Below are 72,089 nucleotides of genomic sequence, written 5' to 3'. Positions count from 1 at the left end.
TAAAAATCCTACATGCTGGAGCAAGCAGATGCATAAAAAACTGTTGAAAAAACTTCTAGAACTGTAATCCTTGATCCGTTGAGTTATGGACCTAAGTGGTATACTTAAACAACATTAGGGTGCCAGAAGTACGATTAGAGAGTTTGTGGACTTAAGTGGCACCACGAGATAAGTTCAAGGGCCTACGATCCATATACCTATTTTCAAAACATATTTTCAAAAGACCTGACTAAAGCCAAATGAGTTAATGGTCATACATAAGATCTGACAAAGTGCTAAAATCCAAAGCATAATTAAGTAATATGTTTAAAATTGTACAGCAAAACCATCGCAACCTATGGTGCTAGGATGTCTCTCACAAGCACCAGCAGCATAACCATGGCCTGCACACCTATCTAGCAATGTGTTTTGAATCCGTCGTGCTCTTTCAGAATTGAGTGTAGGCAATAGTTTAATGTCTCTGGAGGGTAGAATGTACTGCCCTAGAACTACGCCCAGAAACAGATCTTTCTAGATGTTTCGATAGTAAATTATAAAACTCTAACAAATAACAAAAAATTAGAAAAGGTCTCCAACACAAAAGAGTGAAACTTGGACAATACAAACAAAAAATACCTTGAAGTAAGGACAGTGAGTTGCAGAATCGGCCTTGAACTTTCACTAGGATTTGTGAATATATGAAGCTTCACTCATCATGTAAGCCACAATATCTGCTAGCTTTGGGAGAACAATCTGTATGCCACAAGCATAAACTGAACACTAAAACTTTGCAATGACACAAGAGGATAATGGATATAAGGCTATATGCTGGCCAATAAAAACAAAGGAACATTTCTTGCATAAGCGAGCTGAAAATTTAGACAAAACACTGACAGAAAATAATACTATTTCAACTAATTATAAAGTTCATTAGTTCGAATGTTTAAGAGAGAAACCTTTAAATAGATTGATTTTGGAGACCTAGACATACTAGAGTGTTGCAGAAATATATGAAAATTCAGAAGTCGTCAAGAAAAATGAATGATGTAGATAATTGAAAACTCAAAGGTATGTACTATCATCCTCGTACATAGAGAAAATTTTAAAGATTAACAATTGAAAATGCTTTTGGTCAGGTAAGTGGACTAACTACTTAATGCTTAACAGTGTAATAAATTTCGGAGCTTAACAATTGTAGATATTGTATTCAGTCATGAGGAAATATATAAATTAGGACGACATGTAATCTGCAAGCCACAATATATATCTTCTAGCTTTGAGGGAACAATCTGTATGCCACAAGCATAAATCGAATCTTCACGCATACTACAACCTACATGCATTTGCTATAAATTCTAGCACAAAACAAAAGGCAGAGACAAAGGCCCCGTTCGGCTGGCTGAATTTGGCTGAAAACACTGTTCCGGCTGAAATGTTGTGAGAGAAAAATACTATTCCAGCTGAAAAAATAAGCTGAATAGTGCCATTTTTAGGGTAAGCCGAAAGGTTAAAAATCCTACATGCTGGAGCAAGCAGATGCATAAAAAACCGTTGAAAAAACTTCTAGATCTGTACTTTAATTCCAATTTTCAATTAGTGAAAAGGCAGGAGCTTTTGAGAATAGATAGAATGGGTGTTGTTATCAGTGCTTTGTCACCTTTAACATTGTTAAGCAGTACTTGATGAGGACATCACTCCGCCACGTACAAGCCAATGAGAGGAGAAGGTCCAGGATGGGCGTCCAACTCGTCTTCCTCATGGTGGAGACCTAGTCCATCTGAAGTTGGAGTCCATCTCAGATTTCAGGAGCAGTCCCGAATAAAATCAACGCCCAGGACGTATACGAACTCCGTTTTCAATAATCCAGATATGCTTGGAAAGATAACTTGATAAGCTATCCAATGACTTTGTTTCACGTCAAAACTCATCCGAAGTCAACGGAAATCGTCAAAACAAGTCAACGTCCGCGCGTCCAGGGGGGTGACATCCCAAGGTCTATAATTAGCAGCCGTCGCTCTTCTTAGGGTTTGGAGTTTTGTTGCGTTCTAGTTTTTCACGTGAAACAAACATTGTTTGCTGCAACTGTATCACTAAGATCGTTTGCTGTTGAACCAGGGCACTTGTTCTTGTCCTTTCGAATAAAGACTTGAACTTCTTCTTCAGGTTTAGAGCCTCATATTTATTTGTAATTTTAGATTGTGTTTTACCTGTTCTTGCTTGTGTTCTCGATTCGCTTGTAGGAAAGCCTTCTCGGCGAGGTCAATTGCGTTCGCGTGGTTGATAACCAATGGAGCAGTGGTGTAACGGTTGTGGAGGTCCGAATCAGTCTTGGTTCGAAGCTTAGATCGTGAACGTTGAGTCTCCACCAATCGACGCTATGATACCTATCGAAAGATCAGGCCTTGTCTACATCAGTACTACCATTTGTTTATCAAAACGTGTGCTGACTCCAAAGTATAATATAGAGACACCAATGATTCTTTGAGTCTCAGGCTCAACTGCACATGAGAAGCACAAGAACAAATACTAATGCATGCCATCGGAGTGCTCTAACAGCACAAGTGACTAGGACCACTTTCTTGCATTTTCTTCGTACTGGCATGGCACTTGTATATTTGTAGCAAGCCTGCTACTTGACCATCCTAGCCTCAATTTTTTTACATATGTTTGCTTCATAATCAATTGCAGAGTCAGTTATTAATAGCATGCCACAGTAGAATATAAGATGATAACTACTTGTAACTAACCATGATATACTAATCTTGCCAATTGTTGCATTTTGTATAAAGAAATCGCCACAGTCTAGTCGAGGACCAAATCTTTGGTGAAAAAATAGATGAAGATGAACTAATCTCAGCCTATAGAGGATGGATTTGGGATGAACAAATCTCATCATGTAGAAGATGGATTAGGGACTGAAAGTGCATTTGCTTCCTATGTGGGTTTTGGTGTATTGATGACATCCAAATTAAGGACTAATGTGACTTTAATGAGATATATCGTAGCTATTAGTCCCATTAAAGATTCAAAGAGTTGATAAAGATGAAATGATATCCCTCAATTCTTGAAGTTGTAAAGGCGGACAAACTCAAAGCGCTCTCCAAGGGTTTTATATTTTGTTTTGAGTTTAGGATCCGCCGCACTATAAAGAGTGATGCAAACTTAGTTGGTCTGAGGAAGATAGAGTGCTCAAGCATAAAAATAAAATCAAAAGAGAGACACTCTAGCACTTCATGAGCACATAGAATAGTTTTTGGTGACTCTTGGTATCGGAAGTCACGACTCACGCTGGAAGTCCTCATGCCCAGTCACTTAGCCTGCGCAATGACCGTGGCCGTCGGAAGTCCCGACGTGAGTCGAAACTCTTGACCCAAGTCAGGAGTCCCGACACCTGGACTTTAGCTAGCCGGCTGACTGCGCCCGTTGGAAGTCCCAACAGTGGGAAGTCCTGACGTAAGTCGGGAGTTCTGACATTGACTAGCTCGTGCGGACTTTGACCTTGTGTGAACAGTGTTTTCTTTATAGGTCGGAATTCCCAAGATATGCGTCGGAACTTCCGACGTAGATCTGAACGGTTGGATTTCTACCTTGAGTATAAATAGCTCTCTCCCCTCTTCTAACTGGGACTCACTCATTCATTGCAAAATACTCATGGCCAAAACAACTCTCAAGCATTTAGGGCTTCCCTCTCATCTCTCCTTTGCTCCTAACTTCGATTCCCCTAAGGATTTGAGTGATAGGAGAGTAGATTGAGTGAGAATCACTTTGGCTAGTTTGAGCAATTGATTTCTTCGTCAAGCCAGTTGATTTTGCATCTATTACTCTTGGGGCTTTGCTCCTAGCCGGCTAGGTGTTGCCCAAGAGCTTCCATCTTATGGAAGAGCCTTGGGAAGTTTGTATTACCCTCGATTTCTTAGTGGAAACCTCGAGTGACCTTTGTGGTTGCTTTGAGAGAGGCAAGAAGGTGAAAGAGACTTTGACCTTTGTGGTCACCTCAACAACGAGGACGTAGGAGCTCCTTTGTGGGGATTACCAAACCTCTGGATAAATCCTTGTATCCTACGAGCTTGTTGTTGTTGAGACTTGTGCTATCACTTTTGTTTGTGTTTGTCTCTCTCTTCCAAACTTTATTTTAGGGTTTGGACTCGATCTACGCTTTGGAGGCATTTCGACGTCAAGAGAGTGACCCAACATTTTCACCAAACCACTAGGAAGTGAGGTTGTGAGATTATTTATCCATAAAGTTAAATTTGGCACTACTTTTGTAGTTCACGTATGAAAGCTCTAGTTTGGTTTTGGTGAATTGATGAAACCCTAAGTGCTAACCTAGTTTATCAAAGTGATCATGAGATAGGTAGCACATTCCAAGTAATGGAGCAAGTGGTGAAGATCATGATAATGGTGTGACCATGGTGATGATCAAGTGCTCGGCTTAGAAAAGAAGAAAGAGAAAAACAAAAAGCTCAAGGCAAAGGTGAAACTTGATAGGAGCTTTTTTGGTTTAGTGATCGAGACACTTAGTGAGTGTGATCACATTTAGGATTGATAGCCATACTATTTAGAGGGGTGAGACTCATATCGAAATGTGGTTGTCAAAGTGTCACTAGATGCTCTAACTCATTGCATATGCATTTAGATTCTAGTGAGTGCTAACACCCTTAAAAATGTTTGTGAAAATATGCTAACACACATGCACAAGGTGATACACTTGGTGGTTAGCATATATTAAGCAAGGGTGGTGAAGTTTGGGAAGTCGAGGAGGTTAATGTGCTGACCGGACGCTAGACCTGCGCGTCCGGTCAGTAGTGGAGCAGTGGCGCGGTCTCGGCCTAGTTGACTGAACACTGGCGCGAGGAAGTGATCGGATGCGCAGCCTCTGGGTCCGGTCAACGATGACGTATGGTGATGTGGCAGCAAAACTATTGGTGCATAGCGGCAGTGAGGACTGGACTCAGCCCTAAGTCTGGTCATTCTCCCTCAGACACGTCCGATTGAGAAAGTGTGGTTCTAGATGCTCTCTGGAAGTGACCAGACTCTGCGTTGATAGAGCATCCGGTCATTCCATTAGCGCGTTAGGTCACTAGGTTGGTGCATCGGGCGAGGGCGCGAGCGGACGCTGGGCAGCCGCGTCCGATCTCAGCGTGATGCGTCCGATCGTTTATTAATTTGAGCGTGTGATCGAGTTGATCGTTAGGATCGAATGGCGCACATTTAAAGCTGTGACACGTGATCCCATGACTAGACATAGGGGGACGAGCATCCGGTCGATCTAACCGGCGTGTCCGGTCACCACGCAGTGAGCTGCTCGTGGTGCCCAACGGCTCTATTTTGAGGGGACGCCTATATAAGGCGTTTGGCCGGCTCGAGCTCATACCTTTGGCTATTTGCATTGACATAGCAACCTTGTAAGCTTAGCCAAAGCCCTCCCATCATCTTTGTGAGATTGGGAGTGAATCCAAGCGCATTGCTTGAGTGATTGTATCTAGAGGCACTTGGTGTTCGTGTTTCGCTATGGGATTCGCTTGTTACTCTTGGTGGTTGCCGCCACCTAAATGGCTTGGTTGTGGGATTCTCTTGACCTTTCTCTGGTGGAGAGCCAAAAGGTACTCTAGTGGATTGCTCGTGGCTTATGTGATCCTCATCTTGTGTTGGTTGTGCGGCACCCAGTTGTGGCTTTGGCGTGTGATGCCAATTAGCGTGTGAACCTCCAAGTGAGTGAATCGCCACAACGGGGACTAGCTTGCCGGCAAGCAAGTGAACTTCGGAGGAAAAATTGTTGTCTTGATTGTCTCCTTGGTATTCATTGATTGATCACTTGCCACGGCGGTATACCTCTCTACCACTCTCTTGTATTATATTGTGCCTCTACTTGTGTAGAGCTTGTGGTAATTGAAACTAGTTAGTGTAGCCCTTAGTTGTAGTTCTCTTGCTAGCTTGCTCACCCAGGTGTAAATTAGTGACTTAGTCTTGTTGTAATATACTAAATATCATAAATTTTAGAATTGGGTAGATGGCTTACAACACAAGTGTAGTGCTAGCGCAAAATTCGCTTCGCCATCTTATTTACTTATCACTTGCCTTAGTGTTGTTGTAGATTTTTAATAGGCTATTCACCCCCCTCTAGCCATTAGGACCTTTCAACGTAGGCGTTGGGACTTCTGACAGTTTGTGATGGAACTTCTGCCGATGTTAGGAGTTCTGACCCAAACTGTCGGGACTTCCGACATTGAATGATAAATTTGAACTTAGCATTTGCAGTTAATTTTTAGATACGCCTATTCATCCTCCTCTAGGCATTGTTAGATCCTTTCAATTGGTATCAAAGCAAGGTCTTCTTTTAGCGCTTCACCGCATGAGAAGAAACAATGTCGGAGTTCGACAAGATACAAGCCGATGCCGCTGAGATGGCCAAGAAGATAGCTGAAGAGTTGATGGCTGCTCAAGTCAAGTTTTTCTAAGATAAAATGAAGAAGATGCAAGATGAGATGAGCAAGATGAAGGAAGAATTAAGCAAGAAGGTTGATGATACAACAAGTGGCAAGAATGAAGCAAACCGAGATGCCGCTAGTGATGTTGGAGCCAGTGAGCATGCTCATGGAAAGGGAATATATGCGAACATGAACTTTGACTATGGACAACTCATCAAAGGTTCACCTCTACATACTCCTTCTGTCAACATTGGCAAACCACCCCACTTTGATTGAACAAGATACACCAATTGGTCTTACAAAATAAAGATGCATCTCATTGCCGCAAGACTTTAGGAAGTTGTGGATGTTGGTGCGATGATACCTACCGATGAAGATAGAGAGATAACTCTAAAAGAAGTGCACCATCTCCATCAAAATACACAAGCCATAGCATTGCTTGTGTCAAGCCTAGGTCTGAATAAGTTTAGGAAGGTGAATGAAATGGAAAGTGCAAAGTAGATTTGGGATACCTTAAAAGTGTCATTTAAAGGAGATAAGAGTGTGAGAAAAGGCAACATTGAGTTACTTCATGGTGAATTAAAAAGATTTGTGTTCTTGCAAAATGAAACAACACAATTCATGTTTGATAGGCTTATGGCATTAGTCAACCACACAAGAGCTCTTGGAAGCACCGAATGGGATGACAACAAGGTTGCTAGAAAGATATTGAGGACCTATAGAGCCAAGAACAACATGCTAGCGTTTGTGATCATGGAAAGGCTCGGTTATGATGAGATGACACCCTAAGAAGTTCTTTCAAAACTCAAGCATCATGATGATGAAGATGCAATCAATGCTCACAATCAAAATCCTAATGCAATGGGATACAACAAGAATGCAGCCCTAAAGGCAACTCAAGCTCATGAAGGAAAATCTTCTAGTCAAGAGAAGAAGAAAGTGAAGGATGATTCCTCAAGTAAAGAATAAGAGTACGATGAAGAAGTTGCACTCATCATTAGAAACTTTAGAAGGTTCATAAAGAAGAGCAGCCATAAGACTTATGGTGATGGTTAGAAGGGGTTTTGCTATGGTTGTGACCAAACCAGTCACTTCATAGGCGATTATCCTAATGAGAAGAAGAAACACAAGCACGATAAGAATGAAGACAAGAAGAACAAAGGCAAAAAGAGAGGTGAAGCTCATCTTGGTGAAGAGTGGGAGTCAAATGACAGTGACTCAAGTGATGATGAGAAGAAGAAGAAGGGAGCCACAAACATCGCCATCCACCACACTTCATCATCGACCATGATCTTCCCTGACTCAACTTTACCACCAAAACTTTTCCCCAACTTATCTTCGTCACCGAGGCTCTTCTCCAACCTCATTGACAATGACTAATACACTCTAACTTGTCTCATGGCTAAGGGGGAGAAGGTACATGTCTCATCCAATCCCTCTAGTGATGAGTATGATAGTTGTGATAAGAACATAGAAGAACTTGAAGCAACCATGATAAAGAAATTTGGTAAAAAGACCTACACTAAAATAAAAATGCTAATGAATAAATTAGAGAAGAGGGATAGATGCTTGGAGATGTAAGGAGACATAATCACTCAAGAGAGAGACAAGAACCTTGCACTTGAAGCATCTATCACCGAGGAAAAGATAAAGGTTGAAAAGTTAACCGTTGAATTGTCTTTAGCCAATGACTCAATTGGGAAATTGAGTAAGGAACATTCCTCGGTTAATGATCTAGTAGCTAGCCTCAAGAATGAGAAGAGTATAGCTCAAGAAAGCCTCACAAGCTTGGAAGAAAAATACCAAAATCTTGAGCTAAACTATAGTACTCTTTGGGCTAACACTTCAACTTCTCCTAGGGCATCCAAAGACTCTAATGTCTCCACTAGTAATGGTTGTGAAAGATGCTATAAAATTAATGTAAATGAATATGCAACTAACCTTGTTGAGCTAGAGAAGAAAGACAAGGAGATTCATAGGTTGAAGATGATCTTGAAGAATGGGTGTAAGTGTCAAGAGCAATCCAACAAGACTATATACAAGTCATCAAGGCACCTATCAATCAAGGAAGGCATTGACTACAATAGGTATGATGGAAAGGCCAATGGAAGGAACATGATCAATGGCGTGCCTTGTGTGAAGTTCAACAAGGGCGTTGCTCTTGATGAGCTTATATAAAAGGCCAACAACAAGGTCTACATTCCCAAGATTCAACCTACAAGTAACAAGACAATCAAGACGAAGCAATTCGAGGCCCCCAAGCCACAAGCACCACTTCCATGGTGCTATGCTAGTGATTACATGTGTTGTAGGGGCAAGAATAGCAAGATTGTGGTGAAGTATGTTGGTGCCCAAAAGAGGAAGGATGTTATGAGGAGTGTTTGGGTGCCAAAGTTTTATGTGACTAACCCCTAGGACCCAAATCCTTTTAAGTACCTAAAATAAAAGTTTGATTTATCTTTGTAGGAATATTCCTCTGGTGAAACAAGTTAGGTGGTAGATAGTGGATGCACTAGTCATATGACCGGAGGGAAGGACATGTTCACATCATTTCAACCTAGTCATGACCAAAGTGGAAAAATTGTGTTTGGTGACAATGAAAAAGAAGAAGTTCTCGGTTTGGGTAAAATTGCTATCTCAAATGATAATTCTATTTATAATATTTTACTTGTGAATTCGTTGAGATACAATTTATTGTCCATTTTGCAACTTTGTGAGATGGGCTATAGTTGTCTCTTTACGGATAAAGGTGTGGAAGTCTATAGAAGGGAGGATTCCTCTATTGCATTTATGGGTCATTTAAAAAGGAAACTCTATATAGTTGATTTCACATCAAATAGAGTAAATCCCAAGACTTGTTTAATGGCAAAATCTAGCATGGGTTGTTTATGGCATCGCTGACTTGCCTATGTTGGGACGAGGAACTTGGCCAAACTTCAAAAAGGCGAACACATTCTTGGACTAACAAATGTTTCTTTTGAGAAAGATAGGATTTGTAGCGCATGCCAAGCGGGAAAATAAGTTGGAGCTAAACATCCTATCAAGAATGTTGTAACTATTGAAAGGCCATTGGAGTTGCTTCACATGGACATATTTGGACCCATCGCTTATATAAGCATTAGTGGTAATAAATATGGTTTCATAATTGATGATTATTATTCTTGTTTCACTTGGGTATTCTTTTTGCGTGACAAGAGTGAAGTACATGGCATCTTCAAGAAGTTTGAAAAAAGAGCCCAAAATGACTTTGATGTCAAAATCAAGAGAGTTAGAAGTGATAATAAGACAGAGTTCAAGAACACAAACATTGAAGAGTTCCTTGATGAGGAAGGAATCAAACATGAGTTTTTGGTTTTATACACTCCACAACAAAATGGTGTTGTGGAGAGGAAGAACCGAACACTCATAGAGGTCGCAAGAGCAATGTTGGATGAGTATAAGACTCTGGTCAACTATTGGGTGGAAGCGGTTCACATGGCGTGTTATGCTATCAACCGCTTATATCTTCATAAGAAAAGAGAAAAGACTGTCTATGAACTTCTAACTGGTAAAAATTCTAAGGTGCACTACTTTAGAGTTTCTTTATCTAAGTGTTTCATACTTAACAAGAAATCCAAAAGCTCGAAGTTTGCACCAAAGGTTGATGAAGGTTTCATGCTTGGTTATGGTACTAACGAACATGGATATCATGTTTTCAATAAAACCACCGGTTTGATTGAAATCGCGGTAGACGTGACTTTTGATGAAACCGACGGCTCTCAAAAGGAGCAAGTCAATGTTGAGATTGTAGGTAATGAAGAAGCTCCATACAAAGCAATTAAGAAGCTTGCCATTGGTGGAGTAAAGCCCGTCGAAGACAAAGATGAAGACCGTGTTGTGCATGTTGATCTTGATCCAACCATTCATCATGTTTCATCCAATGAACATGATGAAGCTTCCACAACAAGAATAATCAAGATGGGAGATCAAATGAAGCACAAGGTCATTCTCATGAAGATGGTGTCAACAATAAGCAAGCTCAACCTCAACTCAACAATGAAGAAAGAAGTGAAGTCAACCGTCCACAAGCTCATGGTTGTGATCCTCCAATCGATCATGATCATGACAAAGACGATGATGGCCCTATCCAAAGATCAACTCAAGTGCCACATCCTAGAGTGCATTAATCCATTCAACGGGATCATCCCGTTGATAACATATTAGGGAGCACTTGATGAGGGGTAACTATACGTTCCTGTTTAGCAAGTTTTTGTGAACATTACTCGTTTGTTTTTTCTTTGGAACCTCATAGGGTGGAAGAGGCACTTGATGATCTAGATTGGATGATAGCCATGCAAGAGGAGTTGAACAACTTCACTTGAAATAAAGTCTAGTCCTTAGTGGAAAGGCCCAAGCAAAATGTGATCAGAACCAAGTGGGTCTTCTGCAACAAGCAAGATGAGCATGTCATGGTGACAAGGAACAAGGCTAGGTTGGTGGCTCAAGGATTCACTCAAATTGAAGGCTTGGATTTTGGGGAGACCTATGCACTAGTGGCAAGGCTAGAATTAATTCATATTCTACTTGCTTATGCCGCACATCATGATTTCAAGCTATATCAAATGGATGTGAAAAGTGCATTTCTCAATAGCCCCCTATCCGAGTTGGTGTATGTGGAGCAACCATCGGGCTTTGAAGACCCTAAGTACTTGAAAGGTCGAGATGGCGGACTAGAGGGGGGTGAATAGTCCTTTCTAAATTTAATCGTGCTAGCTAACCAAAACAAATGTGGAATTAAAACAATCGGTCTAGCCAAGACTATACCCCTCTATCGAAGTTCACAAGCACCTTATAAAGACCCTAATTAGGCAACGTTGGGCCAGCTAGAGCTCACCTATCCAATTCTAGGAGCAAGGTCACACAAACCTATGCCACTAGTATTTTGCACACTGGGGAGCTCCTACACAACTCTAGTAAGCAAAAGCACAAAGCTCCTAAGCTCACTAGCAATGCTCAATAACAAGGCAACCAATGCCAAATTAGAGAGCGCAAATACTTAGCTACATAAACTAAGCAATGTTACTACCAAGGTTACACAAACCAAATTAGTCACGCAAGGGAGCTACTCCTATGCTACACAATCAAGAAAGTAACTAGTGAGCTACATAGGTTAACAAATTACAAGAGCAACTACACAACCACAATGTATATGAAAGTAATTACAAGCTTGTGTAAGGGGATTGCAAACCAACGGGAAGGACAATGTTGACACGGTGATTTTTCTCCTGAGGTTCACGTGCTTGCCAACATGCTACGTCCCTGTTGAGACAAGCTCTAAGGTTGCCGCCGGTCCTCTTGCTAGTGGTGACCCACAAGTCACACTCCCACATGGAATGCTTACCACAAGCTCTAGCACTTGACCCAGCCGGACCACTTGTCGCCCTTCCCATCTCGCTCTACTAGAGTTGCTCTTTGTGGCTCCCACAGGGCGAGCACAATGCCCCTCACAAAGCTCTTCTCTGGAGCACCGCACAAGTTTCTTGCGGGCTTCGACGGAGACCACCACCAAGCCATCTAGGAGGTGGCAACCTCCAAGAGTAACAAGCACCACCAGCTTGCAAGACGACCACCTAGTGCCACTCGATGCAACCTCACGATGCAATCGCACTAGAATCGCTCACTCACTCGATCGGATGAACACTATCAAGCTCAAGTGAGTTAGAGGGCTACCAAGCACTACCGCATAAGCCACCAAGGCTCTAGTGTGCTCAACTACTAGCCCAAGGCTGGCCAATGCTTGGTTTTATAGTCTCCCAAAAAATAGAGTCGTTGTACCCCTTCACTGGGCACAGCTCGGGGTGACCGGACGCGTCGATCGGATCGACCGGATGCAACCGGCCAGCGTCTAGTCAACGGATGCACGCCACATGTCGTCCCCCCATTCAACCACATTCACTTGATCTCAACAGTCAGCTGCCGCATGCCAATGGTCAAGTGATGACCAGACGCATCTCTGCGCCAAGACCGGACGCGCGAGCCTCAGAGTACGGCCGTTTCCAGAGAGCTCCCCGAGCCTCTGTTTTGCGACTAAACGTGTTTGGTCCCTGGTGTCCAGACTCGTCTTTGTGTCTGATCCCCTCTGGATCAACTCAGCATGCTAACTCAGCATACGTCACCCTGACCAATGCCTGCATGCTCTCTGTTGCCACTGATCGGACGCACCGGTCCTACCGAGGCCAGCGTCCGGTCACTCACAGTGACACCTTCTCACCTCCGTTTCATCACCGAGTTGATCCTCATCAACTCCCACTTCTTCTCCTTTGCAAATGTGCCAACACCACCAAGTGTACACCACCATGTGTATGTGTGTTAGCTTTTCACAAACATTTTCCAAAGGATTAGCCACTCAACTTGCCACGCCACTCGATCCTAGCAACGATGCAAAGTTAGATCACTCGAGTGGCACTAGATGACCGATATGCAAACAAGTTTGCCCCTCTTGATAGTACGGCCATCTATCCTAAACTTGGTCATCAACTTCTCTACACACCTATGATCGGTGAAATGAAATGCCCTAGGTTATACCTTTGCCTTGTGCATTCCATTCCATCTCCTCCAATGTCGATACAACACATGCACCAACACGATCAACAATGATATGATTCACTTCATATCATCATGTGATCATATTGGTTCATCGATCTTGACTTCACTTGCTTTTCACTGTTGCCTTCATCCATCGGCGTCAAGTCTTGCTCAAGCTTCACCGCCACGCGGTCCATCGCTCCAAAGCCTCCAACTTGCCCTTCACTCTTACAACCAGTCCATCAAGCCAAGTCATGTCTTGATCTTCTCCACCTTAATCACATGACTCAATGTCATGTCTCATGTGTAATGAGCTCCTTCATCATCACATGTGTGAGCTTTCTAACATCTCTGAGCCATTTCCACCTTCATGGCATATGTTGCCCACACACATGTACCTGTGGACTAATCTCCTGTGTATCTCACATCAAACACAATTAGTCTACCTAGGTTGTCACTCAATTACCAAAACCAAACAAGGACCTTTCACCCGTGTTGATCTCCCTCCCCCTCCCCATGTTGCATCGCATGTCACCGCCCTCGTGTGTCGCCCCCATCTCCATAGTCGCTCGCCTCTATGAGTCCTCCTGGTGGTCGAGGTCCTCTATGAGTCCCCCAGCGACCTTCTTCAGCCCTCTTCCTCTACGTCGGAAGCGTCGCCGTTAGTCCGCCCCCACAGTCCCGGCGTCCCTCTTCTTCTTTGTCTTGTGTTCATCGCCGGTGGCTTCAATGTCCTGTGGTGGCGCTATGACCGTGGCTTTGTTCATGGAGGCTGCTCGTGCTACGGATTGCGCCGTTCTTTTCTTCTCCCCCCTCTCAAGGTACAACCTCCAGGGTGCCCTAACCCTAATGTCAATGTACCTTGCGATTTGTCTCTATTCTTTTTTCCTCTCTCCTCCTTGTGTGAACGTGTGTTGAGATTTGAAGCCCCATGAATGGGCTAGTCACCATGTGTGTCGGAGGTCCCAGCGACCGCTGGAAGTCCCGATCGTTAGAACTCCTAGCTCTGGCTAGAACTCCCAACTGTCGGAAGTCCCAACGCAAGTTGGGAGTCCCGACACCTGGACTTTAGCTGGCCGGCTGACTACGCCCGTCGGAAGTCTCGACATACATTGGGAGTTCCGACAGTCAAAAGTCTCGACATAAGTCAGGAGTTCCAATGTTGACCAGCTCATGTGGACTTTGACCTTATGTGAACAGTGTTTTCTTTATAGGTCAGAAGTCCTGAGATCTGTGTTGGAACTTCCGACGTAGATCTGAACGGTTGGATTTCCACCCTGAGTATAAATAGCTCTCTCCTCTCTTCTAACCGGGACTCACTCATTTATTGCAAACTACTCATGGCCAAAACAGCTCTCAAGCATTCAAGGCTCCCCTCTCCTCTCCCCTTTGCTCCTAAGTTTGATTCCCCCAAGGATTTGAGTGATAGGAGAGTGGATTGAGTGAGAAAATCACTTTGGCTAGTTTGAGCACTTGATTTCTTCATCAAGCCGGTTGGTTTTACATCTATTACTCTTGGGGCTTTGCCCCTACTTAGCTAGGCGTTGCCCAAGAGCTTTCATCTTGTGGAAGAGCCTTGGGAAGTTTGTATTACCCTTGATTTCTTAGTGGAAACCTCGAGTGACCTTTATGGTTGCTTTGAGAGAGGCAAAGAGGTGAAAGAGACTCTGACCTTTGTGGTCATCTCAACAACGAGGACGTAGGAGCTCCTTTGCGGGGTTGCTGAACCTTAAGATAAATCCTTATGTCCCACGTGCTTGTTGTTGTTGAGACTTATGCTATCACTTTTGTTTTTGTTTGTCTCTCTCTTCCAAACTTTATTTTAGGGTTCGGACTCGATCTACGATTTGGAGGCATTTCGGCATCAAGGGAGTGACCCAACATCTTCACCAAACCACTAGGAAGTGGGGGATGTAAGATTATTTATCTGCAAAGTTAAATTTGGCATTGCTTTTGTAGTTCACGTAGGTGTTGGGATTTCTGACAGTTTGTGCTGGAACTTCTGACGATGTCGGGAGTTCCGACCCAAACTGTCGGGACTTCTGACATTGACTGATAAATTTGAACTTAGCATTTGTAGTTAATTTTTAGATACGCATATTCACCCCCCCTATAGGCATTGTTAGATCCTTTTAGGGACGAACTAACCTCACCTTGTAGAGGATGGATTTGGCCATGTCCAGCAAGGGTATTAGTGTAATCTCCATTTTAGGGTTCTCTACTATGTCCCTCATGTACTCTATATATAGTCCCTGTTAGGCCTCAATACTATCATCTAGTTGAGTCTTTCTTTATTTGTAATAGGTCGAAACTCCCAACCTGACAACACATTCTTATTCTTTATTCTTTTTGTATTAAAAATATCAGGATTGTCCAAAACTCCAACCTGTCATACAACACATTCTTATATCTATTAGAACCAACACATTCTTATTGTATTCTTCGGAATCAGCACACTCTTATGTCGTCAAGAATGTTTGTCTGTAAACTATGGTCTTCAGGATCTAATTCATGTATGCGGTTCATATACTTTAAAAACTAAATTTATTGGCAAACACTGGCCCCGTTCGCTTCGCTGAAAAAACTAAGCCGAAACACTGTTTTGGCTGATTTGTTGTGAGAGAAAAACACTGTTCCAGCTGAAAAAACAAGCTAAAAAGTACGGATTAAAAGACAAGCGAACAGGGCCACTGTCTATTCAGATCAGCAATCTGAATATAATATTTAATATGAATTAGAATACAATATCCGAAATGAATGCAATATCTGCAATGAAAGCCTACCCTTATATGAATATGGTATGTACCATTCATGTTGATGTTATAGTTGACATTGTTTGATTCTGTAATTCTGCAATGAGAGTTTACCCTTTTATGATTATGATTTTCAACATTTAGCTTAAATATTATGGTTTGGTTTGTTTGATTCTTTAATCGTGCAATGAGAGTTTACCCTTCTATGATTATGGTATATAACACTCAGCTTAAATATTATGGTTGGAATTGTTCTATAATTGTCATGAAAGTCATCCTTTTTATAAATATGGCATTTAGTATTCGACTTTATCTTATGGTTGGGATTATTTGGTTCTACAATTCTGCAATAAAAATTTGTCCTTTTATGAATATATTATCTAGCATTCGTCTTTATATCATGGTTTAGGTTGTTTGACTCTCCAAATCTACATTGAAAGTTTGTCCAAAAATGAAGAAAAACTATCAAGCATTCAACTTGAGGTGAAATTGTTAGACGTCCTTTTGAGAACATCAGTACCATGGCGCAGGATATCCACCAAAAGATCATGTAGGAGCAACGGGTGCTAAAGTTTACAACCTACCTAACGATCGGCTAACTGCTTTCGAATTCCTCTAGGGGTGGAGTGGGAGAATGTTCTTTAGGCCTGAATGTGCTTGGACTTTGTTTCCGAGATTTGATTGTTCTTATAACCAAGAAGGCTAAAAAATTCTGTAATAAATAGACTTCGTGAAATTATATGTAATGTTTGCTTATTACCAAAAAAACCTTGTAACATAGGAGATTTTACAAGTCTAGAAGTAGCAGGGGTATTTAACACTCGTGCACCGGTTGACAAAAAAAATACCACAACACATTTTTGTTCCTCTCTTTTCTTTTCTTACTTTTCTTCAAGTTTATCTTACAATTTATGTTCTAGTTGATCTCTCTAGAAATTAATTTTGTTCGTGCTGAGGCCTTAGAGAGTATTCAATAACTGTATTTGAGCACTGGTCTATCTTTTGCTGTTTCAGGTGAAAGCCCTATTGTTGTGTATGAGATAGGTTATGTCCACACGAAGATTGAGCAAGGATGACAATCATGGAGCTGATGATAGTGCCAAATTGTTGATCAAGTGTTCAACTATTGGAAAAAAGAAAGATAAAAAACAAAATGGAAGGGTTATAAAGGTATAAGTTAGGGCATTTTATTTTGTCGGTCAAGACACAATAGAGTGCATGATCAGATTTAGGATTGATAAAGGGGAACTCAAAGTTCAAAACGGTTATTTAAATGGCACTGGTGAATTAACTCCTTGCATGTGCCTTAGACCTAGCGAGAATGCTAAAAACCTTTTGAAAACTATCGTGAAAATCGCCACGAAATAGTAGAGCCAAGGATTCCTTAGCTCCTCTGGACCGAGTTTTTTATTTTTAGCCTTTTTTTATTTTTTCACAAATATACCCCTGGAGGAAAGATTTTAGAATCTGGACCCTTAGCTCGGCGCCATCGTTGCTGGCGCCTAGCTAACATGTCTCGGTGCTAGCGTCCCTAGGGCCGAGCTCTTGGGCTCGAAGCAAACATGGCAATGACATGGTAGGAAGCTCGGCGCCAGGGTGACTAGCGCCGAGCCTTTCTTATGTATCAGCCCCAATCCTTTCTCTCTTCCTCTCCCTATCTCTCTCGCATCTCTCTCGCCCGAGCAGAACACCACCGCCGCCACCCGCACCCTCTCCCTTCACCAGCCGCCTAAGCCCTCGCAGCCTCACCTTTGCCTGTGCACGTGCCTCGCCCCGCACCCACGCTCACCCCATACCCACGCCCGCCCCTATGCCCGGACGCCCACGCCGCGCCCATGCTCGCCCCATGCCCGGATGACCGCGCCATGCCCCGAGGCCACGCAAGACTGCCATGCTCGTGCCCAGACGCCCACGCCGCACCGCCACCACGGCTGCGCCATGACCCACGCCCCTGCGCCCACGCCTCGGCTCCCTCGCCAGTCCCTGCTCCCACGTCGCGCCCTCGCCTCGCCCAACGTGCCGCCAGCGCCCGCCTTGGCCGTGCCCCGTCGCGTCGGTGCCATGACCGTGACCGTGCCGCCCGCCACAACTAGCCTAGGGCGCGCCCGCCGTACCGGCTTCGCCGCGTGGAGCGCCGGGCATCCCACGCTAGCCGCCCACCACTACCGTTGTCGGTCGTGCCCCCGTTGGCCGCGGCACCTGCAGCGCCCGGCCATGCCACCACTGGCCTAGCTCGTCGGCCTAACCCATGCTCGATGTCCTCTGCAACTCCATCGACATCCGTGACTCCATTGTCGGATAGGTAAAATTTGTGAATTTACAATGTGCGTACTTAGTTAGCTTTGATTATATTGTAGTAGTTTTGGCATTTGTTATTTACTAGTTAATGTGATGACTCAGGTAGTTGATTTAGTTAGTGATCTAGTGAGATATATATGTAGATAGATAGAAACATAGATACATAGGTACATAGATATAGTTAGATAGCTACTTAGATAGGTAGTTACATATTTAGTTAGCTAAATAGGATCTAGCTATTTAGTTAGTACACTGTATCTTTGTATGTAGTTGTTATCTTATTTACTTAGTTTGTAGTTAAAAAGTACTTGTTAGGTACTATGTATCGTCTAATTTGGACTAAAGGACATGTGTTTCATTATGTGTTTGAACTAGATGGACAACCTAGTGACCATATATCATGGAGGCACCGTTGAATATGATCGCTATGGATATGTTGAGTTTGTTGACATGCAAAGTATGCCTGTGCTATTCAATGATATACCTTCATTTAGTGAGATGGTTGCAAGGGCTCGACAGGAGCTGCATTGCCTTAGAGATGATGGCATTGCAGTTTAGGGTGTACTGCACCTAGGTTCTCCTCCCAACATCCTCAGGTGAATGATCCCAATTGGTTGTGCAGATCAGTGGGAGAACTATGTGAGATCAGCTATGAAGAGCTAGCTGTAATGTTTGGACGTGGTTGTGCGTCGGGTGTTAGTTGATCCTATCCCTCATGGGTTTTCCCCACCAATGGGTCAGCAGGCACACATCGACCCTCCTGTCCCAGAACCTGATATGGATGTGGAGGTTGCACCTATGGTTCCCGATGCTCAATCTGCCCCCAATATGGTAGTTCGAGATGCTTGTCAGACTCATGTTGTTGTGGTAGATCCTCCTCATGAGATCCCTTTGACATAGAATCATCCGAGTAAGTTTCTTAACCGCATGGTTAGTGGGAGCTTACCCCCTTCCTTACATCCATTTCTTTTATTCTTTCCTCATTTCTCTGCTTATGTTGCAGGAGACATTCCTGAGAATGTGGATGTTCCCCCTGTTGCTGCATAACTGCACTGTGGAGATGGATTATGTGGCTCCAATAGTGTTGAAATTATGAATGATTCGGGGCCATATGAGATGACAAGGGCTCTTGATTCTGATGATCATCGCCCTATTAGAGAGCTAGCAGAGAGTGATGTTGAGATGCTGAGGTGTATCTTTCTTGGCTGCCATGATCCAAGAGTTCACGAGTTCAGCGATCGTGCTCATTCCGATCAGGCGTGTGTAGAAGGACGTGATGATGAGCTCTTGAGGCTAGCCCTAACATGGTAACCTCCCTGCATTGAAGAGGTGGCTGCAGGCGTTTATAGTGATACGAAAGAGACCTTACAAGGTCTTGCATTCATATGTGGAGCGCCGTTACATAGTTGTGTGTGACAAGAAACGCTGCCCATGGAGGGTTTGTGCAAGGAAGTAAAAGATCACCAGAAAGTGTAAGATCACAAAAGTTGTCGGGCCACACAATTGTGCTAACCATGAGCTGACACTGAGGCATCGACAGTTGACATCTACCCTCATTGCCAAGCGGTTGATGAGAATATTGCAGGGAGAACCCAACTTGAAGGTGAGGACAATTATTAGGACCGTTGAGGCATTGTATGGAGGTTATGTGATAACTTATGGTAAAGCTTGGAGGGCTAAGCAACGAGTGTGGAAGATGATATATGGGGACTGGGAGGATGGGTGTGAGCAGCTATCAGTACTTTTCAATGCAATCAAAGCAGTGAATCCAGGCATGCATTATGAGTACATCCCAAAACCAAATGCATGGAAGGATGAGAGGTAGATATTCTTTCGTGCTTTCTGGTGCTTCCCTCAGTGTGTCAAGGCCTTTAGGCACTATCGTCCCGTCTTCTCCATTGATGGTACGTTCTTGATTGGCAAATACCAAGGCACACTTCTTATAGCCATATCCTGTGACACGAACAAGTTGGTTCCTTTTTCATTTGCTTTGGTTGAGAAGGAGAACAATGACAGTTGGGGATGGTTCTTGAGGCTAGTCCGAATACACGTGGTTGGGCCTGGCAGGGAGGTTGGCGTCATATCTGATAGGCACCATGGCATACTTAATACTGTGCGAGAGCAGATAGAGGGGTATGCTCCTTTGCACCATCGTTGGTGTACTCGGCATCTTGCCGAGAATCTACTCTAGAAGGATGGTGTGAAGGGTAACTTTGATCTATTCTAGGAGTCTGCTCGATAGCTTGAGGACAAGTACTTTCAAAAAAAGTTGGAGCAGGTCAGAACCACATCAAATGCAGAAGGTAGACAATGGTTCACAGGTTTGATGAGGGATTTGGAGAAATGGATGAGAGCTCACGACGCCTGTGGATGGAGGTACTAGTTTTAGTGCAGCAACATGGCAGAGTCATTCAATAAGTTGCTATTAGGGATATGTGGTATGCCCATGAATGTAATCATTCAATTCACCTTCTATAAGCTTGTTGCCTGGTTCAACGATAGACATGCCCATGCATTGAAGTTCCAGAGTGATGGAGAGATATGGGCTCTAAAACCAAAGGCACACCTAGAGAAGGCAAATAAAAAGGCTGGCACACATGAGATTACATGCTTTGACCACGCTACAGGGACTTATCAGGTCGAGCATAGGGGCGGTACAATGTTCGACAGTGAGGTTCGAGAGTCGAGGATGCAAGTGGTTGCCCTCTAAGATTTCAAATGCACTTGTGGTAAACCAAGGCAGTACCACTTTCTATGTTCCCATTTGGCGGCGGCAGCTAGGCATCGCAACTATAATATCGAGAGCAGGATACCTCACGGGTTTAGTGTCGACATGCTTGTGCACACAAGAAGCCCCCGCTTCGTGCCTTTCCGGGACCCTAGAGAGTGGCCTCCATATGATGGGCCGAAGTACATTGCGGATCTAGCTTACCATTGGAACAAGCATGGATCAAGGAAAAGGACGAGGCACAGGATGGTTATGGATCAGATACCCAAAAGAACAAGGTGTGGGAGAGGAACCCCATTTGTTACTGACCCCGAGCAGTACGAGTGCGGCAAGTGTGGTAGACTTGGCCACAATTCATGAAGTTGCCATTGGCAGATTAGTGAGGTGCGACTATTGGTTGATTTTATTATTTCATATTTGTCGTATTCATTTAATTAATTATGCATGTCTCAATTTATGCTTGTATGTTGTGTCAATTACTTGTACATTTCTAAGTTTATGTTTCATTGTATATTGAATTTCTAATTCATTGATTTTTTGTAGGATGGCGCAGTTCCACCTGCTTGACCCGACGTATGAGGCAACCCGCCGAGGACATCTCATAGCGTAGGGGTAGGTAATAATCTATACATTTTGTTCAAATTTTGGTGAGCGTACATGTGTTCATGAAGTAACAGGAGACTATGTTTTATTCCATGCTGGACCTTCCGCTCCATCATCCTAGAACCCACAATGGGTTCGTGGACATGCGGTATGACGACAGGTACACTCCTTTCCTGCAAAGAGCTGGCCTAGATGTCATCTCTTTTTAGGTTCATCGTGGGTTGCCCAAGTTCAACTCAGCGACCATAACTGCGTTGGTTGACAGGTATTATATTCAATCATTGCCTCTATTCATGGACATTTGTTCATGTGCTTGTCTTTTTGACATGTAATCTTGGTTTGTCTAAAATATAGGTGGCGGCCGGAGACTCATAGCTTCCACCTACCTTTCGGGGAGATGACAGTCATGCTCTAGGACTATCAGAAGATGCTAGGCCTAAGGATTCACGGTAACCTAGTCACCGGGCAGTGTAGGTCAAAAGTCTAGAGAGCATGATTGGAGGCCTTCCTTGGGCGTGAGCTTGGCGAGCAAGGGGCTCGCACTTCTAGAGTTCTCATCTCCTGGCTTCGGCAAGAGTTTGCACAGTGCCCCGAGGAGGCAGTTGGGTACTACTGCAGGGCATGGATCCTACACCTGTTTGCCTACGTTCTCTTCCCCGATGCCATGGGTGACACTACGTCCTGGATGTGGGTCCGCTACCTCAGTGACTGGGACTAGGCAGGTCACTACAGCTGGGGCTCTATAGTCTTGGGTTTTCTATACCGGTAGCTATGCGAGGGGTGTCATCGAACTACATCCAACGCATCACTTGGTGGATGCGTGTACCTGCTCTAGCTGTGGATGTGGGCTCATCTTCCAATTGACCATCCAGAGGTTCTAGCTCATCGTGAGTGGTTCCAAGGTTAGCCTCCAAGTCGGCAGCCAATGTGGGCGTACCTTTGGGACCAGGTCAGGGTTCCATACGTGAGGTTAGAGCGGGCGTACATTGAGTTCACGAATGAGCTAGACATGCTGACGGCGTCTAGTGTAAGTAAATTTTATTTCCTATGCTGGTTTGAAATAGATTAGTATACCATCTAACATCTTGTTTGTACATGTTGCAGGTGGAGTGGGAGTCGTACGATGGAGAGGGGCACTTCCTTTTCAGTTGAGCAATGTTTGTGGGTTCGACGACGACTTCTATAGGATGAGGTGCCCTCTAGTCTGCTTCTATGCTATCGAGTTCCACCTGCCAGATAGAGTTGCAAGCTAATTTGGAGTGAGACAGCTTTGGCCTATGGCTCTGTTCTTGACTGGCATTGACTTACACAAGTAAGTGTTTTTCTATTTCAAATGTCTCGTGATGGTCCATTTCTATTAATATGGTGACATGTACATGGATTCAAGTAATGATGACATACGTGCAGGTTGGATCATCAGAAGAACAGAAAGATTTTTGACTGGGAGAAGCACCACCAGTTCTACATTGAGCAATGGGAGAAGATGCATGACAACATGGATGAGAACAATGAGCCGCACATGAACCGTGCGTTCAGGTGATACCAAGCTTGGTACCAGCATGCGACACGTTGCAGGCTGAGGGTATAGTGGATAGAAGATGACTATACTGACATCGAGTCCTCCGATGATGAAGACACAACGTACGACCAATCTACTCGTGTAGGAAGACAGGTGGAGGCAGGACAGATCTTGGACAGAGTGATAAGTCAATTGCCTTATTTTTCTACGTTAAGTTGCATACCAATACATTAGGCGTTAGAGTTATCTATTTTAGTTAATGCCACTTTCAAGCCGTATCATCCTTAGAATACGTTAGATTCTTGTATAAAAGAAAACAAAATCTATTGCTATCTGTTTAGAAGTATTATTACTGAGAACTTTGTTGTAGGGCAATACACTAAAATGCTCGGTTGAAGAAATTGAGCGCATTCGGCCGAGTGCCAGGGACGACTACATGCATAGCTTCCTAGATGTAAGATTCAAAATATTCTTTCAAACATATTATTAATACGTTAGATTCAAACTGTCGGCATGAATAAATTAGTTATTCAAACAAATATTAGCCAATGGCAATATGATGTCAACAATAATCAGTTTATGCTAAGCCAATGACTGCAAGTAACCGAATCCCCTTTTATATAAAAGAAGCAGCTCATCATCATTTAACCATTTAATAAAGATAAATCTAATGAACATATTAGATCTTATCTATCGCCATGACCAGTGGGGCATGAGGCAGAATCATGCAGGCCATAATATAATAATAAGATCATGGGGCTAACACATCTTTCAACCTATCTTTACTTCAACGGTCTCGTGACATGAACCGCATATGTGAAAGCACTCGATATCGGCTAAAACAGTCGATTTAGGCATAGCGCAAAGTTAAGGTCATGCCCTACAGGAACAGATCTACCAAATAACGATCACTCCATGGTGCTAACAGTGGGGTGTGAGGCAGAATCACATAAGCCGTGATAACGGGCTGTGGAACAGTTTTTGTTAGCCAGTAGATCTATTCAAGACCAGACATGCCTTAACCGCACACTATGCACGATCAAGATTGACATAAAATAGCCGATAAAATATAACTCATCGTTTAAGATGTAGATTAGATTAATTTAGATTAGCAAATGATGGATTAAACATGATATAAGGCCGATCTAGATCAATCCCAATCGGGTGAAGTGATATTGCTGTAATTAAATAAATAATGAAAGCAATAAGCAATATTGGTAACTTAATGAATCTATCCAAAGGATGCCACCCTTAGATAGAGCCAACAACTTGATCTTAATCTAGTTTGAGCAGTGGAGGTCGATCGGATCGATGCAGCCGTACTTGAACTAAACAAGAGTCGATAACTAGCTTATACCAGAGTCATAATAGAGGTCGACCGAATCGATGCAGCCGTACGAACAAAAGTGTAAGCCATGACGGTACTTACAGACAAGCCAGAGGTCGACCAGACCGATGCAGCCCTGCTCGCTGAAGAACTTGCCGAGATCTACTCTACTCCTACTCCAAAGGGGTGGTTGGAGCCAAAAAAAAGTAAGTAACTTGTATTTGATTGATTATGTGTCCTTTGCAATATCCAGGGTCCAATATTTATACCCGGAACCTACGCATGAATCCTACTTAAGCAGGACCCATCACAATTTTTGCCTAAGAGAAAACATTCCTAATTTAAGATAACTTGGACCCTAATCTTTCCCTTTTTGTAGAGTCCAACATGTTTTTCCCGACACCGATCGTAGCTTTTATCGTTATCTGTTGGCGCTATCTGAAGAAAGCCGATTCTAGTGTTGCATTCGAATCAGCTAATGCTGACCTTCACGCAATCGATTCCTTGATGACATGATCTTGGGAGCTTCCAAGTCCCTACAATTCTTCTTCCTAATTTTGGTGTAAACATATGCCCCCCAATTTTGGGATAAAAGTAATTTTATTCCAAAATTATCACGTCTGTACCCTAGATAGGTCCACAGTCATGGGTAGAGAATCTTGATCTGGGGTCTACTGTTTGTCATCATCTATGTCAGCTCATGAGCCCATGCTTCAAAACTTTTACGAGGGCATCATTGCTTCACAGGCGCTTGGATTCATCTTTCTAGGCCGACTATAAAATGTCTATCCGACTCTAGCGAGAGCAACTCAACAATTCAGCCATGTTTCTCTTCCATATGCTTCCTCGAGTGCCTCTGACTCCACCGGACCCTCCATGGTATATCTTCTTGCCATGAAGATCTTGAGTGGTTAGAAGGATTCTTGTGCGTAGGGTGATTGTGTCGCTCATCTTAGCGCCTTGTCGAGCAAGAGGATCAGCTACTGTGGTTAGAAGAATTCTTGTAATATCACCTGAGTCTTCTCTCCATACTCGTAGAGCTATTCTAGTGTTTGCAAGGGCTAAAATATGTGGACACCTTTCCCTTGTTTGCCCCATCAAATGCCCATCGAGAAAGCCACATGCTTCTTTCCCATAGTTTCCAGTCACTAAGAAATTAGCTAGGCATCTGTTAGGTAGGCGTTTTCCCCTTCTCTGGTATAATTTTATCAACGGGCCAATGTGACTCGGTTTATGATGACCTTTGGCCTTGTGGGGATCCAGACTCCCTTCAATCCAAAGAAGTCTTGGTGGATTGATCGCTGGTCAATGTAAATCTTTCGTATCCATCCCATGATATTTTATAATTATGGGAAGCAATAAGTCCGAATCTATTATCTCTTTGTTATCCATCCCCTGAATTTTCGGAGTGTTGATCCTTTTCTGTATCTAACTTCAATTTCACACCCCTAGTGAAATCTATCTTCTCACCTTCCTGGGCTATATATACGGGCCACAGCTGTGGATCCAAAACATCATGCTTCGTCTCAAACCTTTTCGCGTTTTTAGTGTGGTTTCTACTTTCCCATAGGTTTGAGATCATGGAGAATAACAAGAGGTCTGCTAAGGAGGCCCTCAATGGATCTGCGTCATCACGCCAACGCCTTCATCACCAGGAGGGTGCAACTTGTGATGCTCTCACTGCTTTGGGGCATAGGGCTGACTCCGTTCAGCCTTCGAGGTTCTCTTAGTCAATAGCTCGCCATTAGCTTCCCTGCTATCTGAGGAGGTGGGTCGACAATGATGACCTGCTCGCCTCCATCGACAGGCATGGCCAGAATCTCGTCGACTATCTTTCCCTCGTAGAATCAGCCTTGGCTATGGTCCGATGTCGATCGCCTCCCGAGGTCGATTCGGTGGAGGATAGGTTGGCCAAGGCCGAGGTCAGAATCACGGGTGAGATATCTGTCATAACTTTGGCTTCTTCTCAATTTCATCTTCAAGATTCTAATCATTTCCCCTTTGAATCTTTTTAGATTTACCCACTCAACTAGAAACCCTCTGCTTGGCTACGGAGTACGCGGCGGGGTTCGTCAACACCAGAGGCACCATTCCGGTGCTTCGCTTGCATGACATCCCGAACCATGTCAGGAAGGTCGCTCTTCATGGCGTTCGTCATGGTGCTGCCATGGCGTTGGCTGCTGCACAAGCCCACTCTGGCCATGATCTTCGGCTTCTTCCCCATGGTTTTTCAGCAACCGAATGCCCTAGGGATCATGAGCTCCTAGTCAATGATTTCTTCAACGCTACCAACTCTATAGCTTTCAACACCCAGACCGATGATATCATAAGCAAAGTGTTTTCTGACCCATAGTTTATAATAGATGATATTTAGCAAACAATTTCTTTGTCTTGAATGATCTTCCTTTGCTTTGTACTTATATGCATCACTTTGTCTGTGTTTGCTTTGCTTCTATAGGCGATACAAATTGTACCGGCTTTTACCCCTTCGGGTTTATTTTTGCACTAGAGGCGATACCTTTCTGGTATCGTCTATTAGAGCCGACGACCGAATAAATCGGTTGTCAAGTATTAATAAAGATGCTAGGGTAATATTTCTTCAGATATTTCCCATTGATTGCTCTGCTAAATTCTTCCTCTCCTTTTAGTGTTTCCAAAATATAAGCATTACTAGGCGCCCAATGTTTGATCCGATAAGGTCCTTCCCAATTAGGTGACCATTTGTTGAACTTACTGTCTTTTGACCTGATCGATAATTTCACTTTCCAGACCAAGTCTCCTTCAGAAAATTACTTAATCTTGACCTTTTTATTGTAATATTTTGCAACCCTCAGTTTATTGGCTTCGATATTTTCAAGAGCATGCAGCCGAAGGTAACTCAAGTCCTCTAAGTTATCTATCATAAGATTCTTATAGACTTCGGTTGACAAATCATTTTGCAATGTAACATGCCTCGATCCAGTCTGAAGTTCCCAAGGAAGAACTGCATTATGGCCATACACAAGCTCATAAGGCGATGCTTTAATTGATCCATGACAGGCCATCCTATATGCCCATAGTGCCTCATTAAGCATTGACTGTCACTTTCTTGGTTGTTTCTCAATCTTTTTCATGATCAGCTTAATCATAATTTGATTGGACGCCTCTATCTAGCCATTAGCCTGAGCATAGTAAGGAGAAGAATTTAGTAGCTTGATTCCCATACTGGCAGCAAAATCTCTGAACTCCTCTGATGTGAACATTGTCCCCTGATCGGTAGTTATAGTTTGAGGAATCCCAAAACGATACACAATATGCTCCTTGATAAAATCAACCATGTTCTTTGAGGTTACCGTCTTCAAAGGAATTGCCTCAACCCATTTAGTGAAGTAATCTATTGCTACCAATATGAACTTATGTCCTTTGCTTGAGGGCAGAAAAATCTGGCCAATTAAATCAATTCCCCAACCTCGAAACGGGCATGGCTTGATTATTGGATTCATGGTCGATGCAGGTGATTTCTGGACATTACCAAAACGTTGACAGTCCTGGCACCCCTTGTAATATTCAAAACAATCTTCTAATATTGTTGGCCAGAAGTATCCAGTTCTATGAATAATCCACTTCATCTTATAAGCTGATTGATCAGCTCCACATATCCCTTCTTGCACCTCGCCCATCAACACCTTAGCTTCCTCTCGATTTAGGCATTTGAAAAATACTCCATCGGCTGTTTTATAAAATAGCTGATCATCTAATAAAACATACTTAGTCAATTTATATCTTAGCTTTCTGGCAACTTTCTGTGATGGGTTTCTAAGGTAATCGGCTATTTCAACTCTCCAATCATCATTCGAGGTTTCACTACTCAAGACTTCTCAAAACACCCGATATCCTGACGCACTTTGAGCTAGAGGATTAGCCTCTTGGTTTTGTGCTCTCGAAATATGTTGGAAAGAGACATGAAGAAATTCTTTGAGCGACTTTTGGCACTCATCATAGTATCCTTTCAAAGTATCTTATTTGCACTCATATAGGCCAATCAACTGATTAATAATTAACTGTGAATCTCCAAATACTTTAATTGCTTCGGCCTTTACTTCGTGAAGAAGTTAAAGTCCCTTAAGAATAGCTTCATATTCTGCTTGGTTATTGGTAATCATTGGTTCAGTTGGAAGAGCAAACTCAAAACCTGCCCCCCGAGGTGAAATAATAACGATACCAATGCCACCACCTTGCTTGTATGATTATCCATCAAAGAATAACGTCCAAGGCATTAGCTCTATATAATCAATGCTTGGCTTATGATGCTGGGTGACAAAATCGTCATTATTTGTCCTTTGACTGCTTTAGCTGATTTGTACTTCAAGTCAAATTCCGATAACGCGAGAATCCACTTTCCCACTCTCCCATTTAGTATTGGCATTGATAACATGTGCTTAATCACATTAGCCTTGGAAACAACCGTACATTCGACCGATAATAAGTAGTGTCGTAACTTAGTACAAGAGAAAAATAAGCATAAGCATAATTTTTTGGTGGGAGAATATCTTGTCTCTAGATCCAGGAGCCTTCTACTCAGATAGAAAACAACTTGCTCTTTTCCTTCAAACTCTTGCATCAAGGCCGATCCAATTATATTGTCATCAGCCGATATGTACAACTTAAAAGGCTTACCTTACTAAGGAGGGACTAGCATAGGTGGACATTTCATATATTCTTTTATTTCTTCAAACACCTTTTATTATACGTCACCCCATTTGAATTCTTGATCATTTTTCAACTTCAACAAGGGAGAAAATGGCAGAATTCTTTCCGACAAATTCGAAATAAATCTTCTAATGAAATTAATCTTACCAAGCAGAGATTGTAACTCTGTTTTAGTAGTCGGGGGAACTATCTCATCAATTGCTTTTATGCTTTTTTGATCAACTTCGATTCCTCTCCCGTGGACCGTAAAACCTAAGAATTGTGCAGCTGACACTCTAAAAGCACACTTATTAGGATTCGTCTTTAGACCATGTTTTCTTATGCATTCCAGAGTCTCACGCAAATTAGCTAGATGCTCTTTGTACCCTTTGGATTTTATTATCACATCATCAGTGTAGATTTCAATAATCCTACCGATCAACTTATGAAAAATATAATTCATCGCCCTTTGATAAGTTGCACCGGCATTCTTCAGACCAAAGGTAGTCACAACCCACTCGAATAAACCGATTGCATCGGGGCACCTGAAAAGCGGTCTTTGCTATGTCTTTCTCAGCCATGAAAATTTGGTTATACCCTGCATTGCCATCCATGAAGCTAATAACCTTATGCCCGGCTGTTGCATCTACTAACATATCAGCTATTGGCATCGGAGAACCATCCATGGGTGTGGCTTTGTTTAGATCCCTGAAATCGATGCAAACTCTTAGTTTTTCATTCTTCTTATACATAGGGACAACATTCGATATCCACTCTGCATATTGGCACGGTCGGATAAACTTTGCTTCCAGTAACCTTTCAGTCTCCTTTTTGATATCATCAAGCACGTTCGGGTTGAATCTCCTTGGAGCCTATTTAAATGACTGATATCCAGGTTTGATTGGCAACCGATGTTCGACAATTGACCGGTCTAGACCAGGCTTCTCATAGTACTCCCAAGCAAAACAATCTTTAAATTCCTTTAACAAATCAAATCAACTAACTCTTGTTTGTACTCAGGATCCAACTTGGCACTTACATACGTCGGCCTAGGTCTATCTCCAGAACCAATATCTACTTCTTCTAATTCATCGACCGACATGAAACCATGTCCTAGTTTGCCATCTGTACCATCTATTGGATTATTCATTAAGACAAATTTTCAAAACCGACTGCTTGGATCGACTATTAGCTTTCATCGTTGATTCTAATGAAGCCTCCTTCCCATAACTTGCCAGAAAAGCATTCAAAGTCTCCTAGTTCCCAAAAGACTGGATCGACTGTAGCGATGCTCACAGACTCATCAGCGTGAACCAGCTCGACATCATCCCCATGCCATTGAATCAAACACGGATGCATGGTCGATGGTACACAACAGTTCGCATGAATCCAATCACAACCAAGGAGTAAACTGTATGACCCTTTTCCATCGATGATGAAGAACATGGTAAGCAAAGTCTTACTCCTGATTGTTCGTTCAATGTTCATTGCCCCTCGGGTCTTAGACGCATTACCCCCAAAGTCCTTAAGCATCATGTCAGTCTCAATCAGATCTCCTAGTCCCTTGTCAAACTTACGAAAAGTGGTGTAAGACAATAGATTGACAGAAGCACCTCCGTCCACCAACATCTTGTTCATCGGCTTCCCATCAACCAAACATTTTACATATAAAGCCTTTAAGTGCCGATGCTTAACTGGTTTATCAAATATTGCTTGTTGTATAACCGTCAACTTGGCAACTATCTCCTCACACTTCGATTCATCAAAATCCAAATAAACTTCTTGATCTGTCGAAGCTCTAAACTCTGATGACAACAGAAAAGTCATTTGAATATTAGCCGATGGTTGCTTTCTATCGGTTGTTTGCTTAACACGCCATACTTGAGGTTTATCGGGTGCATGAGCCTGTTCCAACTCTCTATTCCTTAGGCATTGCACCCTTCTCTTCTGGCTTCTTGTCAAACCTCCTGGACACCATTGGCCTTCTTGCCAAACATATTCTCTCTCGTTGCCTTCTCCCTTATAATCAGCCCAGTCTTGATCAACAACTCTTTTTCTAAGCCGATTATGGACACTTTCATTTTTTAAGCGTCAATCCATGTTATTATGATATGCATCTCGAGCATGGATAGACCGGCGGTTGGCTTGAGATTGCCTAAACTCCCAATATTGATCGCTGCACTCTGGACAGTTATTCCTGGTAGACAACTTCAAACCTTCGTTCTAGCAATGTCTGAAGAAAGGACAATTCCAATGCGATTAAGCTTGCTTTCTTTCATACCTCTCTTTTTCCTATTGACGCTGGTATTCTTGTTCTTCTAACCAACGCTGATAATCCTTTTCCTTCTGCCGCTGCCATTTATTCAACAGAATTTGAGATGTAACCCATGGCTTTATTGCCCCTTCTTTTGACTTTTCTCCCTGCTCATATCGGCTCTTTTGCTTGTCGCGACGTCTCCTAATTTCTCTGTATTCGTCAGCCGATATTTGCCTCTCGGGATCGACTGTTCTAGTTTCTCTCGATTTGGTTGATGTCAGGACCTTAGTCTTTCCTTTGAGCAGCCTAGCATCAACCATATTTTGATCTTCTGGGAAAGAATTATCATCAACTTTCATTTTCTGAGGTGTATCAAATTTGAGTCTTCCTTGCTGAATAGCTCTCTGTATATGCTACCGAAAAATTCTGCATTCATTAGTGGAACAAGAAGTAGCATTATGGAACTTGTAAAACTTCTTATTCTTCAACTGATTAGGGGCAACACAACATGATTATCGGTCAACTTGATATGTCCCTTCTCAAGCAAGAAATCGAAGAGCTTGTCTAATTTTATGACATCAAAGTCATAACTCTGCTCGACTCCTCTTCCCCAAGGATTTGGCACCATTACTGTCCTTTTGCCCTAGTTTCATTCAGCCGTAGCAACCTCTTCTTCTTCTTCATCTTCATAGCCGTCATCGACTGAGTATGGATTATAAGCTTCGACCATTGTGGTACTCTTCTGGAATCAGGTATCTCTGCGCATACTCTAGAATTGGCTATTGAGCGCTGTCACTCATTGAGCCAATTGACCCAAGTTGTCAAATTCTTGTCCCAACAACTTTTCTTTCTATGTTGGCAGAATTTCTTGAACAACCAAAGTAGCTAGCTGATCATCAGCCAAGTTCAATGAGAAGCACAAATTTCTAGTCTCTCGGAACCTCTGAAGAAACTCAGTGCCTGATTCATTAGTTTTCTATCTTATAGTTGTTAAATCGGTAATCTTCTTTTCTCTAGTCTCGGTATAAAAATATGTATGAAATTTCTTTTCCAGATCAGCCTAATTGGCAATGAAGTTGATTGACAGTGATGAAAACCAAGTGAAGGCTAGCCCTGACAGGGACAAGGAGAAGAAACAAACTCGATGGGCTTTCTCAACTGATGCCTCGCCTAATTGTGTAAGATACCGACTGACATGTTCTATTGTGCTTGTGCTGTCTTGGCCAGTGAACTTAGCAAACTCTGGAAGCATGTAATTTGCAGGAAGAGCGACCAAATCATACCATTCTAGATATGGGCGTTTGTATGAAAAGGTCAGCCCTTTTGGCTTTAGACCGAACTGATTCTTTATCATCTCGATCACCTTTAGCAACAACTCGTCAGCAGGTGAATTTGGATTTCTCTGCACCTGTTGACCCATTTGTGGATTGAAATCATGTGTGCCTTGATACCCTAGATTTGGAATCATGTGAAGGGTGTTATAATCTATGCCACAATGATACCCTTATGAAATATCTATCTGCTGGGTCATTTGCTGGTTTGCTGCTTAAAGTCTTCGATTATAGATATGAGAATCTATATCTCTACAGATCCTTTGAATTGATGGTGCTATTTTTTGAGCCGACAATGGTATGTGGCCCGATGTGCCAAAATTAATCACCTGGTTCTGACTTTGCCCCACCGGCTGCTGCACATGCTGCACTGACGATCTAGGATTATACTGTATCTGATTCATAGTAGTATCTTGAGCTTGTTCAGATGAACTCTAAACTGTCTGGACATCATCATTACCAACTGGTGCTATTTCTTGATGGCTGGTATCGACTTGATTAGTCCCTTAGGTCGACGGATGTGGAATGTTATAATAAGCCGGCCCAACCTGACCAACTGGAAACCTATGAAACATCTCTTTCACGGCGTTGTGGAATGTGTCCAAGAAAGCTTCATTATGGCTTGATATGGTATCACGAACATATTTGTTTACAGCTCCCGTGAAGAAACGCCTGTCTTCAGCTTCATCTGCATCTGTCTATCCGTGCAATAGAACTCTTAGCAGTGGATATTTTTGAACAATTATATTGTCACATGTTTTGGTGTAGGACCACAAACACTTGTTCTAAAATTCTTCTATAGCTTTGCTGATGAAACCTTTATCTGCATCAGGTAGGTCTTTGTAATGTAACATAAGGATGTCGTTGTTGTTGTAAACCACCATGACGATTGTGGGGTCCCATCGAGCATGCCATAACGTGTGTCGGCACGAAATTTCGTCCCGTGCCGAGGGCACATGAGCAAGCCGGAAGGGTCTGCTCGATGGAGCTGTAGATCCACCTGGCTTAAACGCAGGAAGGTCGACCCTGCGTACTCCTCCCGAGACGTGCCAGTCAATTTGACCCTGCAATTGACAAGGAGAGAAAGCTAATCAGTAGTTTAAGGCGGAACATGCCGGTGTTGCCAGACAGTCCTGAATGTGCCGCTCTGAGAGCCGACGTGGAAGAAAATTGACTAAATAGTCGATTCCAACATACTCATAAGAATAAATCAGTTAAAGCTCATGGGGTTATGGAAGGAAAATCAATTATCACTCAGGATGAATATCGTTATTCAAACAAATATTAGCCAATGGCAATAGGATGCCAACAATAATCAGTTTATGCTAAGCCAATGACTATAAGTAATCGAATCCCCTTTTATATAAAAGAAGCAGTTCATCATCATTTAACCATTTAATAAAGATAAATCTAATGAACATATTAGATCTTATCTATCGTCATGACCAGTGGGGCATGAGGCAGAATCATGCATGCCGTAGAAACAACGATAAATTCGACGACCCTAACTTATTACTAATATCAGTGGGACATGAGGCAGAATCATGCAGGTCGTAATACAATAATAAGATCATGGGGCTAACACATCTTTCAACCTATCTTTACTTCAACGGTCTCGTGACGCGAACTGCATATATGAAAGCACTCGATATAGGCTAAAACAGCCGATTCAGGCATAGCGCACAGTTAAGGTCATGCCCTATCAGAAATATATCTATAAAATAATGATCCCCACTCCACGGTGCTAATAGTGGAGTGTGAGACAGAATCACACAGGCCATGATAACGGGCCACGGAACGGTTTTCGTTAGCCAGTAGATCTATTCAAGACCAGACATGCCTTAACCGTACACTATGCACGATCAAGATTGACATAAAACAGCCGATAAAACATAACTCGTCGTTTAAAATGCAGATTAGATCAGTTTAGATTAGCAAACGATGGGTTAAACAAGATATAAGGCCGATCTAGATCAATCCCAATCGAACGAAGTGATATTGCTGTAATTAAATAAATAATGAAAGCAATAAGCAATATCGGTAACTTAATGAATCTATCCGAAGGACGCCACCCTTAGATAGAGCCGATAACTTGATCTTAATCTAGTTCGAGCAGTGGAGGTCAACCGGATCGATGCAGCCGTACTTGAATTAAACAAGAGTCGATAACTAGCTTATACCAGAGTCACAGTGGAGGTCGACCGGATCGATGCAGCCGTACGAACAGAAGTGTAAGCCATAACGGTACTTAGAGACAAGCCGGAGGTCGGACGGACCGATGCAGCCCTGTTCGCTGAAGAACTCGTCGAGATCTACTCTACTCCTACTCCTAAGGGGTGGCCGAAGCCGAAAAAAGTAAGTAACTTGTATTTGATTGATTGCGTGTCCTTTACAATAGCCAGGGTTCAATATTTATACCTGAAATCTACGCATGAATCCTACCTAAGCATGACTCATCATAATTTTGATCTAAGAGAAAATATTCCTAATTTAAAATAACTTGAACCCTAATCTTTCCCTTTTTTAGAGTCCAACATGTTTTTCCCGACGTCGATCGTAGCTTTTATCGTTATCTGCTGGCGCTATCTGAAGAAAGCCGATTACAGTGTTGCATTCGAATCAGCTGATGCCAACCTTCACGCAATCGATTCCTTGATGACATGATCTTGAGAGCTTCTGAGTTCCTGCAATTCTTCTTTTAAATTTTGGTGTAAACATACCCCGAGCGGATGGTGTCAATACCGAGGAGAAGAGAGAGGACCGGGGTGGTGGCCCTTGGCCCATGTTCGCGCTCTTGGGCCTGGTCGGTTGAGTCCCATATCAAAGGGCCAGTTTTGGGCTTGATCTGATTGCATCGCGGGATCCACGGTTTACGAGCGGCGTCGCTCTCCCCAATCTCTCTATTCCTTCTTCCCTGTCATCAACATCAAGCAGAGACCCCGGACCTGACATGATTGAATGGTACTACTACCCTCTTCCCTATCATCAGACACTAGTACTTGTAGTTTGGTAGGAGTACGTGTCAACAGCAGGTCCTCGAAAGATCTAAGACTTATCCTACTACAGCCCAATGAAACCGTGCCTCCTACTAACCAGCACAGTCACTCGCAGGTTTTGGCCTGTACCTGCACCAAATTTCGATGCTTGCAAAGTTGCAAAACCGATAGGGTGAGGCTTTGCAGAGAGTACGGGCTGTGAGTATGTATCATCGCAGTAAAAAATTCTATACATGAACCAGGCAAACGCGTATTTTTTTTAATTTGTTCTGACTCCACAACTGAAAACCGAACCACATCTCCGTCACTCCGTGGACGCGGTGATTTTCTTCGCATTGTTCTCTCCACTTTCACTCTGTATACAAATACATCCATCCATTAGTTTACGCACGCGTGAATTCAGGAAACCGTTCTTTTGTCATCGCACTAACCACTGACTAACTGAGCAGTGAGCACCTTTGACGTTTCCACCGTCCGCCGATCAGTTTAGGGCGTGGCCACATGCCCACATGGCTATTTTATGAATAGATAGATTACTTGTCGCTAACCGGGGATTGGGGAAGGGGTAAACGGTAAAGCTGGCATCTTGGCGGCGGGACCCTTGTGGTTTGTCTCTGCTTCCTTCTTGTCCATCGTCGGTGCTGCTGCTGCTGCAAACGGACGTGTGACACTAACTGCTAAATATCTTAAGGAACGTGTCTAGCTTTTTCAGTGACTATCATCTTGTCGGCTATTCAAAAAGTACTTGCCCTGAATTTCCTTTGTGAGTTGATCTCGACTACGACAGTACGACCACCACCCAACGTGTATCATGTATTCATGTGTATATGTGCTGCGTTGCATTGCTCGATTTATCATCGAGATGTTCATTTCTGCTCTCAGCTTTTGTTCCAATTCCAGGACATGCAAGTTTTATAGCTTTTCGACACAGCGATTTAGCCGAGGGGAACGCAGCTTGCTCTAGATCAGCAAGTTTACACGTCGATTTCTCTACCGCAGCAGGAAACACAGAGACCTGAAACCATCAGCACTCTACACTCTAACTACTTCACACCTCTCTCGCACCCAGCTGATAGCTCTCGTCATGGTATGCAGCAGACATTCAGCTGCTATCGTTGCCATTAATTTATCATATCCCTTGTTGGTATCATCCACTTAATCATGCATTATTATATTCCCGGACACTCATTCTTTGGTTATGCGAGGTTGCCATGTACTATACGTATGTTAGGTCACACCGAACTCCGTCCGGCCTTGATTGGAGTTTGAAATGGACGTGTGTACGTGTACGTGCGGGTGAGTACTGAGTAGTGGACCTCTGTCTCTAGTCTGTACCATATACACCTCCCCTCTCGACCAAAGAGTGTTTTCTTATATACTAGCATCACTGGAGTCCCATCACATAAACTCTGGTTATCTCCAATCTTAAATTTAAATACACGAGTGATACGTTTACACTGCATAATTAAACAATCATGAGGTATTGCAGGCTGTTAGTTCTTTATGAAATAGTAAAGCAAATCAGGGCCTTGTTTAGATGCCACTAAAATTCCAAGTTTTTTCACTCTCTCTCCATCACATCAATTTTTAGCCGCTTGCATGGAGTATTAAATGTAGGTAAAAAAAATAACTAATTACACAGTTTAGTTGGAAATCACGAGATGAATCTTTTGAGCCTAGTTGGTCCACGATTGGACAATATTTATCAAATAAGACGAAAGTGGTACTATTCATCGGGTCGAAATTTTTTCAGCATCTAAACGGGGCCCAGGACCATCTGTGCCACTTGTGTGTACACGGAATACGATGTACGGCCTACCGATGGACGGGGCGACGTAAGAACAGGAGATCGGATATGCCATGGCTGAAAGAACCGGAGATCGGATACGCCCTATTCATTTGAGCTTGTTTGACTGATAAGTTATGACTAAAAGCATTGTTGGTATGACTTATAAGCCAAACACGTCCAAACGAAATGGGCCACGATGGACCACCTTAGCTGCTAGCTATAGCTCCGTCATGGACGCGTTGATCTCAATCATACTGGCCATGGATGACTCGTCAGTCATCACAGTGCTGCGTGGAAGTGGAAGATACGGCCACTGTTCATCTCGTCAACGGCCCTGCAAACACTGACGATCGTGATTCTGCAGCACCTCTGTTACCAGCTGGTGTATGCAAAAGGCCGGAAAGTGAGGGAGATCTAACTATTTGCCACTCTTACGGTGGCTGTCTCTCCGTTTGCCAACTTTATCGTGCCAATTACAAAATTGCCCGAGAAAACAGTAACCAGCCTAATATTTTGCCATTTTCACTGACGTGTCATGCCAGATCAGCGCGCCAGCGTGGAAGTTAACGCCTCCGTCTCCGCTAACCAACTGCACCCGCAACTGTTCGTCAGCTCCCCTCGTCCAGCTAATGGATGGCCATTTCCTTGGAACTCTGAACTCAGCAAGGTCAATCGACAAACCACGCATCATCGAATCAAATGACATCAGAGCAGCATCATTTCCATCTCCTCACTGAATTGTCCTTGTGAGTTTGCACTTGGAGATGAAGAGGGTGTCAGTGTAGTTGAGGCGGCACAGCTTGAGCAGCTCCGACGCTTTCTGCTTCAGCTCCGGTGCACAACCACTCTGGATGACAAGTAGAAGCTTCGCGGCCAACCCCGCCTCCACAGCAGCAGGTGCACACTCTTCAGGAGCCATCCGGCGCACCGTCCACAGCATCGACAGCGCCCATCGCGTGCATGCCTCTGAAACTCTCATCAGCAAGCGGACAGCATTGGGTATCGTCCGCGGACAATCCTTAAGAGCCATCCTCCCCTCTGGAACTGCAGAAAGGGCATCCAAGATGTCCAGGGCCGGCTCGACACACTCCGTTGCTAGCTCCGGCAACAATTCAACCAGCTGCGGCACCGCACCGATGCTAACAATCATACTCCTCGCTGGCCTATGCACCGCACAGATCGAATTCAACAGCTCGAGCCCCGCGATGACACCGTCCGGATGCCGCTTGTCCCGGATGACGCGCATGACACCAACCAAGAGGCTCAGGCTCGCCACCGTCTCCGGCCGGAAACCCCTCTCATCCATGAGGATGCGGATGAGGCGGACGCAGTTGATCTTGGTGTTCGCCGCGCCCTCGTTGAGCATGTCGACCACGAGAGACACCTTCGCCGGCTGCATGAGTGCGGCCTTGGCGTCAGCATCAAGCGGCACCCCGCTGACAAGAATGGCGACCGCCTCGGTCCCCACGGCGTGGGACGTGAAGGGGCCGAGCAGCGACGTCAACAGGGCCACGCCGCCGGCCTCGGCGATGGCCTTGGTGACGGACTGGTGGGTGGTGGCGAGGGTGCGCAGCTCCCGCAGCGCGGGCCTGGCCCTTGAGGGGCTGCCACCTGGGCACAGCCGTGCCCCGGAGGCTGTGGACGAGGTCGGCGGCGCGGCCGTGAAAGTCCGCGGAGCGCTTCTTGAACCGAGTGTACCGGCGGGAGAACCAGGCGGCGATGAGCTGTCGGAGAGTAGCGTTGGGGCTGAGCGCGTCGTCCCAGAGCTCCTGCATCGTGGTCGGGCACGTCCGGTGGCCCAGGGCGAGCCACCGCGAGATGTTGGCCTGCTCGTACGTCTACCCCGTGCAGAGCGTCACCGGATCCACCATGGGCTCGAGCGAGATCGGGCAGATGAAGACCGCCGGCACCGCCTCGTCGCTGCCGCCGTCCCCAGCCGCGTCCAGCTCGTCCATCATCTTGCGGAGCTCCACAGGCTGCTTGCCGGCGTCCCCCGCCGCGGCATCCATGGGCTCCAGCGCGCCCCCGAGGATGCCATCCTTGAGCGCCGTGTCGATGTCGAGCACTTGCCCGCCGCAGGGCAGCTCCTGGTACTGCGGCATTGTGGCGGCGCAGCGACTGAGTCCCCGCCCACGCACACCACCACCACCACGACGGACGGCGAGGCCCTTTTAGCAGCGCGCAGGCCTCGGAGCTGACGAACAGTTGCGGGCGCCGTTGGTCAGCGGAGACGGAGGCGTTAACTTCCACGCTGGCGCACTGATCTGGCATGACACGTCAGCGAAAATGGCAAAATATTAGTCTGGTTACTGTTTTCTTGGGCAATTTTGTAATTGGCACGATAAAGTTGGCAAACGGAGAGGCAGCCACCGTAAGAGTGGCAAATAGTTAGATCTCCCGGAAAGTGAAGGATACATATGTCGAACGAACACATGAGAGAAGAGAGACACGGGCGACTGATGGCATCATGAGGTCGCGTTTGTCGATGGCTCGCCAATAAACGCCCTGATCGTTGGGCCTTGTTTGACTGACGAGGTATGACTGAAGGTAAGTACTGTTGACTGATTTGATGTGAGAGAAAAATACTCTCGTTAACTGAAAAAATATGACTTATAAGTCAAGCAAACCTAAACGAACAGGGTGCGTGATGATCCGTGACGGCTGACAATTCATTAGGCACTAAACAGTTCTACATACCGTGATGAGAAATACAGCGTGTTTAGTTGGTTGAAAAGTTAGAATTTGGCTACTGAAGCACTTTCGTTTTTATTTAGCAATTAGTGTTCAATCATGGACTAATTAGGCTCAAAACGTTCGTCTCGCGATTTCCAACCAAACTGTGCAATTAGTTTTTTTCGTCTACATTTAATGCTTCATGTACGTATCGTAAGATTCGATGTGATGGGTATTATAGCATTTTTTTTTGAACTTTTTTTAAACTAAACACGGGCTATGTCCGTGTGCACAAGTAGCCGACAATTCTTTTGCTACTTGTGCACACACGAATCTACCAGCTCTCCTAAATTATTATGCTAGTGGAATCAGTGTTCCCGAAACCCTTGCCATGGGTGGACAGCGCAGCTACACAAGCAGTCCTCCGGCGGCAACAGCAACAGCGACGGCCATGGCGTGGGCGCAGGAGCCAAGCCACGACGGACCAGCCGAAAGCGAAGCGCGTCGACGCTGCAGTTCCTTCAAGCAAGTCCGGTGTACTGTGACCGGAAAGTAGCATGGGGAGAAAAGAAAAGAAAAGGGTAGCGATTAATTAAGTGCAAGCAAGGCATTAGCCATAACCCAAAAACCACCCATTGATTCACTATTATTATTAGGTGGCCTGTGCTGTGCGGCTTTGCCAGTGCCTCTTTCCCTGGTCATTATTCTGTGCATGGTGGGGGTCTGGAGGATCATGGTTAATGCCTACCTCTTTAATTAACCACATCAGGGATTAATTTACAATTTTTTGATAGATTAATCTCATCAGCGATGATCACAGGCAAATCACGGATCCTCCCTACACTTGGCTTCCCAAAGCCTCCCTCCACCTTGCTGTTATCTGCGAAATCACGAAAATACCCCGCCGCCCCCGCCGGTCTCAACTAATCAGCCCTCTTTCTTCCTCCGCTTTCTGGGCCCTCGTCATTCTCCTCGCAACGGCGAGTCGGTGAGGCAGTTTGGTTCCCAGGCAAGCGTGCCCAACCGTGCTAGCAAGAGTAGTAAGCCTAGTCTTGTCGGACTTGGCAGTTAGCATACGAATACTGGATTAGCTCTCCTGTGATAGCAAGCAATTTCCCTGGTTGCCAGCATAATAAGCTCCGAGACATTGTCTTGTAAACCGCTATTCCTTCTCACGTCCTAGCCGAGCAAAGACTATACATGGGAAGAAGCAAGAGAACCAATTAAACTACTAGTACTACTCTAGACCTGCCTTTCATCAGTTTCTGTAGTAGGTTAATCTGACTGAGATGCAACCAATCGCATCAGTGTCATGTCGACTAGGGAGTTATGCATGTCCTACAAAACCTGCAACGCAGAGCAAGGCCCGTTCGCTTAAAAAAAATAAGCTGAAATACTATTCCGACCAATTTGTTACGAGAGAAAGCAATATTTCAACTAAAAAAACAAGCTAAAAAAGACGGATCATAAGAGAAGCGAACAGGCCCAAGCTGAGCGCACTATTCACATTCCTCTCCCGCCTGAAAATCTGGACCTCCCAATTGGCACTGTTCGTGGAAGGCATGGCCGCATGGGCAGCTACGCAGCTGTAGGGAAGAAAGGTATCTGCCCAACTTGACATCTAACCTAATCGCCTAATCGGATAATCTAATCGATCAACACCTCCAAAACAAAAAAAAAGGAACTGGGCCGCTTTATTTGCGTACAGTATTGCGCTCGTTCGTGCGCGAGCCAACACGTCGGCCAGGCCCAACCAAACAAAGTGCTCCAACTACAGGAGCGCGTGGTGCATTCGTGGGAAGTATTTTCAGCAGGACGCGGTGGGATTATTCCAGCAACCGCGTGTCCAAAGTAGTAATGATACTGACCCTGTCTCAAGAAAACTCCATGTCAACCTGTCCTGCCCTGATACGTGTCTAAACATGGCACCGAAAATGGGTAAAACTAGAAAACTCAGCGCGGCTTTGCCGCGCCTCTTTGGAGTTCGCCGGTGTAGTTTTTTTATACCATTATTAGTGCAAAAGGTTGAGCTACGAGATCACCCACATTAGTAATATATAAGGATTTTGAAGTTGAGCTAAGTTGTCGTGGAGTCATGATTAATATTTACAGCAGTAGCACTATCAGGAGTTCAAATATTTTCTCAAAATATCATTCTGTGCCTTGCTCGATCCAACTGTGTTATACTACCTAAATTTGCATGCACATATATACGTTGTTGTGAGGTGTGAAAAATCTGTACTACTAATTCTTAGAGTTGAATAAGGCACTTGAACGGGACTGAAGCACCAAATAACTGACATAGGTCATACATTATACGACTGATTTCAGATACAAAATTAAAATAGAAACAAGGTATTGTTGAAAGAATCAATGTTTATAAAATCTAGTATTAGTTTGCTGGTAAAAAAAGCAATGCAACAGTACCGTTTCCTAGCATTAATTAGAATGTGAGGCACTGAAAGATCATGCTAAGAACGTCGAATGGCCTTACAAGATTCACAAGATTCCCAATGCACTTCAACATTGTACTAGCAGCCCCAAAAGATGATGTATTATTCCTGTGAGACAAATAATGTCGTGTTTGTACAGTAATTAACAAACTTGACTTGCAATTAGCAGAGCAAGTATTTTCAGACTAAGAAAGCAGTAGGAAAGGCAGTACATCAAAACTGAAACTACACATGAGAGAACGGCGAGGATGTCATCTTTTGTGTAATGCTCTGAATTCTGAACTATCTAATGATTTTGAGTTATAGCATGTCCATATGATAGCGCTGCCTCATAGTTTTGGATGAACAGGCTCCGCACTGAGGAGCAGTCGTGGATCTAAGACAGGAATAGTATGATAGAACACATACTAAGTTAAATGGGATGCTTCAATTGTCGTAATTGAGAATAGTATGATATATACTAAGACAGGAATGGATGAAGAACATATTAAACCCCAACATGAATAGGTAATCTCGTGCATAGCTAGTCATTCACAAAGCATATCAGATGATCTATGTATCAATTGTCCACTAATATTTCTGCCAATGCAAAATCAAGCATGCTGAGTTGAATTTTACAACTCAAAACCCATAGAGTTGCAAACAAATTAAGCAGCATTTTCCATCTTTAACTCAAACACATTCAGACATAAGAAATCAACTGCGTGTATTCTCTGATTCAGGTCTGGAGTTTCATTTACCCATACTGAACTACAGTTTTACGTTTTATCAGAGAGTTTAAGATGGGATATTTTGGCGCACCTTTCCGGGATTGAAGTTTGCAGCTGCAATTGGAGCTGCGGGTACAGTGAATATCACCAGGCACAGGCCGCCGAGCCGGAGGAAGAAGGAGCCTAGGGTCTTTGCTCGAAGGGGACTTGGATCTCCAGCCCGAGGTCCCAACTCGGCCCGCCGACGACGAAGCCGCTGCGGCTGCCCTCCGCCTCCTCCTGCGCCCTACGCCGACGCAGCCTCCTCCTGCGTCGTCTACACCATCCTCACCTCCTGACCTAACCAAATCAGCGCCATGAGAAACAAAGTACGCCAACCCAACCCAATGTCGGGCAAAACGAATCAGTGCAAGGAGCATCTCTTACCTGCGTCTTGCTCGCGAATCGCTACACTGGCTGCTGGAGAGTCGAGGGCGGGAGAGACGGCGGCGCACGCGATAGGGCTGCGGGAGAGAGGCGGCTGCGGGGCTGTGGGAGTTTGCACGATAGGGTTACAGACAGGAGAGGGAAGAGGGATGCGGGGTTGATTTCCAAATAATTTGAGGCGTTTTTTGCAAAATATTCTGAGAGGGCTTCTGGAGCGCGGGTTGATTTCCGAAACGTTGAAGGGGTTTCTCGTAAAATAACCGCGGATCGCCCGATCTGGGCCGTCCGCGCGCCCGATCGAACGGCCGCAAAAAGCCGGTGACGTGGCACGCTGTCTGGCCGCGGTTTGGGCGCAGGTTTCATATAGAAAGATGGAGCGGTCTGTTTCGTTGAGCGTTGGGTGACACGAGCATCTCTTAAGGTTGCGAAACGGAGGATAATGTACGTCCTGCTTGTCGCCGTCAACCTGTCCAAGGATATAACTAGCAGGTTAGCCTTGGATTAAGCAACGTATATACAATACTCCCTCCGTTCCCTAAATAAATCAATTCCTAGAATCCGTGATAGTCAAACTTTTGTAGAAAAGAGCAATAACATCTAATGATACTAATTTGATACCATAAGTCTTAATGTTTTTTTTCAAAAAATTCGGTCAAAGTTTAACAAGTTTGACTAAAGACAACTCTAGAAATCTATTTATTCAGGAACAAGATAATACAAACACAATCAGATCCTGTCAGTGATGTGAGTATTTTGTAATGTAGGTCGTGCAAATTAAATAATCGAGCTAGACTCTGTCAAGAGAAAGTTGCAGAATCAGATCAGCAGGCAAGCTATTCGTTTGCCTAGACGGAACTCTGACTTCAGCTCGTAGAAGGCCATTGGCCAGTTCCAACCTCCGGTGCCCTTCTCGTCAGTGCCAAGCCAACCAACTACTGCCAAGTGTTTACAGCAGTACATATCGCCATGTTTCGTTTAGCTTATAAACCGTATTTTTTAGCTAATAAATAATATTTTTCTATAATAATAAATCAGTCAACAGTACTTTTAGTTGGCTTATGCCAAACGAACAAAGCACATTACGAGTAGAGTTGCGCTTGCACCCCGCAGGCCATCGTTGATCGGTGTCTATCCATCTGGCTGCACATTGACCATTTCCCCTTGAGCAGAGGCAGCTTACGGCAGTAGCTAAAACAACGGGCCCCGCTCGACCTGCCGTTCTGCACGGCCGCACCCGTGAGTTCTCTCTTGTTCCGTTCCCAATGTCCGCGGCACACGTGAGCCTCGCCTCGCCATGCCGCTCAGACAGGCGCGCGGTGCCTCATGGCTGGCAGGCAGGCAGCACGCAAGTCCGCGTCCCGGTCTCGCAGAGCCGATTCGGTCGTGTAGATGGCGACGGAGCGACCACACGGACTTGTGCCTTGAGCCATTGACTTGCTCCTCTTCACCCGGTCCACAGCAGGAGCAGGGTGGGAAAGGAACGACAGGCGGCGCAGCGGCAAGCGTGGTGGCAGCTCAGCCCGCCCAACGGGCATCGTCCGGTAGAGGGCGCAGGCCCGCATAGCAGTGAGACGGGGATGGCCGGATGGGGAGGGGAAGGAAAGTTTTCCGCTTCCTCTCCAAGGAAACGGCTGTGTGGGTTTTGGTGGTTCTGCCGGGCGGGCAACTCCATTCCGGCGGCACGCCGTCCAGCTCTCCCCCTACGCTCGCTGGAGGTTGGGCTTTAGGGGGGGTTTGGGCCGTGGACCGTCCGTACATGAGCGGCAGCGGCGGTTTGGGTCCATCTCAGCTCATGTCCACGCTGCAAGGAGCAGCCAGGTGGACCTAGTCCTGTAGACCATCAAATACTCGCCGTTTTACGATTTCTATACTCAACAAAGTAAGTACATACTCCTACTGTACTATACGTACACCGTATTACATGTTGTCGAGTACTACATGTACTGTGCTCCGTATTTCTTTCTTTCTTGACGCTGCTGTGAATCGTGTGCAGACCCTGCTTAGCTGGAGGCCTGGAACGTGCCAGTGGAGTGGCTGTTGCAGTGGCACCTGAAGACATGAAGACGCAGCTGTACCCGTAACAGTCTGAGGAAACGGAGCGCGCAGCACTTCACCCGCCTGCCTGCTGTCAAGTCCATTGCAGAAACCCAGAAACGGAGCGCGCAGCACTTCATCAGGCTTTAGAACGGCCGTGGGGGAATCAACATGTTAATTACTTCCCCGCTTTGGCTTTTCCGGGCCCCACCGCTTGGATTAATCACTCCTCGCCTGTTTTTTATATGCAACTTATTAATCCAGCACGAGCCCAGGTGACGACCACGGCGTGACGCCAACCAAGCTCCGTGGACCCGTTCCACCGCTGCCGCGTCGCCTCACGGATCTCGAGGCGCCAACGTACGCTCCGGAAAGCTCCGCTCGCCCTGCACCGGGTGCGGGGTGTCCAGGGCCAGCCCGCTCGGCTGCAGCCGCTCCATCGATTACGGCGCAGCACCACGACACGAACGACCACAGAGAAAGGAGACGACGACGACCCGCTCGCTAGCTCAGGCCTTTCTCATCGCCTCCTCGGCCTTCTTCCGTCTTAAGCTTCCCCTTCGTCTATCTTTCGCCTCTCTCAGTCTCTCCCTTCTCTCGCTCGCGCACCTTTCCGTGCCGCCTCCTTTCTTTCTTCGCGTGCTCTGGCGCGCGCAAGGATAAAAAGGCGCCGGCCACTAGAGGCGAGCGAGTGGCATGTAAACGACCGCGCTCGGTGTGATCTCAAAAGGGAGCGGGAGACAAAGGAGGCGGGTAGGTCGTGGCGGCAGCAATCGTTGCGAATCCGCGCGGGATTCTGTCCTCTGCAGCGCTGCTTCCCGCTTTCCTGCCCGGCGGAAGCGATATAATTCGCCAACCGGTTGACAGTGTTGCCACTCGCTCTCGGTGGGGGCATGGACGAGGCGGAGGAGATGCAGGTGGAGAGGCTGCAAGAGGAGGCCGACGCGGGGGGCGCCGAAACGGACAAGCTCAGCTACGAGATATTCTCCATCCTCGAGAGCAAGTTCCTGTTCGGCTACACCGACCCGCACCAGCTCTGGCTGCCCAAGCCGGCGGCGCCGCAGGCGTCCGCCGCGGCGCCGGGTAAGGCGGCGGCGCAGCGGGGGAAGGTCTGCGTGCTCTGCGTGGACGGCGGCGGGGGTGGCCTGCGGGCGCTGCTGGCCGGCCGCGCGCTGGCGCACCTGGAGTCCGCGCTCCACCGCGCGTCGGGGGACCCTGACGCCCGCGTCGCCGACTACTTCGACCTCGCCGCGGGCACCGGCGCGGGGGGCGTGTTCGCCGCGATGCTCTTCTCCACGCACTCGCGCGGCGCGCCGCTGTTCCACGCCGACGACACGTGGCGCCTCGTGGCGGACCACGCGCCGCGCATGTTCCGCAGGCCCGCGAGCTCCTCGTCCACGTCCCTGTTCTGCCGCGGCAAGAAGCGGCCCCTGGCCGCGCCCACGGCGGCGCTTGAGGCGGCCATGAAGTCCGCGTTCGGCGAGGAGCTCACCCTGCGGGACACCATCAAGCCCGTGCTCATCTCTTGCTACGACCTCAAGACGTCGGCGCCGCTGGTGTTCTCGCGCGCCGACGCCCTGGAGAACGAGAGCTACGACTTCCGCCTCTGCGAGGTCGGGCGCGCCGCGTGGTCCGAGCCCGGCCGCTTCGAGCCCGCCGAGGTGGCGTCGGTGGACGGCGCCACGTCCTGCGCCGCTGTAGACGGCGGGCCCACCATGGGCAGCCCGGCGGCCGCCGCCATCACGCACGTGCTCCACAACAAGCACGAGTTCCCGTTCGTGCGCGGGGTCGAGGACCTCCTCGTGCTCTCCATCGGCGGCTGCTCTGGCGGAGGCTCCGGTGCCGCTGGCGAGGCGGAACTCCGACGCATGCGTCGGTGGGGTCCTAAGGAGTGGGCGCGCCCCATCGCCCGTATTGCTGCCGACGGCGCCGGCGACCTGGTCGACCACGCCGTGGCGCGCGCCTTTGGGCAATGCCGCTCCTCCAACTACCTGCGCATCCAGGTGAGCAAATTCTTGCATTTCATTCCTGTTTCTTGTCTTATTATTACTCTGCTAAATAAACTGGGCGCGTGATCAGGCGAAACGGGAGAGCATGCCGCCGTGCGGTCCGGACGGGGAGTACGACCCGACCCCAGGGAACGTGCGCGCGCTACTCGCGGCGGCGGACGAGATGCTCAAGCAGCGGAACGTGGAATCGGTGCTGTTCGAGGGGAGGCGAGTCGGGGAGCAGACGAACGCAGAGAAGCTGGACTGGTTCGCGGCCGAGCTCGTCGCCGAGCACCGCAGCAGAGGGTCCCGGATCGCACCCACCGTTGCGTTCAAGCAGGCGCCGCAGAAGCCGTCGGCGCTGGACTGAGCTAGTGGCCGTAGACCGTGGCGTTAAGGACTTGTAGGCCTCTCTTTCCTCTTGCTTGGGCTGGCGGCTGGAATCCTGCTGCATATTTTTGACGCGGCAGCATGGCATAGCAATATGGCATTGCTCCCGGAAAGCATTTGCTGCTGTGAAATCTTTTAAGGGAGGATGGAATATGAAAGGAACGTTCGCGATATATATAATTTGATCTTCCGTTCAGCTTAGGAGATAAATGTAGTTTTTCTTTACGCAGATTTTTGCTGACCTTGTTAATAGTATCCAATCTAGGTTCGTCATTTGGTGTTTGGACTTTAGTGTCGGTAGAGCTTTGCTGAAAAATGCTGGAGATACATTACAACGGAGACGCCTGAGCTTATGCCCTGCAATCACGCAGACAAAAATCAGTCTTCATTGTTCAGGTCTTCGTTAGATTCAGGGCGTAAAGTTTTAGGGTGTCATATCTGTTGTCATGTGAGAATGTCGTATAGATTTGTTTTGATACTTATAAAAAAAATAAATTACAGAATTCGTCAGTAATTCACGAGACTAATTTAGTAAGCCTAATAAATCTATTATTAGCGCATGAATTACTGTAGCACAACATTGAATAATGTGCTAATTAGGTTTAAAATATTCGTCTTATAAATTAGTCATAAATTGTGCAATTGGTTATTTTTTAATCTATATTTAATACTCCATTAGCGTGCCCGTGCGTTGTTACGGGACAACTAAATCTTTTGTACTAAAAACACATAGATCACACGATAAGATAACAATACTATTAAATTAAATACCGACGTCAAAGTGATATTTAATTAAAAAAGCAAAGTTCGTGAAATTAACACAGTCACGGAGAACGCGACGTCGCAGGCTTACAAACTCTGTTGTATAGACTTTTTCGTGATACGACTAAGATAATATTTTATATCGACAAAAATAATTCTACGATGTCCATTTCTTTCATGCGTTAATAAATCCATGAATAAGTTCCGCCGCATCTCCATATAATCATGTACACACAGGTTCGAGTATATATGCAAATAGATTTGTGCCCGTGCGTTGCTACGAGACAGCTAAACTTTTGTATTAAAAACACACGGATCGCACGATAAGATAACAATACTGTAAAAGTATATGACCGACGTTAAAGTAACATTTAATCAAAAAACTAAGTTCGTGAAATTTACAGTCACAGAGAGCGTGGCGTCGCGCCTCACAAACTCTACTGTGTAGATCTTTTCGTGATACGGCTAAGATCATTTTTTATACCGACAGTAAGAGATTTTTTATATCTATTTCTTTCGTGCGCCAACAAATCTACGAATAAGTTCCACCACATCTCCATACCATCATTTACATAGCGCTGGCAAGCGAATGAGCCACAACTTATGTAATTAGTTTTATAATTAGCTCATGTTTAATCCTCCTAATTGATATCTAAAAATTCAATGTGACATGGACTAAAGTTTAGTCCTAGAATCCAAACACTCCTGACTCTCGACTCCTGCTGGCTGCTCACTTGCACCACCATGCCTATGTGTCTGTACGTATATACTCTAATGCCAGAACGTCTAAGATGGTCTTTATTGTCCACCCTTTGAAAATATCATAACTTTAAGGTTATTATTTGTGTATGCTGTAGGATTGAGATGTTTTGCACTGATCCATGAGGGTGTCCATGAGAGTCGAAATTTTTGATGCTATTATGATGTCTAAGCTTACCAATCAGACAGAGACGAACTTGATTGTTAAAATATTTTCAACGCTGCTTTTATATACTCCCCTGTTCCAAAATAGAATTCATTCTCGTTTCCCGAGAAGTTAACTTTTTTTAACTTCGACCAATTATATATAAAAGAATATTAATTTTTATAATACATAATTAGTATCATTACATGGAACATTGAATATATTTTTATAATAAACTTATTTGGAGATATAAATGTTGTACGTATTTTTTACAAACCTAGTCAAAGTTGAGAAAGTTTGACCTGCACGCATACCATAACGACTTATATTTTGGGGTAAAGGAAGTATATGCTAATGGGAGTAGTCAACTGAAAGTGGTGATGAATACAACAATACTTTCATATTATATGCTAATGGGAGCACGAAGAAACGCAGGGGAATGGACCTATATACTAATGATGGGAATATTCGTTTAGGAAATTACAGAAGGTTCACCAGTCTCACCATGTATAACATGCACATCTTTTATTTAGCACCACTGATGTTTCCTTCCATGTATGATTATTGTTTTCTTTCATGCATGATTATTGTTTTCTTCCATGCATGTAGCATCAGGTGATCGATTTGTTTGCTTCAAAGCAGACAGGGTATCGCAGGGATGGCGGTTTCTTTTTCTATCGCGCCTTTTCTTTTCTCGCTCGCCCGTTGGACAGCGTGGGAGGTGGGATCGATCGCATGGGGTGGCAGACGGACGAACCAAGATAATTGTCGCACCAAAACGATATCCACACTTTGTTCTTTTTAGTTGTAGGAGATGCATATGTCTAAACATTCGATGAGATATAGAGTAAACTCCAGCAAAGAAACTAAATAAGGCCTTACCGAAGTTTTAAAACTGTAGGTGAACAGTGCGTGTGAATGATACCTTTTCTCCCTTGTCAGAATACCACCATCCTTGATTCTTGATGTTCCAATATGTTTTGTACTTGTAGGGTTTTTTGGATTATTAACTGAAATTTCTTACTACCTCGGCCTCAAAGATAATGTAATACTAGCAGGGAGCCCCGCGCTTTGCGCGGGCAATAGTGGTGAAAAAAGGTTTGTATTGCGTTTAAAAAAATATATGTATAGGGTGGTAGTGCTTATTAACGGGTGTAGTACTGTTCACCGTACCTGTTAGTGGTTACAAAAAACCCCGTTACTGTTCACCGACTTTGTGACTGGTTATGAAGCCCGTTACTGTACCCCCGACCAGTTACTGTTCATTGCGCGTTGACTGTTACCGGAACAGTGATATGTGAGAGCGGTCGGAGATCCCAGGCTGCACGTCTTTTATATATATGTATAGATTAGGTTTGGACAAAGTCACACTTTATTAAGTTTGCTAAAAATTTATAGAAAATTGTATGGACATTTCTATTTCCAAATAGATGTATTGTAAAAATGTATTACATCATTAATGTATCATACTCATTCTGTATCTAAATATTAGTAATCTTTTGTATATATTTGAGCAAACTTGATATTGGTTGAGGACCAGAATTACAAATTTACAATAATTAGCGAGGTTTTCAGTTAGTTATTGGGGCGCATTTCCCTTTGTTGCAAAACCACAATTCCCATGCTATTCCGTGCAAGATTACACCGGACATCCTAGACATCTTTTCAGGCTGAAGAAAAGAGCAAGAAACTGTAGGCGCTCAAGTGCTGTCACCATCTTGAAACTAGTCAGAATGTACCTCTGTCGAACGAAGCGCCAAAAGATTCCTCCACGCCACTAAATCAAGTAACCTTTGTTTTGACAGCATGTCATAAACACACACGGGAACAAACATCTCAAACTTAAGCCCTCTTTGATAGCGAGAGAACTAGCAATAAGCTGCTGGGCTACAGTTGTCGCCACTCACCGCCCCGCCGCTGTCTTAGGTCTTTTTGGCACGCTCTATGTCGGCTTCGGCTTCATCTATTTTATGCAAATTGAGACATTGTAGTGTAAAACTGTTTTTGTAAGTCGGGGTTAAAATGAACTAGAATTCAAAAAAATCAGTTTTTCTGGCTTCACCGGCTTTGGTTTTACCGGTGAAGCCGTTTTGGACGAGCCGTGGCAAAGGAGTTTTAGTAAGTCCACCGTGAAGCCTCTGCAACAGTTGGCAGCAGCAGCTCCCATTGCACAAACGGGCAAAGGGGCACGGGCGGTCGCTGTCGCCGGCCGGCCAGCCTCGTCACAGTCACAGCACAGCACTTGTCGTTGAGGGCTCGCTTTAACCATGTTGATTTTAATCCGCCTGATGAAGAAACGGGACGGGAGCGTTGTGTTTTTCGTCTTCTGGTGGGCGCTGTCAGGGAACAGGCGCCGCTCCATGATTTGACGATTGTTAGATTTGGAGAGTTTGACTGTGGCCTGTCCATAAATGATCGTAAATTTCTAGTCGGAATAGTATTTTTCTCTCAGACAAACCAGCCAGTAGTACTTCTTTACGAACTAGCAACGATACGAATCAGTCAACCGAACAGGCTGCTAGCACTTCGCTGTCGAGGACGATCACATCGCCTCGCCACCGAGATCAGAGCGCCCATTTAGCTTTTTTTTTAAGCTTAGACTTCTAGTGTACAAATTCACCATGTTCGCTTGTTGGTTTCAGCCAGCCCAAATCAGCCAGCCAACAGTATTTTTCTCTCACAACAAACCAGCACCAGCCAACCCAAACCAGCCCAGAAACCAACCAGCGAACAGGCCGATTGTAGTTTCTGTACTCTACACAGCACACTTAGCCCTTGTTTAGTTCCACCCCAACTTCCAAAAAGTTGCTACAGTACCTGTCACATCGAATGTTTACGGCCCGTGCATGAAGCATTAAATATAGACGAAAAGAAAAACTAATTGCACAGTTTGGTGAGAAATTGCGAAACGAACGTTTTGAGCCTAATTAGTCCATGTTTGAACACTATTTACCAAATAAAAACAAACGTGCTACAGTAGCCCAAAATCCAAATTCCTATAACAACCGACAGACAGAGATCATTAGCGGCAGCGGCAGCGGCACCGGGGTACATCATTAGTGCTCGACGTCCATCATGGTTAGATGTGCCAACCATACCAGGATGGGCGTTAGGTTACGTTTCTCTTCTGTCTCCGGTCACAGCTACTACTCGTACGGATCACTGTGCGATCTGGAGGTAACGCTAACGCACGCACGCCGCTCGCCTGGGCAACCGGTTTCTGCCGTGGCATACGTTCGTTTCTTTGGGAACGGGCCGTTCCGGCGGTCGTTCCGGGTGGAATGGAGCCGTTAAACTGGTGTATAACTGGCCAGGAACGAAACCTGGTCCGGCTGCTGCCGAACGGGCCCTAAATTGAGTCATACCAGGATGATGTTTCCCGGACCGGATCGTGCTCCCTGTACAGCTGCTACTGCTGCGTGAGCGCTCCCGGCAACGCGTGAAGTTATGGGGGGGCGCACGGAGTTTGTTGCACCGCCTTTGTTCGGAGGCGCGCGGCGTACGCTAGCTCCGTCTTGGTTGGGAGGCAGCGGGAGGCCGGCACGGAGGCGCAGGCGCACGGGGCGCGTCGCATCTGGTCCGTGCCCGTGCCCCCGTGCCGGACGACCCCTCCCTTCCCTCCCTGTCGTCGTCTCGTCGGCGGCTGGAGTGCTCGATCGTTTGACCGTCTCGTCTCGGGTCCATGACGCCGAGCGCGGCAGGAATGATTACTGGGCACGACGCGTTGGTTTAGCTCGGAGACCGCGCGGTGGTTGGTTAGGACGTACGGTGCCCTCTTCCGCCGGTCGTCTCTCTGCCTTAAATGGAGTTGCTCTCCCTCTCCGGCCAGTGGAGGGTGTTCGTACAGCTCTGCCGCTCCGGATGATGAACGGGTCCTGGCCAAAACGAGCTTGGGAGCCACCGTTGTTTTGCTTCTCGACAACGCCTATGACTTGCAACGGTAAATTAAGGAAGTGAGGCCGTTTTTGCGTAATTCGTGACCAGGGACGAAGCTAGAAAAAAATTTAGGAGAGGCTAAACAACGGCAATTAGTAAAAAAAGAGGTTCAGCAAATCTCAGCCCCTTCTACCTGTACATTTATAGCTGAAATTTCAGACGATGGCTCTATAGGGCTTCGCTTGCTCACGAGCGGTAGGGGGGGCTGGAGCCCCCCTAGCCCCATCGCTGGCTCCGTGCCTGTTCGTGACAGGATAGTCCCCCTCCATTCATTCATTTCTATCTGGTGCTTTAGCCTCCATGAAACCAGCCTTCTCAGGCTAGACAATCAATACGTACGTGTAAACTTATCGTGATTCGGGTTTATTAAAATTATATCAACGGGCACGTCGTTGTTTTGCTTTCACGATATTATATTAATTAGGTGGTGTTTGGATCGCTAATCAAGCACTAAAGTTTAGCCCCTAAACTTTAGTTCTGCTGGACTATTTGGATCTACGGGCTAAACTTTAGTCCTTTAATCTATAATGACTGATTTATCCTTATTTAATTATCCATGCATAACCATGCATCCGAGCGACAAGGGGTATGGGCGTCCAGCGTTCGTCCCGAGTAAGTTTAGCCCAGTTTATGGTCTCCTTAGGAGCAAAAAGATTTTAGCCAAATTTTTAGCCCCTGTTTGGATCCCATGACAAAAAAAAAGGCTAAAAGTACATGGCTAAAGTTTTACCATGAGATCCGAACAGAGCCTTAGTTGTGGGCAATGCCTTGTCACGAATGAAACACAAACACACACACAAGGAACCGAAAGCATCAGAAAAAGAAAGGACAAATGAGATAACATGTTCGCTGGTTGATTTCAGCTAGGGCTTATCAGCCAGCCAATAGTATTTTTCTCTCACAATAAATCAGCACCGACCGAGCTTACCAGGCCAGAAACCAACCAGCGAACAGGTTGAATAACGATGAACCTAATCGTCCGTCTTAATCTCGTTGAGACCCGGGTTACAAAGACAGTAATCCTATGCTTTCAGTACTAGTAGTCCGTAGTAGTTTCATCACTCTGTCGCTCAACATCTCGAGGCATAATACAAGTTGACAAGTTGTAACGGCACAGAGTAGGAGTGGAGAAGCCAAGGGGAAAAGGCCAGGCAGTCGAGGCCAGCGCCTGTCCTCTGTGCCAGAGGATGTGAAATTTGGTAGGGTCACCCTTGCTGTAATAGTACAGTACTTCCTCCACAAATGTGCAGATGCATTATGCATACTAGCATTGTTTTTTTTTAGAGGAACGGTCCCAAATTCTTTGACCTCGAGTTGCCAGCACTCTGAAATGTTGGTTCGTGTTGTCAAGTCATCAAAATGTGCATACTAGCATTTTTTTTGAACAAAGCCTCAAAACGTGCAGAATTTATTTTACAGTTTACTGTACACGCAGCTAGTATATGGTCAAAATACCCGTTTTTGTGAATGAGTATATACTACTGTATAGGAAGCATAAAGAAAATGCTGCAAACTTACTAGGTACCATAATTTTACAAAATAGATTCTTGTCGTTGCTCTAATTGTCTCACGATAACACTATAAAGAATAATCACACACAGTATTATTAGTCTCATTTTTCAAGAATTTTCTGAAGGAATTTTTCAAGAAATGGAAATGATGCTCAAAAGTTTTGGCGCTAAATTTGAGGAAGCGAGCGCCGTCCATTCGGGACACTGGACAGATAAAAGAGGGGCCGAAGGTGAAGCAGCCTTTTGTGCCCTTTGATGTGCCTCCAGCCAATCAAAAAGAAATTTGGACAGGAACCTATCGACGGGGATTGATCTGACATAAGTCTATTGTGATAGTATTGACAGGATCCACGGCTATAGACTTAGCAAGTAGAACTGATATAGGAATAAAATAGTAAATTCTATAACTTAATAGAGTGCGAACAAACAGAGAGAAAGAGTTATCGGTGAGGCGGTGAAGTCCGGCGGTGAAGGTGCGGCCGCAGTGGCGGCGGTGCAGAGGCGGCGGGGGCCGGTGGCGGTGTTTTTCGTTGCTGAAAGCACTCCCTCTCTAGATCGGCTAGGGTTAGAATGTAGGTGGGGTGTCTGGTGGCTCAAGTGAACCTCGTGCCTTTTGTCCTAGCCCCCACCTCGCTTTTTATAGCGCAGTGCGACGAGGACCAACAACCATGGAGCGGTTGGACGCCCCCGATCAGAGTGCGGATACAATGGCCCAATTGACTGTTGGAACGATTGGTGGAGATCAATCTAACATTCTTCCTCTTGATCTCACCTTATGACATAAACTCAACTTAGTTGCTTTATCTTGTTCCCATTCCATCATAGATCAATGCATAAAGCGTGCCTCATCGTCACGGTCTATTGCCATTAGATTAAACAGCTATAATGCACCACTCTGTTTTGAAATAGATTCACAACTAGGCCCTCATTGTCCATGAATCATAGGCTTTCCCTTAAACTCATGTCGGCTAAGTGTTCTCTAAACACTCTGGGTGGTAAGCCTTTTGTAAGCGGATCCGCGAGCATCTTTTCTGTTCTTATATGGTCAAGACTAATTATATGATCCCGGACTTTGTCTTTCACAACATAATACTTTATATCAATGTGTTTGGCAGCACCACTTGACTTATTATTGTGAGCATAACATACTACTGAATTATTATCGCAGTATAACTTGAGTGGTTTATGTATGTCGTCTACCACTTTCAATCCGGGCATGAATTTCTTCAGCCAATTCACTTGTCTTGTGGCCTCATAACATGCTACAAACTCGGCATACATTGTGGACGATGTAGTGACGGTTTGCTTTGAGCTTTTCCATGATATAGCTCCTCCTGTGAGAGTGAATATGTCGGGTTCATAAACCCAGGGTCCCTCACAGACCGGCTTCCCAACAAAGGACTCGGCCTAAGCAGACAACGCGCAACTCATGGGTCAGCCCAAGTATCTGGACAATAGGCCAGAAGAGCGATCCAATCACTGACCGGAAGGTCTGGCCGAGGAGGAGCGACGCCCGTTCTCTGACTCCGGCCCACCTTTCCGACCGGAGGGCTCACTTCGGTCTCCGGCCCGCCTCCGGACAGCCTCTCCGACAGGAAGGCCTGGCCAAAGCACTACTTTCGACTCCGACCCCACATCTCTGACCAGGGTACACAAAAACTCTACTCACTGCTCTTCTCCGACTAGCGCAATCAGAGCCGACTAGGACCAACCGACCGGAGACGCTCGCTCGGAAAGGACCAAGAAACAAACAGAGAAAGCAAAGCAAGGCGCAAAGTCAAAACCACGATATCAGGGACCGTACCCTATACACCTGCAGAAATAGTACTCTGCAACCTCCCTGACACAAACAGTGTTGTAGGCGCCGATATTTTCCCTACAGTGTTGTGGGCACCATTAACTCCTATATGGTAAGGCTCCTCCACGTGCCTCTGGGCATCGACAGTATTGTGGGCAGCGACATTTACCATACTAAAGTGAACGTGGTGAAACTCCTCATATACCTCTGGACATCAACAGTATAGCAGGTACCAACATCTGCCATACCCAAACAAAATGACACAACTTTCCACGTGCATCCGACATCCAACAATGTTGTGGGCGCCTACAATCATCCTGTACCCGTCGGCGTGGGCAACAAGGCATAGAAGCATATATACTCTCTCTCTCTCTCTATCTTGTAAGGCCATCCCCTTTATCTATAAAAGGGGATGCGCTCTCTCCCAAGTGATTCTAGATTCATTAGATCGATTAAGTTCACTAGTTTACAACCACAGAACCGCTAGGTTCGAACCTCAAGCACACGCTTGAACACTTAGCTCATAGCAGTGCTCCTGTCGCTCTTGGCCCTTCCGACCGGAGCCCGACCGGACCTCTTATACTCCTCATCTTTCTCCTTCTCGTTTATAAGTCCACTACAAACTTCGAGCACCTGGGCTCAGGAATAAAGTCACCGACCGACTCAAACTGGACATAGGGTACGTTGCCTAAACTAGTATATACCCTGTGTCATTGAGTGCTAGGCCACCTCCGATCACAACGTACGGCAAAACTATAAATATTTACTTGTTGGTCACTTTCTGCACCGACAGAATATGTATCTGACGTGGACTTTTTGTAACACCCTTCGGTATTACACTGTACATTTTTTGCTAAAACATTACATATGCATCATGTTTATATGACAGTGTATGAATTATAGAGTGTAAATCAATTTCTATGGCTCGAAACGATCATCGAAAACGCGAAACGAATGTTATGTTTTATGTCGCGTTATATCACTTAGGGTTCTAAATAAATTTTTATTGAACGGAAATGCTATAGAACGCGTATGCGGAACTTTAATAAAGCTAGTAGTACTAGCTTCGTAGGCGACAACGAAATACTTGTGGTCGAGAACGGGATTTGTTAGTTGGCTTACGTGATAGCTTGGAAATCGAATTCGACGCAAAACCACTAAGGACTTAGTCAATTTTTGTAAGTCGGAAAAGGGTTCAACGAAGCTAAGTTCGATAATTTTTGTAGGAAATTTGGGTTAAGCAATGGTAGGGTATTAGGGCTTGTTTTAGTAGTTTGACATACCCTCTTGAGTGTAGAAAAAACTGGTTTAGCAATTGGATCATCGAGTTGGGTTTTAGGACCGCTTTAAAAAGCATGCACGACACGGTTTCTGCGTCTGGGCGCGATCACCGTGCTCGGCCCTCGGCGCTGCCACGCCGGCCATCGACGCGCACGTGCTCGCACGTCATACATGCGCCACCGCACTGGTCGGGCTTGCTGCTGGCTCCGCACTGTGGGCCAGTGTCAATCGTTGCCACACCCTGGCTCGCGCTCACGCTCGCGCATGTAGGCACACCGCGCCGGTGGGTCTGGCCGCTCTACCACCGCTGCTGTCGCCGCAGGCCCGTTGCCCTAGCTAGCCCACTACCGCCGCTTTGCCATGTCGCTCACTCCACGCATCGCGACACCCTGCTGCTACTGGCCGTGGCTATTTGTGTGAGGTCGCCTGTGTGCGCTCTGCCACCGCCGTCGCGTCCGCCTGGCTGCACTGCCGCCTCGCGCTCGCCTGGTAGTGCCGTGCGCTCATGGTCACATTTGGCTCTGCCCACACATCGTCGTGCCGCATGCCCTTGCCATCACATCATGTTCGATGCGATGCTGCGCTGACCGGCACCATGCCACTACGACACAGGGCTGAGCAGCCATTATCGGCTTGCGGTTTATGGCCATGCGGCCCATCGTCATGTGCATGTTCGTTGTTTCCCCATCGCCCTATAGCTGTATGAGTTTATACACCGAATTGATAGCCGCGTCACGCCACAGCAGTGACGAGCCACGCCATGCCTGTCTTCCTGCTTCTCTGGCACCGTGGTCACCGGACCCGCTCCTCTAAATTTGTCATAGTGGTGCCACCCTAATCTAATTAACCCCGTCCTCGGCTCCGCTGAGTAGCCATCCACCCACCTGACCCCACCTTGCAGCGAGCCTCACCGCACTGAGCTCTAATTTGGAGCTATCATTTCACCGGGTCAATAAGACCGTGTCGGTCTGCGTCGAAGGCAAGCACCCTATCCAGTGCAACTCATGTCAATTCCTTGCACCGCTAGCTTTGCCTCCACCTGCTAATCACCCTACGCACCTTTGCCGAATCGCTACCACCGCCTAGCCTCCCCTGACGCCGTCTTGCCACCGCGTGCACCACCGCACCGTTCGTGCGCACGTGGCCAGCTCGGCTCGGTCCATCTCCGGTCAATTGACCATGTCTAGTAGGTTCGGGGTGGGTCGCTGATGCCCACCCTTGAGCTCATTCACGTTGTCTGTGCCTTGGCTTATGGGAACATGGCCGCCATTGCATGGAGGAGTCTGCCATCGTGGAGGGAGCTTCGGACAGCATCTCCATTCACCGCGTCATCGCCCATCACTTCGGATTTACGCCTAGGTGAGCATCAGCTCGCATTTGGTGCCAGGGAGGGGCCGGTCTGACCGACGTAACCATCCTGCGCCAGCGCCGCCACACCGGTGCGCGCGTGCGGGTGCCAAGGGTTTCACCGTTGTGAAGACACCTTGTTCTGAGGGTTTATCTGTGAAATAGCTAACTGTAGAAATAGTGTCATCGGTCTCAGTGTGATTCGTCTGTATGTCAGGGTCGTTTTCGTAAAATAGCCAAAGCGCGCGAGCCTCCACGTCGCGGCCCACAGTCGCGCGGATGGGCCACGCCCGCGTTAAGCCGTAGACTGGGCCGAGCCGTTCACGCTTGGGCCGCCCAGTGGAATGCGTTTTTCAATTTCCAGTAAATTATCAAATGCTTATTCAATTGAGTTTAGAGCTTAACTTTGAAAAAATAATAGTAAATTCTGTAGATGTCCAAAAATAGTGAAACAAAATTTATTAGGTTCACAAAAATGCTATCTATCTGTTAGTGTAGTTAGTTTACAGTTAGCTGTGGTCATGATAGGTTCATAAATTTAAATTAGAGAGCTTAGTATTATGTAGATTAATATTTGTAGGAATTATTGTGGCAAATGGATGATAGCTTTAGCCTTGAAATTTTTACAGTAGGCTCATTAGATTATTATGCACTAACTATAATTTTTGTAGCACTAGAGTGGGTTGATAAATAGAATAACAAGTACCCTTGTTTTATCGTATGTAGAGTAAATCGATATTAAAAGTAAGAATACCTTTAGTTGCTAAGATGATATATGTCACACTTCGTACTTGTTAGTGGTAACAGTAGGTAGAGCTAGTTTAGTAGCTTGACAAATGTATTTGTATTTTAAGAGTTGCTATTGCCATATTATTAAGTGTTGCATCATCATTTCATGCATGTAGATCATGAGTTGGTAGAGTTCGTGCCCGTGGACCAACATGATTACAAAGAGGTCATTGAGGAGTACGAGGAGGAGATCCTCATGCGGGAGGGAGCCTCAAAGCCTTTTAATGCTAACTTTGTTGACCCACCGCCTGCCCAAGGCAAGCCCCGGTGCATAACCCTTATTTTAAATGATCACTGAATATATATGATGTGCATTTACGTTACAGGCATTTTATGAAAACTACATGCATAAATATATCTACTTATGAGTTCTACTAGGATAGGTCGAGTAGCTGCTATGCTTAGGGTTTCGGTAGCGTGAGTAACCTATCGTTACTCACAATAGGTGATAATTATGATTACTCATGATAAAATGGTGGGAAGGAAAAGTGGTGACCGAGCAGGGATATGGTTTGGATACGGGTGGGTGTAAGAGGTTGTGTCCTATGGCCAACAGGGCATGGCTTGGTTACACTTTTTTCCTATCTGTGTCAGTTTAGGATCGGCCATTGCATAAGGCTCTAGACAAGTCACAGATTTATTATCCCGAGCACATACTTGGGTATGGGCGCAGGAAAGACTTGTTGCTCTCTTGTCATAGGTTCTGACTCTTTTTTGGACCAACTGGTTGGAGGCGGGGATGGTGGAGGTCCTTGCACCGCGCTAAGTCCGAGACTTTAGAGCGGGGGCTTGGAGTCCAAGTTTGGACGAGGACCTGGACCCCATGACAGGAGGGTGATGGGTTGGTCCTGCTTGTGCCTAGGGTACAAGCGGGGCAAGTGTTTTTGGGGTACCCAGCTCGGGGCATTGATTCACGAATCACTAAAGTTCTGGTACGGCTTGTCTATGGTTTTGCATCGTAGTAAGAACTGAAAGCTGGAAGATGATGAAATGGAACTGATTGCTCAACTTTTGCTTGAAAGTAGAATAGGTGCTTACATAGAATGGCTAGATAATAAATTAATACGGCTATAAATAATAATATAAATAAGGACTCACTATTAGTATTGCTTTCTGCAAAAAGAAAACCAGCAAACCATAAAGCTTTGCATATCCCTTGGAGTCGGGAAGTTATTCTCACTAGTCAGATAAGTCTGGCGAGTATCTTGTGTACTTAGGGTTTATTTACCCCTATTGCAGGTAATGCTTGAAGAGCACCATTATGTGGAGAATTCTTCTGGTGGGCACAGATGGATCCTTGTTCTTTATCGCTAGATGTTTATTTTTATTTCGTTGTTTAATATTCTGCACTCTAACATTTGGCAATGTAATAATGAATTTCTAAGAACTCTGGATGTATAAAATGTATTAAGTATTGTAACTCGTTCTCATTATTAGATCCTTGAGAAAAAATGTGGATCTTTTGGGTTCTCCCTTGGGGTGTGGCCGACGGATACCGCCCGCAGTAGCTTGCTTTTAGGGTGCTTAGTGTCTGGTGGAAGACGAGCGCCTTCGTAAGTATGTTTTTTTGTGGTTCTACCACACTTTCTGTCATCTCCCGCATAATTAGAATCTGTATACCCCTCTATGTGCAGGGAATAAGATCTTCTGTACGTTAGCATGAGACCCTTCGTACCTTGCAGGTAACGCAAAACTTTCTTTACTAATTCTGATGTTCTATTCCTGGATTACTCTGATATCTGCCAAGTAACCCGGTAACAAATGCTAAGTCAGGACGAGTACACACTTGAGCATACTATAAACTTTCGACAGCTAAACTATATGGAACCGCTTTCCTTTGATCAATCTCATATTGGTTCCTGGGACATTGAAATTCCCCATATCTATCGCCCTTGACTATGGGAGAAGGTGAAGACTTATAATTTTGCATACTGTATTTCTTTAGAACTTTTTCTAAGTATGCCTTTTGTGATAATCCTAAAACCCCATTTTCTCTATCTTGGTGAATCTTTATTCCTAGGACGAACGAAGCTTCACCGAGATCCTTCATATCAAACTTCGAAGACAAGAACTTCTTTGTTTCTAGTAGTAGATTAACATCACTGCTAGCAAGCAAGATGTCATCCACATACAAGACTATAAAAATGTATTTCTCATTCTTGAACTTTGCATAAACGCACTTGTCCTCTATATTTTCTTGAAACCCAAACTTTCTTATTGTACTATCAAACTTCAAATACCACTGTCTTGATGCTTGTTTTCATTCATAAATGGGTTTCTTCAGGCAATATCCCATACGTTCTTTTTCTTCCACAACAAAACCTTTTGGTTGTGCCATGTAAACATTTTCGTCCAGATCCCCATTTAGGAACGTTGTCTTTACATCCATCTGATGTAATTCTAAATCGTAATGTGCTACAAGCGCCATTATGATTCTAAAAGAATCCTTATATGAGACTGGAGAAAATGTCTCATTATAATCTATACCTTCTCTTTGCATGAAGCCTTTCGCCACAAGTCGCACTTTGAATCTTTTTATATTCCCTTTGGAGTTATATTTGGTTTTATAGACCCATTTACAGCCTACTATCTTGGCTCCTTTAGGAATTGTTTCTGAGTCCCAAATACCGTTGGTTTTCATTGATTTTATTTCATCTTCCATGGCTTCAAGCCACTATGATGAGTGAGTGCTTCTCATGGCTTCTTCAAATAAGGTGGGATCATCCTCCATTTGAAATTCCTCACATTCATAAACTTCGTAGTCTTTAGGAATGGCTGATCTCCTGACTCTTTGAGACCTTCTAGGGGCCTTGTTAGATGACGCTTGTTCTATCTAAGGCTGTTGTTGCTCCTCCTCATTTGTGACAACGGGTTCTATGGGATCCTAAAGGACATGTTCCTCATGTTCATTCATTGTTGCCTCAGGAGAACTAACAACAGGTGTTGTTACTACAGTGTCTTGAACTGTTGGTACAACAACAACAGGTAGCGTGAAGTATGGCTCCTGAACCATCGGAGTGGGCACGTATACCCGCTTCTCTTTAAAATTAATTTCTCGCGCTACCATGCTCCCCCCTGATCATATCATCCTCCAAGAACACAACATGTCTTATTTCAACAAACTTTATTTGTCTGTCAGGACAATAGAAGCGATAACCTTTTGACTTTTCTAGATAGCCAATGAAATGGCAACTGACTATCTTGGAGTCTAGCTTCCCTATGTTTGGGCTAAAGACTTTAGCCTCAGTTGGACATCCCCACACACAAAAATAGTTTAGTGAGGGTTCCTTTCCTATCCACAACTCATACAGTGTTTTGGTGTGGTAGAACCGCTCGAAATAACACATTTTCGGAGGCGCTCGTCTTCCACTAGACACTAAGCATCCCGAAAGTTAGCTATATTGGACAGTTCTATCAAGCCCGCCCCAAGGGAGAACTCGAAACAATCCACTTTTACATCTAGAATCCAATAATGGGTACGAGCTTACAATACTTAGTCCTTTTCATACAACAAGAGTTCTCAGAAATACATTATTACAATACCAAGTTCAGAGTGTAGAATTTAAACAGCAGAATTGAAATAAACATCTAATGATAAGATACAAGGATCCATCTGAGCCCACTAGAAGAATCGTCCACACAATAGCCACTTCTTAAGCTGCACTTGCAACAAGGGTAAATAAACCCTAAGTACACAATATACTCGCAAGACTTACCCGACTAGTGGAAATAATTTCCCAACTCCAAAGGATATGATAAGCTTTATGGTTTGCAGGATTTCCCTTTTACAAAAAGCATTACTAGTAGTGAATCCTTATGTATATATTTTATTAGCAGTCATGATTAGTTCAGTAGCTAACCATTCTATGTAAGCACCTATTCTACTTTCAAGCAAGAGTTGGGCAATCAGATCCATTCATCCCCTTTCATCTTCTAGTTCTTACTACTATGCTAGATCATAGCCAAGTCGTACCATATCATATGGCGATTCACGAACCAATGTATTCTAGCAAGGTACCCTAAAACACATGCCCCGCTTGTACCCCAGGCACAAGCAAGACCAACCCACCACTCTCCAGTCAAGGGGTCCAAGTCCCTGTTCAAACTTGGACTCCAAGCCTCCACTCCTGAGTCCTAGACTCAGTGTGGTGCTTGGACCTCCACCATCCTGGCCTCCAATTAGTCGATCCGGAAAGAGCCAGAATCCATGACAAGAGAGCAACGAGCCTTTCCGCTCCCATAAGCAAGTATGTACTTAGGATAATAAGTCTGTGACCTGACTAGGATCCATAGCAACGGACGATCCTTAACCGACATGGACAAGGAAAACAGTGTAACCAAGCTATGCTCCATTGGTCGTGGGACATAACCTATTACACCTACCAATAGCCGTACCATATCCCTACCTGGTCTCCATTTCCTTTCACCATTTTATCATGAGAGTAATAATAATAATCACCTATTATGAGTAACGGGAGGTTACTCACGCTACCGATAGCCCAAGCATAGCAGCTACTTGACCAATGCTAGTAGGACTCATAGGTAGGTTATCTATGCATGTAGTTTCAATATAAATCTTGTAACATAAATGCACATCACATATATATATCTAGTGTGATCATTCAAAATATGGGTTATGCACCGGGGCTTGCCGTGGGTAGGCGAGGTGTCAGCTAAGTCAGTCAGTGATGGCTCTAGGACCTCCTCATGCACGAGGACATGCTCCTCGTACTCCTCGATCACCTCTTCGTACTCCTGCTCTCTGGCGGTCACGAACTCCACCAACTCATTCTCTACATGCATGCAATGATGATGCAACACTTACTATTTTGGCAATAATAACTCTTAAAATAAGAATACACAAGCTAAGCTACTAAGCTAGCTCTAATGACTAAGATACTAAGCTAATCATTATCTCTGCCAAATAGATTTCAAGCTTACTCTACAAGTGCTTAACTTTTATAAACCAACATCATGTCATTATTCCTTTAGCCTTAATGGGTATTTAGCTACCATATTAAGTAGTCTATCCTAGGGCTATAAAATTACAGTGAGCACATAATAATACCTGAAAACTACCATAAAAAATTAGGATTAAAGCTATCACCAATTTACCACAAAAATTCCTACAATATTTAACCTAATAATATTAAGCACTCTCAAATGATTTAATAGCTCCTGATAGCATGTATATATATGAACTAAATGCACTAACAGATAGAGCACAATTTTAGGAACTTAACAAAATTTGTTGCACAATTTTTGGATACCTACTTGATTTTATATGATTTACCAAAGATCAGCTTAAAATTAAATCAGAAAACTATTTCTAATTCCTGATGAAAAAAATGAATTCTCCTGCGTGGCCCACACGACATAGCGTGCGCGTGAATCCCGGGCGCGCTGGCATATTTGCAAAAATGCCCCTAGACTATGAACAAATCAACCCGCAGTCCATGTTACTATTCCTAGAGACAGCACGTATGCAAAAAGACCCTTATACTCTCTCCTCTTTATAATGACATAGTCCTAATCCTCCCCCGCATGCTTCGGCGCGGCGAGCGGTGGCACTAGCAACAGCGCCGGCCACCCAGGACCCATGCTAACCTAGCTAAGAGGCCAAATCTCCCCAAGGGGTCGACACGAGGCGATGGGCGGCGGTTGCACGAGCTAGGACACCGTAGAAGGACCTCTCCACGATGGCGGGCACCCTGCGGCAATGATGACGGCATTCAGGTGAGCCACAACAACAACAAGGCAGTAGGTGTAGTGGGTGAGCAACGATGACTCACCAGTGACCTAACCGAGGTGCTGGCTCGGCTGGAGATGACCCGAGCGAGGCTGGCCATGTGCGTGCTATGAGGTGAATGGCGGACCACAAAGGCATGACCGCGTCAGTGGTGAGGAGGTGGCACTAGAGCTATTACTAGCATGCGCACGATGAAGAGGGGTTCTAGGTGGGGCTAGTGGTGCGATCAATTCGATGCAAGATGGTGAGGTTGGAGTTGGGCATGATGAGGTGGGCTGGGCCTTAATGGCGCGGCGGCGGGAGCAAAGCTACAAAATTGGAGCTCGGCCTGGCCGTAATCAAGGCGGGGTACGATTGGTGGGTAAGAAGACATAAAGGTGAAGACGCGGGCATGAGAAATTGATGAGAGGTGCTCACTCTCTGGCTCACCATGACCGTGACTCGACGACGGTAGAAAGTAGAGGGAGAAAGAGAGAAATGGGGCGCAACAGGTGGGCTCGGTTCATCCTCGTCATGGTGGGATGTGAGCGATTGTGGCCGATGGACCTACGTCCAAGCATGAGGGCACGAGCGTGAGCGTCCATGACTAGCCATGGCCCACGTGTCACAGCGCCTTTAATAGCGTGACGATGGCATGTACGGCCATGTGCGAATGACACCCAACCAGGCCAGCGAGGGGGTAGCGCGATGCAGCGAGCAGACGTGAGTATGGGAGTGACACGATGGTAGCAGTAACGTCACAACGTGAGGCAGTAGTAGTGGTAGCGTGGCCACGATGACTCTAATGGCAGTAGCGCGAGGCAGGACAGTAGGACGTGGGGCCAATGGCTCGCTGTGGCCGGCCTCGGCCAAGCCCAGGCAGCCCAACCGACCTAGCGTGGTGGCACAGGGTGATCGTGAGAGACATGACCATGTGCGCGGCATGGGGAGGCCACGCGGTGACTGCGCACCCGGCTCCAACCAACCCAAGACAAGTACGTGCATGAATTTTAAAGCGCTGATCACGACCAAACCGTTGCTCCTAAACCTAAACCGGCTTCACTACACTCAAGATGGCATATGGAACTTCTAAATCGAATAATAGCACTACACCACTCCTTAACCCAATCTCTCCAAATAAATTGCTAAACATAGCAGCGCCTAGCTATTGACAGACTTGGAAATTTTCTAAGTTTTGAACTGAACTTGATTTTAATTTGCGATTTCTAGGCTATTGAAAATTTTACAAAGCAAAATTATTTTTCAAAAGCAAATATTTCATTGTCATCTATAAAGTTTGTACTTCAAACTTTATTTAAGTATCACACACATGTTCTATAGTATTTTTGCTTAATAAAAATTGGTTTTAAACCCTACTTGATATGCATGAACCATCGAGCCAACTTTCGTTTAGCATTTTTGTTGTTCATTTTGAGTTACAAAAATTGATCTACACACTACACCACATGCATTAACACACAAGTATAATTCTCATGACATGTTTTAGTAGATGATTAATGGGGTAAAACTGGGGGTGTTACATTTGGGCACCAACTTACTTAGAACTCGATTAAGAATATAAATGATAGTTTTCAATGCCTCCATCCATAAACTTATTGGTAAAGAAGAGCAACTTATCATGCTTCTCACTATATCCATTAAGGTATGGCTACGTCTTTCAGCTACTCCATTCTGCTGAGACTCACCCGGTGTAGAATACTGGGCTACTATGCCATTTTCCTATAAGAACCTTGCAAAAGGTCTAGGAACTTGGCCATATGGGGTGTGTCGATCGTAGTATCTCTCCCACGGTCGGATCTTACTACCTTAATCTTTAAGTTGTGCTGATTTTGTACTTCAGCCTTAAATATCTTAAATTTATCCAATGCTTTCGATCTTTACTTAATTGGATAAATATAGCTAAAACAAGAATAATCATCTATGAATGTTATAAATGAATCATAACCATCCACACTCTTCATAGGAAAAGGACCATAGATGTCTGTGTAAACTATTTCTAAAATTCTTACGCTTCGTTTGGCATCTTTCTTTATTTTCTTAACGTAGTTTCCTTTTATGCAATCAATGCATTGTTCTAAATCTAAAAATTCTAAAGGCAGAAGAATTGATTTCTTAATCAATCGCTCTATTCTCCCCCTCGAAATATGGTCTAAATGACAGTGCCATAATTTTGAAGATGTGCCATGAACTCTCTTCCGCTTATTACTTGCATTCTTAGACGTGGAAGAATTCTCATTCTCAGTGCTCACAACATTCACATTCTTAGAAAATGATAATAAATAAAGCTTGTCTTGTCAGAAGGCAAGACCAACACACTTATTATTATACATAATCCGACATTTGCCATTACCAAAATGGCACTCATAACCATCATCATCTAATCGTGAAACACTTATCAAGTTTCTACATAAAGAGGGTACATAAATGATATCTGAAAGCTGAAGTATAAAACCATCGTCTAATTATAGAGAAAGATCTCCAATGGCTTCAACTTCAGCTTCAACTCCATTTGCTACTTTAATTCTTCTTTCTCCTCTTCATAGGGTCCTCCTCATATGAAATCCCTATAATTAATTTGCAACATAAACAGTTGCACCAGAATCAATGCACCAAGTAGATTTTGCATAATTTAAATACAAGGACTCATCTATGAATGTAATGTAGTCCTCACCTCTCCTTAGAAGGTTCTTCAGGAAGTCTAGATATTCCCCCTGGTAATGTCCATGCTTCTTGCACCATTTGCACTGATCCTTTTCAACTTGGGTATTGTTGTTCTTCTGATGGTGCTCAGTTTGAGGGGCTTTCCCTTTAGGTTTGGCATTCTTATTGAAATTCTTTTTCTTGTTGTCCTTCACAAGGATAGCAGAGTCACCCTATGAGCTTTTCCGCTTATCCCCTTCTTGAACACACATTACAATGAGCTTCTTTATATCCCATTTATCGGGCTACATGTTGTAGTTCACAACAAAAGTTTAATATTCTTTGGGCAAGGAAGCAAAAACCAAATGAATCAGGAACTCATCCTTGAGCCCCAAATCTATTGGCTTCAGCTTCGAAGCCGTGTTGCTTATCTTCAGTATGTGCTCTCTGATACCGCCACTAGTGTATTTCTCTTTGAACAATTTATTGATCAAAGTACTGGCATAAGCCTTTGAAGAGCTATTGAACTGACTCTCCACTTTCTTAAGATACTCTGTGGTGGTATCATAATCTAGGATAGACCCCCTTATAGCATATGAAATTGTTGACTTAGCCACCATCAAGCACTTGCAGTTTGAAATATCCCATTTCTTATGTTCGAGATCATATTTCATCCGCACTTCTGCATTATCTCACGGCCGAGTAGTGAAATCAGCATCAGTCTTATTTTCTTCCCTTATCGGGTCTACTGGCTCAGTAGAACATGGGGAGGTAAACGCTAGGTCATTTTCAGACAGTGCAAGTGCTAGTTCATACTTCTCTCATCATACCCTATAGTTGCCCCCTTCAAGAGGTGGTATGCACGAGATAAATGCCATTGGGTTGAGTCCTGAAAAACACCATAAGAGATAGTGAGAAAATATGGCATAATAATTGCATGCTTTAATTTAACGTTAGTCAAAATTAAAATAAACAATATTGTTATACACTAATTCTACATCACCATTGGGCAAAACTAGAATTAATTTATGAAAACTTATGAATAAACATTATAATATTGCTATTATCAACGTTAGTTAGAAAAATAACAATATTATAATTTATTGAATAAATAACTGCTCTTCAAATTAAATTCTCCCGTTGGTTCGAATTTAATTAGAAGATAACAAACTTGAACATTGCAGCGGAAACAGAAAAAATAATTTATCTATTTTTCAAAAGCATTTTAGTGTACTCATCTACTCTTTGAAATAATTATCCCGTTGGTTCAAATTTTGACAGAGATTTAAGCTAGACAAAAAACATCAAAAATTTGCTTCTAAAAATAATAAAACAAAACTCTGTGTTTATTGTTCATTCGGCCCGGCCTGGTGAAATAGTCTGCAGCCCATCTTGTTTTCATATCCGCGCGCACGGCCCAGTGGCGGCTCAACACGGTGCGCACGTGTGGCAGAACCGCCTAATCTAATGCCTTCCAGGAGTGCTCGTCTTTTATTAGATACTAAGCACTCAAGGAAGAACACCAAATTATGTGGTCTCCTCGAGCACACCTTAGGGGAGAACCCAAAAATCCACATTTTTCCATTAGGATCACAAATGAGAGAATAAAACTTACATCATTCTTAACCATTTCTTACATCACTTTTAATACAACATCAGAGTATAATATTTATTATTTATAGTAGCAGAACATGAACATGTTATCAGAGTTATGAACAATTTAAATTAGCAGTGGAATATTAACATGTGATCAGAATTACAGCGAAATTAAACATCTATTTATGACGTGATGAAATATTGATATATAAACTACGACAACAACTTATAAAACTTTCATTTAATAAAATATTTGGTGAGAGTTATAAATAAAAACTATGATCGTAATGTAAAGGAAATCCTCTGTGATCTCATTAGGAGGAATCCACACACAAAGTTCAGCTCTAGCCTCCACCTGTCACCTACAATAGGGGGAAATAAAACCCTGAGTACTCAATTATACTCAGCAAGACTTACCCGACAGGAGGAATAAAAAGACTCCAAGGATATGCAAGGATATCTAGCTTGTGGGTTTATTGCATCTACAGGAGCATTACTAAAAGTGCGTCCTTATATTCGATTTTTATTAGCAGTGCATTAGTTCATTAACTAACCATTCTATGTTAGCACCTATGCTACTTTCAAGAAGGGGGTAAGCAATCAGATTTCCTTTTACCATCTTTCATCTTCCAGTTCTTACTATGATGCTAGAGTTTAGACAAGTCATACTGGAACGCCGGCGATTCACGAATCAATGCCCTCAGCTAGGTATCCCAAAAACACAAGCCATGCTTGTACCCCAGGCACAAGCAGGACCAACCGACTATCCTCCTGTCATGCGATCTAGGTCCTCGTCCAAACTGGGACTCTAAGCCCCTGCCGCTGAGTCCTAGACTCAGTGCTGTGCAAGGACCTCTTAACCCAAAAACCACCAGACAGTCAGTCCAGAAAGAGCCGGAACCCATGACAAGAGAGTAACAAGTCTTCCAACCACCGATACCCAAGTATGTGCTCGGGATAATAAGTTTGTGACTTGCCTATCGTCTAATGCAACGGCCGTTCTTAACCGACATAGACAGGGAAAGCAGTGTAACCAAGCTATGCCCCATGGCTACAGGACACAACCTCTTACACCCCAATACCCAAACCATATCCCTGCCTGGTCACCATTTTCCTTTCCACCATTTATATTTTCCAAGTGATAATAATACAGTAATATATTTCCTATCTCTCATGAGTGACAGGCAATCACTCGGCTTCTACCGGAGCCCTGTAGCATAGCAATCTACACGATCCTGTAATACTAGTAAGACTCATAGGATATATATATATATATATATATATATATATATATATATATATATATATATATGCAAGTGTGAAGGGCAAGTTGGAGGCTTTGGAGCGATGGACCACGTGGCGGTGAAGCTTAAGCAAGACTTGGCGTCGATGGACGAAGGCAACGGTGAAAAGCAAGTAAAGTCAAGATCGATGAACCAATATGATCACATGATGATATGAAGTGGATCATATCATTGTTGATCATGTTGGTGCATGTGTTGCATCGATATTGGAGGAGATAGAATGAAATGCGCAAGGCAAAGGTATAACCTAGGGCATTTCATTTCACCGGTCATAGGTGTGTAGAGAAGTTGATGACCGGGTTTAGGATAGATGGTCGTACTATCAAGAGGGGCAAACTTGTTTGCATATCGATCCTCTAGTGCCACTCGAGTGATCTAACTTTGCATTGTCGCTAGGATTGAGTGGCGTAACAAGTTGAGTGACTAATCCTTTAGGAAATGATTGTGAAAATGCTAACACCCATACACATGGTGGTGTACACTTGGTGGTGTTGGCACATTTACAAAGGAGATGAAGTTAGAGTTGATGTGGATGGCACATTCACATGGTGGTGTACA

At 44.8% G+C, this 72,089-nt stretch overlaps 1 protein-coding gene, 1 long non-coding RNA gene and 1 pseudogene across 3 annotated transcripts; 1 reads left to right on the top strand and 2 right to left on the bottom strand.

Annotated features, from left to right (window-relative positions):
- Window positions 1–37,865: 37,865 nt before the first annotated feature.
- Window positions 37,866–39,342, bottom strand: LOC136534372 (U-box domain-containing protein 75-like; annotated as a pseudogene).
- A 2,540-nt stretch (window positions 39,343–41,882) lies between these two features.
- On the bottom strand, window positions 41,883–43,651 carry LOC136534409 (uncharacterized). 2 transcript variants are annotated; one of them, XR_010778715.1, is made up of 3 exons: window positions 43,503–43,651; window positions 43,168–43,415; window positions 41,883–42,474 (listed from the first exon to the last, which is right to left on the bottom strand). It is a non-coding gene; the product is annotated as an uncharacterized lncRNA (long non-coding RNA). The 2 variants fall into 2 exon arrangements; XR_010778716.1 differs by lacking the exon at window positions 41,883–42,474 and adding an exon at window positions 42,481–42,742.
- Window positions 43,652–46,082: 2,431 nt separating this feature from the next.
- LOC136534364 (patatin-like protein 6) lies at window positions 46,083–48,111 on the top strand. The gene is made up of 2 exons (XM_066526816.1): window positions 46,083–47,539; window positions 47,616–48,111. The coding sequence occupies exons 1-2, from the start codon at window positions 46,430–46,432 to the stop codon at window positions 47,892–47,894; spliced, it is 1,389 nt and encodes a 462-aa protein (XP_066382913.1). The 5' UTR covers window positions 46,083–46,429; the 3' UTR covers window positions 47,895–48,111.
- Window positions 48,112–72,089: the final 23,978 nt, after the last annotated feature.

This window comes from Miscanthus floridulus, chromosome 2 (assembly GCF_019320115.1).
Source record: "Miscanthus floridulus cultivar M001 chromosome 2, ASM1932011v1, whole genome shotgun sequence".
NCBI classification, from domain to species: Eukaryota; Viridiplantae; Streptophyta; class Magnoliopsida; order Poales; family Poaceae; genus Miscanthus; species Miscanthus floridulus.
This window is presented reverse-complemented; position numbering and strand designations above follow the sequence as displayed.

Coding starts and splice junctions, on each gene's coding strand:
- LOC136534364 (XM_066526816.1), top strand. CDS start 46,430: ATGGACGAGGCGGAGGAGATGCAGGTGGAGAGGCTGCAAGAGGAGGCC. Junction 47,540..47,615: donor CCAACTACCTGCGCATCCAG/GTGAGCAAATTC, acceptor GCGCGTGATCAG/GCGAAACGGGAGAGCATGCC.